Here is a 72089-nt window from a genome sequence, read left to right as displayed (position 1 = left end):
AAAACCAAATGAACTTGTGGCCAACCCAATAACTGATTTGTCTCTTTTCTTCTATATCTAACTTGTTAGAGGGTTGGCTTTTGTTGTTCAGCTTTTCAAAAAATCAGCTTTTGATGTTCTCAATCCCCTATCACTTGCTTCTGCTTCATCAGTTTCTGCTCATCCTATTTTTATTTTACTTTTTCTAGGTTTACTATGCTATCCCTTTTATAGCTTCTTGAATTGAATGTTCAGCTTGCTGACTTGTTGACTGCTTGTTGACCCAACCACCTACTCAACATTTCCATTTGCACATCTAATAGGTACCCCAAGCTTAACATGGCCAAAACAAAATTCCTGATCTGTACCTCCAAAAGTGTGCTTTTCTTACAGGTTTCCCAGCTGTGGTGAAAGATACCCATTTACTTAGTTGCTCAGGCTCAAAACTCAGGAATCATCCTTGCTTCTTCTCTTTCTTTATACCCTACAGACAATCCTTTCTGCTTGATTTTGAACATATAGCTTGAATCTCACAACTTCTCAGAACCTCCACTGCTACCACCCTAGTTAAAGCCACTGTCACCTTTCCTAGACTGTTGTCAAAACCTTCTGACTGGGCTCTTGCTCCCAGTTTTGTTTCAGCATGGATAGTTCTCCACATTGCACCTACAACATAGATCTGATGATGTCAGCTCCCAGTTCAAAATTCTCCAAGGCTTCTCATCTCAGAATAAGCTCCCAGTTCCCATGGTGGCTCTAGCTGCCTCTCCAACTGTACACCCCACTCCTCTCTAGCCACATAAGTTTACTTGTTAGCCCCCAACATGCCAGGCATAGTCTTTCCTAAGGGCCTTTGAACTTGCCTGAAATGTTCTCTCTGCAAATATCCACATGGGGGAATAAAATTAGGGCAAATGCCTGTGGATATCTAAATAGCACCGCCTTCACCCTTATTTTATCTATCTCAAAGCCCTTATTATGTGACATTATATTAACACTTATCTATATGTTTAGTATAAATATACCACATAAGAATGTTAGTTTGCTGTTTTGTTCAGTACTGTGCATCCAGAGCCTGGAACAGTGCCTGGCACATAGCAGCTGTTTAATAAATGAATGCATGGGAGCCATAAGAATCAGAAGATTCCTTATTAATCATAGAACTAGCACAAGGAGCACTGGATGAATTGGATAATGGCTGGAATCATAGTAAGGTCACCTTGACAAAATCTTGTTCTGAACACCTCATTGGCTAAAACTTTCTCATACTCTTAAATATTTTTCCAAAACAGAAGAGCTGGATCTTAGATCTCAAATCACCTCTTCTATGAAGTCTTCCCTCTCCCCTCCAGACAGAGCTTAGTGCTGTTCCTGTGCTCCCACTGCCCCTTCTTCACACGTCTACTAAACCATCTGATCCAACAATTGACAGGTCTCATGTAGCTTTGGTATGTACCCTTTTCCCCCACCAGAGTTTCAGGAAAGCCAGGGCTGTGATTTGTTGTCAGTTTTTTTCCCTGCCTCTGTGAGAGTGTGACTCATGGCGGGCTCAGATGAAAGAATGTTATGGGTAGGCCTATTAAATTAAGGTCCTTCCGCTGGAACAATGTCAGGCTCCAGGGCAAGCAACTTTATGCTTCTACTAAAGGTGGTTGCATTGAGAAAATGCGGATGCAGTGAAACACTTATTGCAGCGTACTTGGTGCATTTGTGGACAGCACATCAATGGCTCCGGAGAGTCTTGGAAACTGGAGTTCGGAGCCTAGGCCTTCTCTTGCCCCAGCATCCGCAAGGGCCCATTAATACTTAATATTCAAATTCCACCCACTAAACCAACCCCTTCGGGCCCAAGCCGCCTCTTTTCCCCAAACGACTGCCAACGGCAGCCAATCGGCATCTGGAGAGGGTGCCCACCCCCTTTTCCTTGGGCAGAATGGACACAAACTCCGACCAATTGGTAACACCGCCGCCGAGGCCCCGCCCTTCTCTAGCCGTCTCACCCAATTGCAGGCGGGATCGCTGCGGTCCCAGGGGCGGGACACGGGCGCGCAGGTGCAGCTGCGCGCATGCCAGCCTGGAGGGCGGGACGCGACGTCTGCCGTGCGGGATCCCGGCATCGGAGGCGCGCGCGCTCCCTCCTCTCGGAGAGGGCTGTGGTAAAAGCCGTCCGAACATGGCTGCCGCCGCCGCTGCCGCGCCAAGCGGAGGAGGAGGAGGAGGCGAGGAGGAGAGACTGTGAGTGGGACCACCGCGGCTGCGGGCGGGGACCCTTGCCGAGGGGCGGGGTGGGGGGGTAGGGGCGGGACGTGGCGCGGGAGGGGCCCGCAGGGTCGACGACATGGCTAGCGGATGGCGTCCCTCCTCTCTACCCTCCCCCTCCCGCCGCCGCTGGTGACTGCTCCCCCCTCCTGCCCGTCACCCACACTCGCGGGTGATCGTCCTCGCCGGGGCCTCCCAGGGCTGCCTTCGCCTGACGCTCCACTCTCTCCTGCCTTCCGTGCACATCCTGGCCCCCAGCCCCGCGGGTGCCCCTTTGCCAGGGCTTCACTTGTCGGGGCTGCGCGCGTGTTGTGCCCTTCTAGGGGCTTCGGGCCCACGGCGCCGTCGCGCGCCCGCGGCCCGGCCTCTCCCTAGATCGCGCTCTCCCCTCTCCCTTCCCCGCGCGCCCCCTCTCCCGTTACTCACCCCCCCACTAGCGCGTGCGCAGTTTGCCTCCTGTCGGGAGAGTGCGCCACAAGGGCTCTTGCGATCTCACCCCCATCGACAGGCTTTGCCTCCCCCTCCTTCTTCCCCATTCCATGACTTTCTGCCCCCACGGCAAGCGAGTCGTCCACCATCTCCTTTCCCACCTAGCAGGAACAAGTAGGTGGGAATTATTGTCTTGTCCACCCACAAAAGGGATTAGATATTGTGCTCCTGGTCCACAACTCATCCTAAAGAGGCTGTTCTAGTTCCCACCAGGAGCCGTGGGTAGGGGATTTTGTGTCCGGCAGCACCTGAGGCTCTTAAGTGGAAGCGCACCCCCGGGGTCTTTGGGGGTGCTGTGGCCTCAGAATATGAGCACCCTCCCATCCTCCCCCCTTCACCAGCGATCTTCCAGTTACATAAGTGGAGTGGGACATAGTATATAACGGGCTTCCATAGTCTTGGAGCGCGAGAAGATCACCAGTACCAGATGGGACAAGTTCATCGCATTGCTGTGGTTCCTGTCAGCTGTCCCTGAAAGTTTATTTTCTTTTTAGTTTGGCTATGACTGAATCACCCAAACTGAAACTCAGGTGACTTTGACGTGACGTGGCAATGTGTCTGTGGTTTTGTACTGAAGACTTAAGGTCATTATGAAGAGTCTAAAAAGAGTGCTCTCATGGAGGAGACCGTTTATGACATTGCTAAGTGTGGACCGAGAGGGGGAAGCCGGCTCTGGAATACCTCTGTGGCAGTCGCTTCTGTTGTGTGTTTGGTGTGAATTGGTCACAGCAGAAATGGGATCCACCACAAAATTGATATTCCTGACTCATGGTCAGGCAGATATGTCCTTCTGGTTATTTTTCCAGGAACAGGAATGGGCTTTGCAGAGCCATTCACACATTGTGTCTGCTGTGTGGGATCAGTACCCCAAATTGTGAGATGGTAGGACCAAATTTAGTGGGTGGTTGGTGATCGTGGAACCAAACCTACTGGTGTGAGGTGTTAAGTGGCTTAGACTTTGTAGGACTCTCACAAGTTGCGGGCATTTGTTATATTAGAAAAATGAAGCATATTCAGACCTTGGTCTTAAAATTCCCTGTTAATAGGCAGTTATTACTCTAGAGGAGAAATTTGGGTTTCATGGCTGGAATTTTCATCTGAATCTGAGTGATTGCAGTTAACAACAAGATTGACCTGACCTCTTGGGTCTTTTGAAATATGCTGGATCCTTATTTAAATAAAATACAGGGTCTGGATTTTTAGGTCTTTTGGGAATTTCCCTCAGGGATTCAGGGAAATAGGCTTGTTTATGGGCTTTTTTAGAACCTCTTCAAGTCCCAGTCAGGAAGCCTAGGAAACACTTGCTTTTATTTTCTTACTTAGACATGTCAGAACCTTAAAGGGCACAGTCAATCTAGTAGAAGTACAGTTGATTAAGTAAGTCATCACAGAGCACCCGTGGCATGTCAGCTAGGTGTCTGATCACTGAGATACATCCTGTTCACGTACACAGACACAGAAACCTCACTTGACAAAGATTCCGAGGTTTGTACATCTGAAGCTGAGATATGACAGAATAAGGGGTCTGCTTTGTTTTGCCATTGTTCGCAATGTGTTTGCCTCCTTAGATGCACTCCAGCTAGCTGTTTGTCATACCCCTTAGCCCTTTAAACAGCCCAGGCAGCTTCCAGAATATAATTTCTCTGCAAAGTTCCCGGTGGCATCTAAAGTTAGCAAGTCCTAACAGCTTGAAGAAACCTATGGCTTTCTTGCTCAAACTGGCTTATCACACTGTCCAATTTCTCAATGTTACAAATTTGCCTGGAATGCTTTAAACCTAGAGTACCAGGTCTTTGTTTCACCTGACAGTGCATGATGCAGTCAAATCCTACTCTGACTTTTCCACTGTTTGTGTATTGGTGGGGTTAGAATACAATTTTGCATTCTATTTGCAATTTCCAGCCAGAATCATTGTTTCTCTGCCTGCCCTGCCTCTGAGTGGCTGAATCTAGTGGGGTGGGGAGGCAAGTTGTGGAATTTGACAAAAACTGGCTCGATTACTGCAGTGTAATGTTGCCCCCACCCAAATACTTCTTCCCCCACATGGAGATGAAATGAGAAGCTCACTTCTTTTAACTTAGAATAAAGAAGAGCAGAGGTAAAATTGTTAGTTCTTGTCTCAAGGCCAGTTTCCACCACTAATGAACCTGCCTGGGACTATTTGCATGATAAATGGCGTGTCCTGGAAGCAGTAATCTTTTATAAAGGTGAATATCAGTGGAAATATTTTAGTTGGATAAGAGCATTTTGCTGGCAGGCTGCCTAAGTATCTGTGAGGAGGGGAGAATCACAGAAAATACTTGACATTTGTAGTAACTAGTGTTTTAAACACACAGGGGTAAAGAACAGTCCTAGACTGGCAGCAAGTTCCAGAGTTTGGCAGGACACTTGCTTGTATTCACTGCCCTCTGTTATGATGACACGAGCGAGACCAGCCCTCTGTGGCCGAAGGACACAAAATTTTTTTCTTGAGTAGAGCATTATTGCCACTTCAATGGAAGGACCTTGTCCTCAATGCTTCTGTACCAGCCCTGTTCAGGCAAACTGCCATTTTTACCATTGTGTTTCTACCTTGTTTTGGTTTGGACAGATGTAAATGGGTTCCTCTTATTTGAACTCAACTTACACAAAGGTTGTATTCTCTGCATTTCACCTGCTCTCTTCTGCCTTTCTCTTGCAAGGAACCTTTTCCTATTGAAAACTTAATTTGCATGCCATTGCTTAAATACTTGGTTCCACCGCTTTGATGGTAGGTATGGTGTGTAGGGGACCTGGGTGGAAACGGGAGTTTGCGGGCGGGCAGGGCGTCCCCACTCAAAAGAGTGTGGTGACCATTTCATTAGAGAATAAAGCTTTGGCCTTTATAGCTTTTTCAAGGCACACTTGTGTCAGGTCTGCTGGCATGTGGATGTGTTCTCAGTATAGCTGTTTTGCTGTTACTGCAGAAGTCTGGACTCTGGGGAGCAAGCCTGAGGAAGTGGTCACTTGTCTTCCTTGCCTAGGAGCTGGGGATGTTATATATGGGCCTGCAAGTCACTGCTTTATTGGGTTTTCACCTCACTGCTCTCATTTGCTGGCTCTTTTATTTCCCCATTGAAATCTTGAGTTAATCGAAGATCTTCAGCTTTCAGAACTGGAAGAAACCTTAGTCCAGCGCCCTCAGTTTATAAGTGAAAAAACAATTGTGGCTGTGAGAAGTTGTGGCTTTTCCAGGGCCTTCCAGCCAGGATACCAGTTTGATTTTTATTATATAGCTGAGTAGTAGTGTTACCTTGACTTTGAGGGTTTCGGAGCATTCTATGACTCGACTGTTAGGGGAATTGTAAGCCCTCACTGTACCTCAGTCGGTACAGTAATTCTAGGTACCATTGTGGTAGTTGCAGACCAGCTGTAAGCCTTGGTGTTGCCCTTACTCTGGGTTTGATTATACAAGTAATTGTGTGAATAGTCTCTAAGTTGTACGTGCTAGGCTTTTTTTAGTCTAAAGGTAAAAGTGCTACTCTTGGGCCAGCGAGGTATCAGAGATGAGCTAATATGGCCCAGTTTAGGTTTTAACAAGGAAATTATGGTTATCTTAATGATGAAAAATATAATAACAGAAGTCCTTTTTTGAACATGTGTTCAAAAGCGAAAGATAGACTGTCAAACTAATAACTCAGTTTGTTAAACATTGTGATTTACTGATCTGAGAGGCTTTTTAAAAGTGATTGCTCTGAGTCAGACTTGTGTATTTTGTAGGATGGCTTTGGATCTCCCAGGGCACTTGGTTTCTGTTGGTACTACTTTTTTCTCTTAGGGTTAAAGCCACTTTGCATGATGTTACAGCAGCTTGTTGCAGCTTCGGCTGTTTGAGAATGAGGGGAGACTGCCTCTGGATTTCGTGTGTTCTTTTTGGGATGAGATATTAGTGTTGCATGTTTTCTTGAACATGTATTCTGTCTCTCAGTATTTCTGTATGACATGGTACAGAAATACTTAGCAGAGATCACCACTGACAGTATGCTTTATAGTGTCAGTGTCCTTTAGAGGTGACAAGACCTGTGATGGTGTTGATTCTAACGTGCATGAATCTTTCCTTTATTTTAGCACAGTGTGTTATGTGCCAGTAATTTGCAGTTTATCCTTGGTTTCTAGCTAGGTAAGCAGGGAAATAGCATAGTACTTTGTCTATATGTTTATCTTCAAAATGTCCCAAATAGCCCTGGGAAAAAGGTCCTGCAGCACAATGGGGGCTTTCAACTTACGATTTTCTTTGTTTTAGGCTCCATAAAAATACAGACTCACCAGTTCCTGCTTTGATGTGACATGTGACTCCCCAGAATACATCTTGCTTCTGTAGACCAGCTCCAACAGGATTCCATGGTAGCTGGAATGTTAGGGCTCAGGTAAGTAACCTTCCTTTTTTTTTTTTTAGTATATGTCCTGGTTTGGCCATCTGTTTTTAAAGAAAAAAGGAAAAAAAAAGATGTACTACTCTTGGACAGTATAAAAGTACCCCAAAGACTAAAGATATAACTGTGCCAAACTGTGCCATATAATAAAAAAAAGTCACTTCCCTGAGCCCTGAAAAGTCAGTTTGGGTAGGGTTATTTGGTAGCTACAGTGTGATCTGGGGGCGGGAGTCAGATTAGAGCCGGAACTGGTGATCTGCAACTTCAGTTCACCTTGAAGCAGGTCAGCTGAGCTCAGAACACTTTGATTGAGCTCTTCACCTGCCGCTGCTGTTATTGCCCAGTGGTCTTCAGCATGGTGCTTTGTTTGCTTTGGTTTTGGATAAATGACTTCCTGGTCAACATTAGTGAGCAGTGGTAATGCATTTTCCGATATGGGAACTGGTGTGTGGTCCCCTACAAGGATAGCCTCCTGAAAGCTGTCACAGAACAGTGGAGCCCATGGTTAATGGCATGTACTTTCCGCACGCCTTCCAGACACACGTCTGGCTCTTGAGATTCTAGAGCAGGATGAATGCCTTTTGAAATGCTGGGGATCCAAGCCATTGGAGATCTGACACTCAGGTGCTCTGTCAGTCGCACTTTTGGCGCCATTGTGTGGACTTTAATATTGTAAAAATGAGTGGTTCCTTAATTTCTCAACTGTTAGGTTCAATATTTCAAGCTTTTAAAAAATCAGTGGTCACTCCACATTTGTTGTTTTAACATCTGGATTTCAAACATTCCATGTAATAAGGCAAAACATTCTAACTGTAGTTTTCCATTTTTTTTCCTAAGAAAAAATATGAGTTTCCACATACACTGACATTGTGATTCCAGCTAAGACCCTCAAGTAGCACTTTGTTGTGTGTCTAATGGGTTCTGACACCTCAGTATAAAGCTGTGTGGACATCCATAACACATAGCCCATTTAGAGACTATGTGAGGGCCAGAGGTTTGGGCAGAGGAGAATAGAAGGGAAGGGAAGAACCTTACACTGCCTCCAAGTCCCAAACTTCGTTTCACTCCTTATCCCATGACTCAAATTGTCATTACCCTTTGCTATGGGTGTGCCATAGGTCCTGCTGACAGGACATTCTTTGTACTCCACATAGTATTTATGCTGGTGGGAGTTATGTAGCTGGCGCTTTGTGCATTGTCTCAGAAATCGTGTTGAATAAATGTAATATGGGCAGTAAACAGGTTTCTTCTGTAGGCCTTGGAGGTGGTTTATGTTTTTAATAGTCTTTTTTCTAAGATTATGAATGGGTTTTATAAAACAGGTAGTGTTTGTTGACTCTATACAATTTCTTCTAAGAAATATAGAAAGGAAGAGATGTTTTAAAAATATTTCTTATTACTTATGAATGGGAACAACATGTCCATTTGAGCTTCAGGGAAATTTGAAGGGAGTAATCAAAGGACAGGACCTGTCTTTAGTAGATAAGTTCTTTCTCTTATTCATTTTCTCATTTTATTTTTAAAGAAATTATAAAAATAATACATAGTTTTATGGAAAATTCAAGCCATTTTAAAGTATATCAAGTAAAAAAGTTAAAACTCCTTGTTACTATCTGGGCCCGCTACCCAGAGTAACCACTGTTAATAGCTTACCGTAGATCCTTTGACTCTTCTTCTCAAGCTATACAAATATGCACCTTTTGAGTTTTTAACAAAACAAGGTTAGTATTATATGTATTCAGCATCTATCTATGTGATACATTTCTCTCTGCCTCATTTTTATTAAATAACAGCGTGGTTTGGTGCTAGCTTACTGTCATGCATTGTCCCCAATTGGTTTTCCTAATGGTTTCCTATTAAAGATACTACTGGATTGAACTTCATGTGTCATTCTTTTTGAAGAACAGCTGCCTAGACTTGGAGTTGCTGGTGGATACCACCACATTGGTTTCCTAAATGACTATCCCTGTTCCCACAGTGGTCTGAGAAAGTACCATTTCCCCATATCCTCCCAGAATTGTTTATCCATCTTTTAACTTTGTGCTCCTTGGGTTATTACTGAGGTTGAACCTCAGTAATCATTGGCCATTTGTATATGGTCTTTGTGAATTGTCTGTCTGTGTTGTGCATTTATTCCATCAGGGTATTTTTAAGTCAATTTATAGGAACTCTTAATGTATTAAGGATATTAATTCTCTGTCATTATGCAGATATTTTCCTACTTTGTCATATATCTTTTGATGATGCTTGTCTTTTTGATATATAAGATTTCTGTTATGATTTCTTTTGCTTTTATACTTAGAAAATCCTTTCCTACTCTAAGAACATATCAATATTCATCTATATATTCTTCCTAAAAAACTTGATAATACTGTATTCATGCATACATATTTGATAAGTATAAAAGGATCTTATGGGTAAGTTGTCATATGTTTTTGTATGGTTTTTTAAAATACCTGTTTTCGTATTTAACTTTAGGATGGGTTGATGTCTAGAGCCCACTTAGCCAGTTGCAACATAACTATTTGGTGAACCAATGATATGGTTTTCACCTTTATCAAGTGCTTACTTCAAGTGAACAAAGCATCTCTTACTTTTTTCTCTTTGAATTTTTCTTTGTGACGCTTGGTGGCAAGCCTGTTAGCAGATAATCATTTATTCATTTACCCAGCAAATATTTGAACCCTTGCTTTGAGCCAGGGGGAGTGCTGGACCTTGCAAGTGCTGCCTTCTCCTTGACTGGGGGCAGGGTTACAGAAGTTGCAATGCCAGTGGCATGGCTGCAGTGCTCATTCTGGAAGATTTCAGAAAATAGTGGATCTTCACAAAAGTAGGTTTTAGATAATCTTGGAGGAATTTGGAGGCTGTGTGTGTGTGTGTGTGTGTGTGTGTGTGTATTTAATCCTGACATAAGTTTTAGCTTTAGGATAGACTGCAGAATAAAGCATAGTTTACTTTATAACTCATGTAATTGCAGGCTGGTTTTTGTCTTGAATTATGATGACTTTTTGCAGTTGAAACAATTCTATATTCACCCAGTTAGGTTGATATGATAGAATAAAAGTTGCATACTGATAAAAATGGTAATTTTCTTCTCTGATGATTTTGAAGCTTTTCTGTAAAGACTGATAAATATAGACAGGCTTTTGGTGACTATATTCTTAGAGTAACAAGTATAATTTTTTACACATCATTTAAATCTAATAAATATGCTCAAAACTGAATTGGAATCCTGGTTTGGATTGAAGATATTTCTTACTTAAAACAGGGATATAAATGACTAAGGAAAAGGCTTCTTGTACAACATTGGTTTTTTTTTTTTTAATGATTTTTTTTAATAGTTGGGTATATAGTACAGAACGAAAAACGTGGTATCAAAGGTTATATGGTAAAAGATCTTCTTGCCACCCAGATACCATTTCTTTCCTTGGAGACAGCCATCACTACCAGTTTCTTATTAATCTGTGCGAGTGTGTTTGTAATTTTAAGTTATAGTAAAATACATAATATCAAACTTACTGTTTTATTCATTTTATGTGTACAGTTTAGAGACATTAAATACATTCTCATTGTTGTGCAGCTATCACCACTAAGCATCTCCAGAACTCTTTTCATCTTGCAAAAGTGAAACTGTCCCCATTAAACCATTCCTCCCCATCCCTCCCTCCTCCCTCCTTCCTCAGCCCCTGGCAATCACCCTTACACTTTCTGTCTCTATGAAACTGGATATCTCATATTATTGTATATGTGTTTATGTACATATTTTATGGGAGTGTTTTTACACAAAGAATAAAATACTGTGCACTTTTGTGATTACTCTTTTTAGTTAATGTATCTTGGAGATTGTTCAGTATCAATTCCTATAGACCCATATCATTCTTCTTAAATTTTTATTTCTTTAAAGATTTTCTTTATTTATTTTTAGAGAGAGGGTAAGGGAGGATGAAAAAGAAGGAGAGACACATCAGTTGGTTGCCTCTTGCATGCCCCCAACCAGGGACCTGGCCCCGCAACCCAGGCATGTGCCCTGACCAGGAATTGAACTGGCGACCTTTTAGTTTGCAGGCCAGCACTCAATCCACTGAGCCACACTAGCCAAGGCTCATTCTTTTTAAGGGTTGGGTTAGTAGTCCATTATATAGATGCACTATAATTTACTTAACTAGTTTTTTATTGATGGATATTTATGTTTCCAGTGTCTTTAACGTCATTAATGCTATAGAATAGTGTTTTACATGTATTGTTTTGCTTACAGCCAAGTATATCTGTAGGAGAAATTCCTAGAGATGGGACTTGCTGGATCAAAGGGTATCTGCATTTTAAACTTTGATAGATATTGATAAATCAAGGATGGCCTTTTAATTTCAATTTCAAAGAAAAGACTACATATAATTAGATAAGCATACAAATTTATGACTGCAAGGTTATTTGTAGAGATTAGAGAGCTGTTAATTACACTAGGAAGACAGTTTTTAACAGTTAGCATTAGAAAGCAAAATTTCAGAAGCTTCAATTTTGTCAGATGTGACCTCATGTGGGCAGAGCCTGTGAGGCAGGACCTTTTAGTTGGTAAGAGGAACTTCAGCCAGTTCTCATTAGTGAATCTTGAAGAAAATGGAGCATTTTTATTTTGGTACTGTTCTAAGTTGCAGAGGCTCCTGGGACTCAGGGTTGAAGAGTCTTCATGGCTGCTGGACCTTCTGTCTTGTTTGAATTGTAATATGCATAAGGAGTAGTATTTTGGGAGTATTCAGGACCAGATTGCTGTTGCTTCACTTCTCTTTCATTTTTGTACTATATAAGGTAATACTTGATTCATTTACCATATACTAATTGAGCATCTATTAGGTGTTGGTTACTGTCCAATATGCCAGGGCCTTTTTCTAACACTTAGCAATCATAATGGTCTAAAGGAAGATCCAGACAGGCAAATAGGCCATCGTTTTACAAGGGGCTAAATGCTACAATGGAGAAGTACTGGCCACTGAGGGAGCACATAAACTTTAGAGGGATCCCACACTAGCCCTGTCTGGTGTGGCTCAGTAAATTGAGTACAGTGGGGTGAGGGAAGTGACTTCTTTGAAAAATGACCCCTAAGACATTAGCTAGTTCTGGAGAAAGTGTGAGTGGAGGAAAGACCAGCATGTATGGAGGCTTGGGCAAAAGAGAACTCCTTGGTTGGGTCTGAGGAGTTTGGAGTGTAGAGGTGAGACAGGCAGAGCAAGTCAGGCAGAGGGGCTGGGAGCAGTTCTGTTTGCACTGTGCTGGTAGGGAATCAGACACAGCCTTCCCAGCTGTGCTGAATTATCTCAGCTTTCCTTCAAAGCTGCATCATGCTAGGAGATGTTCCCAAGTGCCAGAAGGTAATGCAAGGCTCTCTGGCCATCCATCTTGCCCCCTTCCCACCCGTCACTGCTCTGGAGGCTGTTGGCCCTGAGCTGACTTTCCACACACCCATCAGGCCCTGAGGGCTCCCACTCCAGTTCTCTTCATGGAACCTTCCTTCTCCTCCACTTCTGCCCCGGGAGACTCTGGAGGGCTTCCCCTTCTCCAACACACTATTTTCTGATACTCAGTACTGAAAGGAGGGTAGGAGCTTGCATTGGCATGTGAGTCAACTATGGTACCAAATTCACTGCTTAGTTCTTCTGATTTAAAAAAAAATTGTTTTCTAAGACTTTCATCATGAGGGAAGCAATGTGTAAGCAAGCTTGCTCCTGGCTTGTTGAGGATCAGGTCCACCCTGACAAGCCACTGTGGATGGCCCAGTGTAATCCCTGCAAGCCTGTGCTAAGGAGGTGGGATCGGAGCCTTCCTCATCACTCCTCCTTGTACCTACCTTTGAGGTCCTGCATTCCTGCAGTTCTCCCTGACCTCTGACTGCTCATGGTGGTAGTTAACGCTGATACTTTCCACGCGGACTTCAGAAATATTAGCAGTTTGTCCAGTTTTATGAAACTCAAATGTGACAGCTCCAGTGAAATCCCATCCCGTGGTTGTACATGCTGCCCTGTCTCCCCAAGGTAACCTGTTCCCCAAAGGTGATGGGGATAGTCTACATGCAAGCTTTATACTGTATTACACATGACCAATATATAACATTGAAAGTGTTTTTGCAAATTTACATGGTGGTATTGTGTATGTAACATTCTGCAACTCTTCACTCAATATTCAATACTTGGCTTTTGAATCTGGTCTGTATTGCTGTATGCACACCTTCATTCCTTTAATATGTCTTCTTATGTTATAAAAACATCTTTACAACAGAAGCCCCAACAGAGCTCTGAGGGAGAATGGAATTGTAGAGAAATGAGGGTTGACATCTGGTTTATGTTTATATCCTTTGGTCCTATTAACCGAGAAGATATTTTTATTTCTGTGTCTGTTAAAGCTTTCCACAAAAAGGGCATCCATTTTCTAGACTTATTAATAGGGCAGTTTGAAGGTTTTATTTTTAGATTTGAAAGAAAGCAAAGCAGGCATTTAAGATATGCACATTTCTCTGTTTCCATCTCCTTTGCAGCATTCCACATTGCTGCTAAAACACGAACTTGAGCACTGTTTAAAAATTAATTAATTTGTTTGTTTGTTTATTTGAGAGAAGGGAAGGGAGGGTAAAAGAGAGGAAGAGCAACATCGATCAGTTGCCTCGCACACACCCCCAATCGGGGACCTGGCCCGTAACCCAGACATGTGCCCTGACTGGGGATCAAACCGGCAACCTTTCGCTTTGCAGGACAACGCCCAACCAACTGAGCCACACTAGTCTGGGTGAACTTGAGCACTTTTAGCATGAGCTGACTTTCTATGTGTAAGTTGTTTTTTAAAATATTAAAGCATTTTGGTTTTTCTGGAGCTTCTAGTGATACTTAAGTTTTGACATTACTTTGATAGGTTGTATTTTAAATTTGTCTACACATACTTACTAGCTTATTTTTTAAATATAAATTTTTGTGTGTTTCTGGTTTTTGTGGGGGTTTTTTTGTAAACAACAGAAGGTTGTTTACAAAACAACCATATTAAGTACTAATTTGTTCTAATATTTTCAGCTGTTTTTGAAATTACACTTGACCAAAAAAAAAAAAAAAGACAAATGTCTGCAGTTGTGACAGTTTGTCTTTTTGTTCCTTTTAATTCCAGAGTAAATAATTCTAGTGAAATTTTTTCTAGACTTGTAAGAACATGGGAATGATTAAAGTCGTCAATGTTTATAAGTGGTTAGGGAGGGTTGAAAGTCTTTTTTAAGTGGTATTACCCTATAAAAATGTTAATGTAGCTTGTAAGCAACTGTATAAAATTTCTTAGTCACTCTTCCAGGTTGTTTAAGACAAAGCACACAAAAACATAACTATTTAAAAAATTATTTCATTTATTTATTTTTCGATAGAGGGGAAGGGAGGGAGAAAGAGAGGGAGAGAAACATCGATGTGGGAAAGATACATCGATCAGTCACCTCTCACACACCCACAACTGGGGACCTGGCCCATCACCCAGGCATGTGCCCTGACTGGGAATTGAACCAGTAACCTTTCTGTTCACAGACCAGCACTCAGTCACTGAGCCACACCAGCCAGGGCAGTATTTCCTTTTTAATTACACAAATAAAACATTTTTATAATTTAGATACATATGGAAATCACTCAAAATTCTGTGCAGTGTGTATCTTTCTAGACCGAGGACTCTGACTCAGGGATAAGAATTCACGTTTCTGTGACTTTGGATGGGAGAAACACTACATCTTTATTTTCACCAGCCTCTCACTAAAAATTCAGATTTCTTTCAGTGACAACTGTAGGCAACAGACCATAATAGGGTTAGGAGTACCTGTGGCTGTCACCAATAGAGGTCGAGAACGCTATCATGTCATATTATAGTTATAGATGTTTTGAAATATCATTTGTGTTCATCACTCCTTCAAATTAATGGTTTACTAAAGAAAACACATACTACTCTAGGTCTCATTTCTCAAAGTATGTTGTTAATAAATTTCTATGCATTTTATTTTATACATTTCAAAACATTCTTCTGAGGGGTGTGATCCAGAGGGCCAAAAGGGTCCATGGCAGAAAAAGACTAAGAGAGCCTATCATGTATATCAATACCATGGAACTACGAATAGAAGAACAGCCAGCACTGAGTAGTCAGTATGTGAGGGAAAGGGACCAGAAAGCCCTAAAGCACAGGTACAATAAATGGAGATAAAATGACTTTTAAAGTTTAGTTCAAATTACTGTATCAAATATATATATTTTTAAATTTTTATCCTCACCAGAGGACAGGCTCATTGTAGGGCGGGGGGGGAGGGGTGGGCATCAATCACTTACCTCTTGTATGCACCCTGACCAGGGACCAAACCCACAGCCTAGGCATGTGCCCTGACCAGGAATCGAACCCACAACCTTTCTGTTTACTGGACAGCGCTCCAACCAGCTGAGCCACATCGGCGGGGCTGTATCAGATATTTTTATGAACACATTTAGTGTTTTATAGATACTGTGCAAAGTGTGATGCAACTAAAACTTTAAGAATTCTCAATATGCATACATATTCTTATGGATAAATGGGGTCATAGAGTATGTATGGTTGTAACTTGCCTTCTTTCCTCAATGATATGTTGTAGCTATCTGTCCATGTCAATAAAAATACATTTAAATCATCACTTTTCCCTAAAATGAAAATAATTGTATTTTCTAATTATGAAAAAAAAGTTCTTAGAAAATAGAGGAAGAGGAAAAGTAAGAATAGCACATAAATCTGCTATCTAGATAGATAACATCTGGATAATGTCTTAACACCATCATTTTTAATGACCACATGACATTTTGTTTATAGCTATGCCTTGATTTAATTAGAGCCATTAACATTGTGTCTGTGTTTTCATTGCTGTGAAGGACAGTTACGGTTGTATGCTGACGATTTCACTCCATACCTGCATCTCTACCCTCCTTCTTAAGCCGCACATTGGATGGCCTCTTCAGTATTTATACTTGAGTTGCTCATAGACATCTCAGACTTAACGAGTCCCAAACAGAACTCTTGCCCCCCCCCCCCATTTAAATCTGCTTCTATTACTGTCTTTTCTATCTCAGTAAACAACATCAACATTCACCCAGTTAACAATCAAAAATGTTAGGAGTTGTCCTTGAGTCTGTTCTTTCCTTCACCTTCCTCTAATTCACCAGCAAGTCCTGTGGGGTTCTAGATTCAAAAGGTACTTCAGAACCATCTCCACTGCTAAGACCTCCATCCAAACCGCAAGTCACCCTTCAGATAGTTGCAGTAGAACTTGGGGTGATATTGTGAACAGCTTCCTCGCCAACACTCATGAAACATTACATGTTTCATAAGACTGTTTGTTAAAATGACACTCAATTCTAAATGATGTGCTTGTTCCACATTTAGTAACTTTTTTTATCTGGCCAATACAGTTCAGTTTACCTGCTGAGTTTTTTCCTGCTTTGTGCCAAAGGATCTGCAGTTTATCAGGCTGTCATCTACCCATTCATTCCATGATGGAATCAGGTGTCTGCAGTACCCCAGGTACTGAGACAGATTGGTGGTACCTTTATTTATGGAGTGTAAGTTTGGTAGGAGAGAACAACTTTAAATAATTCAGAAGTAATTGTGTAATTACAGTGGATTAAGTGCTCCAAAGGACAAATATGGGGGTTTGCTGTGATTGCATGTAATAGGGGAACAGCCCGGCCTTGGAAGGAATAAGGAGGCAATGCCAAAACCAGAAATTGAGGGGTGAACAGAAGTGTTGGCAAGGTACAGAGTGGATTAGGGCTTTTTTCCACAGGACGAAAGCACATGTGAAGGCCCCACTCTCTTTGAGTCTGACAACTTAGCCATCTGAGGCATCTAAGAAGCCCTGTATGGCTGGAGCAGAGCAGGGGTGGGGGTGGGGGTGAAGGAGATTCTAGGGGCAGTGAGGTTGACAGGCTGGGTGCAGGATTTTTGGTGTTAATGTCAGAGCAGTAGGAAACTATTGAGGGTTAGGTTGTTTGCATTTTGAATTTTTATCAAAATATTACAGCCACTCAGTAACAACATAACCTCTCTCAAAAGAGGTTATGGGGAAAACAATCTACCCTCTCCCCTTCATGTTCCATGACCCAGAGATGACAGCTTTTAACTGTTTCTACTTTTAGTTTCTGTGGTGGTTACGTTCAAAACTAAATCATATGCTTATACTTTTTCCTTGATTTGCCAACTTTGGGTAATTATATCAGCTCCTCGAAATGAAACAGGATGACTTAGTTTAAATCACCTCCCATGTTGAGATTCATATTCACATTTTCTCTGTAACTTTAATCAGTGGTTCCTGTTCATCCATTTTAGTCTATATGGCACTTCCCCTCTGTATAAGATGAGAATATTAATGACCCTGCTTTTCCTTCCATACATCCCCAGTTCTACCTCCTAAAAGCTATACCTTGTCATTTCTGTTCTTAAAATTGTTAATGTTTATGCCCTGCCCTGCAACCACATCCAGTGGTCATAGGTTAATTCTAAACTTGAAAGCCAGTCAACATTCTTGACATTACACATACGTAAATACTGTTCACCACAAGGCCTAGTAACAAATATGAGGATTACATTTCCTTCTTTGTGGGTCTAGAATCACAATTGCTCAACCACTCAAAGGATAATGACCATTCAAGATCAAATGTATTCTCTTTTCTTAGCCTCTATCACCTGCTTAAAATTCGCGCCAGAACTTAACCTGCTTTATATTTGGACCTTGGCTTTCTTGTACACTTCTTTACTTTTCCCACTATTTCTGATTGCTTTTTACTTTTGTTTAATACCATTTTCTGATTTTGTTGTCAAATCATCTTAACCATGCTATTTCTTTCCTGTGGTTCTGTGTGTCTCAGTCTTAAAGGCCTTCCTTTGAGTGCTCTGTCATCCTGCAGTGTGGGCACGTACTTGATCGCTAAGGTTATACACACTGCCACCTTCACTGAACTCTTGGGTTGGAGCTACTATTTTGCAAAATCCATATCTTTTACTTGGTTTACTCCTTGTTTTCTAGAATACATCTTGAAATAACTTGCTAAGATAGGGTGTGTGGCTAGTAAGCTGCAGTGGATACTGTTATTGCTTATCTATATCTGTTTTCTACAGAACCCTGGTTTTATTCACCTTCCTACATTATTCCCAATCCAACAAGGATCCTAAAGGCATTTCACACATCACATTCCCTTAGCAAGGGGTTGTTATTGATCAAGGCTGGGCCTATGATCTCAGTCAGTTCATGCAGACTGAAGGGAAGGGCTTCAGTAGCATGTTCAAGGGAGACTTTCTTTCTCTCACTGTATGTAAATAAGAAAGGTGCTGCTAGCAGCTCTCATGTAACTGCAGGCTGAGGGACCAAGCCTGAGGACAGCACTTCCTCACCAAGGATGGTGGAGCAGAGAACGGGAGGAACCTGGGGCCTGGCCCAGCCCTGGGCTTCCAGTTACATGAGAGAATACATTTTCTTATTTTGTAAGCCAGTTTGAATTGCCCGTTCTCTCACTTGCAGCCAAAAACATTATTACAGACATGTCTTCAGAGTCCCTGCAATTCTGAAATGCCTTTTGCTCTTCTACTTGATTGGCTAAAAATAGCATTTCAAGTTATTTTTCCTCCTAACTTTGAAGGCATTGCTCCCATTGTCTTGTAGCATGCACAGTCACTAATGAAACAAACTGATGGCCAATGTAGCTGTGGTTCTTTTATAGATGGTTTTCTTTACTCTTCGTCCCTGGAAACTTTTTAGAATTTTTTCTTTAGTGTCATGAAATTTCATGAGAAAGTTTAGCGTTGTATCTGTATCATTCGCTATGCTGGGGTCATTCTATCAGAATACTTCTGTATATTGTCAGCTCTTTTAAAGAATATGTTAGCTCCCCATTCTTGCATTTTCTTTTTTATGGAGACTCTTGTTAGCTTAATTTTGGACTTCTGATATTGGTCTTCTGTCTTGATCCTCTCTCATCCTTTTATTGTTTTTTGCGCTGAATTTTGTAATATCTCCTACATTTTATTTTCTATCCTTTCTGTTAAATTCTTTATTTCAGCCAAGTCTTTTTTTCTAACTTATTGTGAAGCCTGTGTGTCCAGTGTGTAGATACAATTGTTAGCATTTTGTCATATTTGCTTGGTCTGTATTGATATGTGCATTTTTATAGCCTTTTGCTGGTCATTTGAAAGGAATTTGCAGACAGCATAGCATTTCATCCCTAAGTACTTAGCAAACATCTAAAAATTAGGACATTTTCCAGTATAAGCGCAATGTCCTGAACACATCTTGAAAAATTAACAATAATTCTCTGACGTTATCAGTCATTCCAAATTGTGATTTTCCCCAAATGTTTGGGGAGGGGGGCAGGTAGTAAGCAATTTAGATTTATACCTTGCCTTTGGGTATGCTTCCTTTGTCTCTTTTTAACAAGAACAGCCTCCCCACCTCCAGTCCACCTTAACACTGACTTCTTGAAGCAAGTATCCCAGTTCTCTTATAGAAGGCACACATTTTAGATGTGTCTCTTTTCCTGTTTATCCCTCGTATTAATTGTAAATGAGAGGTTAGATCTGTGGGCTTGTTTAGGTAAACATTCAGTGTAAGAATATTTTGTATTAGCATCAGATTGGCTGATTCTTTTGTAAATCCTGATGCTACATTTTACCAGTTGGTTGAAGAAGGAGGTGACTGCTAAATCACCCCATTGCACATAGATAATATTCCTGTTGTAATTGATAAGTAATCTGTGGTGTGATGCTTTGGCACCATACGAAATCTGTTGCTCAACAGTCATTCACTTAATGATTTTAGCATTTATTGATAATGCTTACCTGCGTCTATTACATTGGAGGTTACAAAATGATGGGTTTTCTAATTTTGTCATCTCATATTTTTAAAAAGATTTTATTTGTTTTTAGAAAAAGGGGAGGGAGGGACAAAGAGAGGGAGAGAAACATGGATATGTGAGAGAAATATCGACTGGGTGCCTCCTGCATGCCCCCAACTGGGGACCTAGCCCAGGCATGTGCCCCTTAACCAGCCACCTCTTGGTTCATCAGCCAACACTTAATCCACTGAGCCATACCAGGCAGGGCTCTTCTGTTTTTAATATTGGCATTCAGTAAAGAAGTTTCCCTCAGCAGGTAAGAGGGACCTGTGTTTCCTTCCAAAAAAAACAGTATAGCCCTGGCTGATGTGGCTTAGTGGCTTGAGCGCTGGTCTACAAACCAAAAGGTTACAGGTTGGATTCCCATTCGGGGCACATGCCTAGGTCAGGCCAGGTCCCTTATCGAGAGGCAACTGTATGTCTCACACAATGATGTTTTTGTCCTTCTCTCCTTCCCTTCCCCTCTCTCTAAAAATAAATAAATAATAAAAGGACACTATAAATGCTGGATCTTTGCCTTTAATTACAAAATTAATTACCAAATTCTACAGTAAGAAATTGGTATAATGAGCACCTCAGATGGTGACAAAATGTTTGCAGTTGTGTTTTCTCTTCTCTTACATGTCAGCATGAACTCATGGAATTTTATTAAATGTTTTACAATTCAGCTACAGGCACTATTCTTTTTCGATCAAATAATCCTGAATTTAGTCAGTGAGAGTTCCTTCATGCTGGCACCTGTTTCCTCTTGGCATACCCTTATGAATTAGCCTTTGAATAATTCTTTGCTTTCTGGCATAAGATATTTCATCTGAGGCTTTTTCTGCCTCAGAAGTGGTTCTAGGAGCTCTGGTTCCTTTTAGTGGGAAATGCTATTTAGAATCCATAGAGTGGGTGCTGGATGTGCCCATTCTTACTGGGGTGACATTGAGTCTAGGCCCTTTCGGTGGAGAAAGCTGGAAAATATATTGAAAAAAACTTTTAAAAATCATGAATACATAATAAGATCTTCAATGGAAACTTGACATTAGAGTGTTTATCTTTAACTTTTATCCTTATATGTATATCTTCTCACACTGAATATGTTGATTCCTAATTAACATAACATGCTTGCTTTATCTTGTAATATACATAAAATAGTTATAAAATTACAATACCAGTATTACTACTAGCAATAAAAATGCTGAATGGCCCTGACTAGCATGGCTCAATGGTTGGGTGTCATCCCACAAAGTGAAATGTCGCAGATTGATACCCTGTCAATGCACATGGTTGGGTTGCGGCCAGGTCCCCGGTTGGGTCATGTGCGAAAGGCAACCAATTGATGTTTTTCTCACAATTGATGTTTCTGTCCCTCTCTTTCTCCCTCCCTTCCCTTCTCTCTAAAAATAAATAAATGTTTTTTTTTAATATTGAATGAAGTTTAAGATTTCTTTTCGTCCTTAGGATGTATCTCACTAAGGATGTAAAATCAAGATTATTGTATTCATAAGTTACCTGAGTAGTAGTGAGGTATCTCATGTTGGCCCACCCCTCTTGCAGATAATGGCTAAAAACTGGGGGGAAAATTAAAAATAACTTAAGGTACTAGAGAGTGACTCAAAGCAGACAGAAACTGGAGGGACATTGATATTTGGAAGAGGGAATCTGCATTAGGTGAATTTCTTGTTTATAATGGCTTTTTGCTTGAGGGCTGAACTAGTTAGTGCTGCTGCAGGGAGGCTGAGACTCACATGGAGACCCTCAGTCTCGGGAGTTGAGGAATCAGGAGAGGGTTCAGAGCAACCACAACAACTGGAAACTGAGGCAGGGGGCCCTGATTCTTTATAAAAACTCTGCCAAGCTCTAGGTAAGGCAAAAGAAGTGAACAGGGATTTCAGCTGCTGCCCAGCATAGGGAAGACAGTTTGGAGTTTGAGTTCTACCAAGTTAATTGCCTTCTAAAATTTTTTTAAAAATCAGTATTCTTCATTGGAATATAACAGAATCTACAGTCTCACAGTGTATCACTCACAGTGTCTAGACATTTGAAGAAGTAGGAAAATGTGACCATTACTCATGAGCAGGGTTAAATAAAGTTTTTTCTTAAATAGTAACTGTTTTAGGCTTTACAGGTTGTATAGTCTCTGTCACAACTTCATAGCTCTGCTGTTGTAGTGAGAAAGCAGCCATAGACAGTACATAAACAAATGGGCATGGCTGTATTCCAATAAAAATTTATTTACAAAAACAGGCAGTGTGGTCAGATTCAGCCTGCAGGTCATATGTTGCCCTCTGCCCCTGCCCCCACACCACCCCATTCAAGAGAAAAGGCGCTATCAGTAGCAATCTACCTCAAGATAACCATATGTTGAAATTAGCAAAGAAGAATTTTAAAGCAGGTGTTGTAACTATGCTCAAGGACACAAAAGAAAATATGCTCATAATGAAAGAACAAATCGGTAGTCCTTAATCTAATAATATCAATAATTACATGTAAATAGACTAAGTATTTCAGTTAAATGGCAGAGATTATACGCTGATTAAAAAGCAGGATCTGGTAAGTAGGGGAAGGGTTTAATAAATGAACTAGTATAAATAACCCATGGACATGTGCAATGAGGTGGGGATTGACTGTGGGAGAAGGGGTGGGCTGGGTTGGGGGGAGCAATGGGGGAAAAGGTGGGACAACTGTAATAGAAAAACAATAAATAAATAAAAAATTTAAGAAAAGGTTTATAAAGGAAAAATATAATAATAAGCATATTAAGGAATTATCTCTACTAACAATGTCACGTTTTCTCTGCTTTTGAATACCCTCTTCCTTAATTGTCTGGTGCAGTCCACTTTAGCTACCATTACCGTTTAGATTACCTGCTGTGGTGAAAACCGAGACAACTATTACACTAGATATTAGGCTAATAACTAGGTAAGTAATTCCTCAAAAAAAAAAAAGGCAAGACCTGACTGTATGTTGTCTATAAGATAAACAGATTCAATATAAAGACACAGAAAGGTTGAAAATAAAAGGATGGAAAAAGATATACCATGCAAACTGTAAGCATAAAAAAGGTGGAGTGGTAATATTAATATCTTAAAAAGCAGACTTCAAAATAAATCATATTGCCAGAGATAGAGACACATTTCATAATAATAAAAGGGTCAATTCATCACAAAGAAATTATCAGGCATAAATGTGTATGTAATTACAAAGTGCAAAATACATGAAGAAAAATTGGCAAAATTAGCAATAAATACATAATATCCTCTCAGTAATTGATAGAACTAGACAAAAAAAGTATGTAGAAGATCTGAACATTACTAGCCACCTTGACCTAATTGACATTTATAGAATAATACATTTAATAACTGAAGAACACACATTCTTTTCAAGTGTACATGATATAGTTTAACAGTGTATCATTTGCTGGACAATAAAACAAGTAAATTTCAGAAGCTTGAAATCCTACAGATTATGTTCTATGATTAGACTGCAATTAAATTAAAAATCATAAGATCAAGGAAAAATAAATATTTGAAAATTAAACAACACATTTCTAAATAACTCAAGGGTCAAAAAAAGAAATCACAAATATTAGAATAGATTTCAAGCAATAATGAATTAGATGAAAATAAAACATGCTAAGATTTATAGCATGCAGCTAAAGGAGTACTTAACAGGGAAATTTGTAGCTTTAAATGCATTTATTAGAAAAGAAGAAAATATAAAATTATTGATCTAAGATTCTACTTTAAGAAATTAGGAAAAGAAGAGCAAAGTAATCCCAAAGTAGGTAAGAAAGGAAGTGACAAAGGTAAGTGCAGAAAACTGTGAGCTAGAAAACAAAGAATAGAGAAAATTAAGAAAGCCAAAAGTTGATTCTTTGACAATATAAACAAAATTGATAATCTCCTGGCCAGACTAATCATGATAAAAAGAGAAGCATGTAAGTTACCAGTATCAGACATAAAAGAGGGTTATTACTAAAGCCTCTTCAGACAATAAAAGGATTACAGTGAGTGTTATGAACAATTGAAGTTGACAATTTGGATGAAATGGACAAAATCCTTGAAAAACAGGACATGTCAAAAGTGACAGAATATAAAATAGAAAATATTATAACCCTTTAGTAGAAATATTCATTATCAAAGTTTTTTTCCACAAAGAAAACTCTAGGCCCAGGTGGTTTCACTGGTTAGTTTTATCAAATGTTTAAGAAATAATACAAATTTTATATAAGCATAAGCTTTTAGAACATGAAGGAGGAGGAAGAAACACTTTCTAGCTTGTTTTATGAGTCCAGCATAACTCTGATACCAAATCTTACAGACGTTACATAAAAAGAAAATTATACACCAATATCCCTCATAAACATAAATTTAAAGTCTTAACAAAATACAGTTGTGCTGCATAACAACATTTTGGACAACAATGGACCACAAATACAAGGGACAGACCCCCCCCACCCCTCAAAAAAATGGAATTATCTTCTGGATGGCGGGCCACTTTTAATACAGGCTTCCCCTGCTAGGTGAGTATTTTAGGAACCCATCTGTATCAGTGTACCAGTTGGCATTGTGAGAGGCTGCATTCGGCTTCAGTGAAAAATTTTGAAGACTCTTTCAACACGTGTGCCCATTTCAAGATGGGTGATTTACGAGTGCACCTACCTACACAACTGAGCAAATTCTGACCAAAAATGACATGACCTCAGTGCCCCACCCTCCCTATTCACCTAATCACACCCTGAGCAACACTTTTTTGTTTCCCTAGATTAAAAAACTCCTTAAAGGGAAACGCTTTGCCATTGTGGAAGAGGTGAAACCAAAAAACAGCATAAGCACTAAAAGGCATGCAAATCACCCTGGCTGGTGTGGCTCAGTGGATTGAGTGCCAGCCTGCGAACCAAAGGGTCGCTGGTTCGATTCCCAGTCAGGGCACATGCCTGGGTTGCACGCCAGTTCCCCAGTTGGGGGTGCATGAGAGGCAACCACACGTTGATGTTTCTCTTCCTCTCTTTCTCCCATCCCCTCTCTCTAAAATAAACCCTTTAAAAAAATAAAAGGCATGAAAATTGATGAGTTAAAAAAACTGTTTTGAACAGCAGAAAGAAAAGTCTCTAGGTGTATTGCATCATTGGAGAGTACTTTGAGGGTAACTGAAGTTTAAATATAAGAATAAATGCACAATTTTTATAAATAACTTCTGAGTTTTGGGGGTTCCCCCCTCATAGAGTATGCCATATAGCCTAGGTGTGTAGTAGGCTCTACCATCTAGGTTTGTCTATGTGTACTTAATGATGTTTGCATAATGATGACATTGCTTAATGATGCATTTCTTGTTAAGCAGCACTGTATTAGCAAATCAAATTCAACAATATACAGAAAAGATGATACGTTACAACCAAGTGAGGCTTTTCACAGTAATACAAAAGTGGTTTAACATTCAAAAACCAGTCTGTAATTCATTGTTTTAAGAGAATAAAAAAGCCATGACCAGTATGGCTCAGTTGGTTGAGCATCACCCAATGGAGCAAAAAGGTTGCTGGTTTGATTCCCAGTCAGGGCACATGCCTGGGTTGCAGGCCAGGTCCCCAGTTGGGGCATGTGCAAGAGGCAGCTGATTGATGTTTCTCTCACATCGATTTTTCTCTCCCTCTCTTTTTTGAAAAAAGATTTTATTTATTTTTAGAGGAGGGGAAGGGAGGGAGACAGAGTGGGAGAGAGAAACCTCAATAGGTTGCCTCTTCCATGCCCCCAACTGGAGACCTGGCCCGCAACCCAGGAATGTGCCCTGACTGGGAATCGGACCACCGGGCGACATTTCAGTTCACAGACGAGCGCTCAATCCACTAAGCCACACCAACCAGGGCACTCTCCCTCTTCTTTCTCCCTCCCTTCCCCCCTCTCTAAAAATAAAAAATTTTAAATCTTTTTAAAAAGAATAAAAGAGAAAAACCATATAATTATTTCAATAACTATAGACAGAGCATTTGATAAAATTCAGTTCTAATTCATAATAGAAACTTGGCATATTAGGGACAGAAGGGAACTTCATCTGAGAAAGTACTTTTATAATAGAGCTACAGATGAATTGTATTTAATAGTAAAATATTGAACATGATATTCCTAAAATCAGGAAAAAGGTAAAGATGTCCGCTCTTAGTATTTCTATTCAATATTGTACTTGGGGTTTTAGCCAGTATGATAAGGGAAGAAAAAGGATACCAGGCATTAGTATTCAAATGAAGTAAAAGTATCACTTCTTAGCCTTTTGGCTAAGATCAAGTGTAAAAGGAAGTAAGACTTTCTTTTTGGAGGTAATGTGGAAAATTTCAAAGAATCTATTAAAAAGAAGGAATGAAAGAGAAAATATCTTACTTGAACTAAAAGGTAAATTCAGCAAGGCCTCAGGGTACAAGGTCAATTATACAAAAATTAATTGGAAAAGAAATTTACAATGCAGTAGCATTAGGAATAATTTAATAAAAATGTACAAGTTCTGTACAGTGAAACTGAAAATATTGCTGAAAGAAATTAAAGACCTAAACAAATAGAAAGCTATACCATGTTCATGGATTGAAAGACTAAATAATCATTACAATGTCAGTTCTCCTTTGATCTGTAGATTAAACATATAATCTCAATCATAACTACAGGCTTTTTTATGGAGGTTGACATGCTGATTCTAAAATGTGTAGAAAAAATAAAAACAACCAAAAAATTGGAGGACTGTCACCAAAAATAAATAAATAAAATGTCTATGGACATGCAAAGTACCTGGAATATCCAAAGAAATCTTGAAAGGAAATTGGAACACTTATACTACCTGACTGACTTACTATAAATCTACAGTAATCTAGACCACCTGGTACTTGTGTAAGGATAAACACATGGTTCAGTGGAATAGACTAGAGAGCCCAGAAATTGATATAACTTCTATGATTGCTTGATTTTTAACAGACATGCCAGAGCAGTTCATTGGAAGAAAGGAAAACCTTTTCAGCAAATGGTTCTGGGTGATAACAAATGAGGTCCATATCAGACAAAAATGAACCTTTACTCTAACATATTAGTTTCCTAGGGTTGCCATAACAGAGTACCACAAACTGGTTGGCTTAAAACTCAAGGTGTCTCCAAGCACTTTGCTCCCTCTAAAATCTGTAGGGGAATCCTTCTTCCCTCTTACTAGCTTCTGGTGGTTTGCTAGTAATCTTTGGTGTTCCCTGACTTGTAGCTGCATCACTCCAGTATTGCCTTTCTTATTGTGTGGCATTCTGTGTGTTCACATGGCTGTCTTAAAGGACAAGGACACCAGTCATATTGCAATATAGGTCCACCTTACTTCAGGATAACCTCATCTTAACTAATTACATTTAATTACAAATAAGGTCACCGGGGGTTAGATCCTGGGGATTAGGACTTAAACATATCTTTTTTGAGGAAGATAATTTCACACATAACACTATCTCACAATGTAAATAAAACTTAATTCAAGGTGAATTATAGACTTAAATGTTTTAAAAGCTAAAATGTAGCTATGGTCGGTGTGGCTTGGGCATTGTCCCACAAACCAAAGGGTTAGGGCACATGCCTGCACATGCCTGGGTTGTGGGTTTGGTCCCCAGTCAGGGCTGTGAATCAACATTTTTCTCTCACATCCATGTTTCTTTTCCTCTCTTTCTCCCTCCCTTCCCCTCTCTCTGGAATCAAAAGAAAGAAATTTTTTAAGCTAAAGTATAAAGCTTCTAGAAGAAAACATAGGAGAATATCTTTACAACCTGAAGATTAAGGATTCTTAGGCTACAGAAAGCATTAAGTGTTAAAGGGAAAATGGGTGGATTGTACTTCATTAAAATTTAAAACTTTTGGTCTTCAAAAGAGATCATCAAGAAAATGAAAAGGCAAGTCATAGAGAAAATAGAAAGTCATATCTGACAAAGGATTCGTATGAGAATATATAAAGAACTCCTGCACCTCAATAGTAAAAAGACAACCTATTTTTAAAAGGTGAAAAGATTTTAACAGATACTTCACAAAAGAAAGCAGCTGAATGATGACCAGTATACTCATGAGAAAGTGCTCAACATTAGTCATCAGATAAATACAAATTAAAACCAGGAAGAAATAGCTCTACACGCCTACCAGAATGGCCAAAACTGAAAACATGAAATGCTGTTGGGGATGTGGGATAGGGCTGACTGGGAAGTGGCACCAAGGAACTTTCTGTGGCCATGGTGCCATCTTCAATCTTGATAGGGTTAGCTTATACAGGTGTATGCAGTTGACAAAACTCATCAAATTACACCCTTAAGATCTGTCCTTTCATTGGATGTAAATTTTACCTAAAAAAATGAAAATGAGTTTTTGACTCGAGTTAATGATATGCATGTCAAAATGTTTGGGGATGAAGTATACTAATGTGTGAACTTTGAAATGCATCAAAAAAATAAGATGAGTTGATGGATGGATGATGATGTCAACAATGGTAAACTCTTAAGTGATGGGTATATGGGTGTTCTTTATACAGTTCAATATTTCTGTATATTTGAATTTTTCTTTATAATATGTTGGGAAAAAGTCACTTGGAATAATTCTTTTCTGTGCAGTTATGATTTGATATACAGTTAGGTTTATTATTTTGTGGTTTGCTTTTTGTTTTTGGGATACATCAAGTATTTAATGATTCAAAAGTCAAGACTAATTTAATACAGGGAATTGCTACCTCACTGATCTTTGTGTAGTTATGACTGTGGAGTAACAAAAAGTTACCCATTGTGGTAGTGATTCTCTATATTAATGGCCTATATCCACATTTTATGTATATGTAAACAACACATATGGTTTTTGTAATTATCTTTTCTTGTACTTGTCCTGATTATATTTAATTGAAATACAATTTGATGTCTAGTATAATAGGCTTGAATTTTTAAAAAAGCCAAGCCTATATAGAAAGGTATACTCAGAAGTCACATTTCTATCTCTATGTCCTTAATCCTGTTTCCCTGACCTCTCATAGGGGACTGTTGTTACCCGTTTCTTGCTCATCCTTCTGGTGTTTCCTCTTGCAAAGATAATCCCATAAATGTATGTATTTTTATTTCTCCTTTCTTATACAAAAAGTTAGCATGCTGGATAATCTACTTTGCATATTGTTTTTAGTTTATTCTCACTTGTCTATCCTGAAGATCGCACCATATCAGCATAGATACACTCCTTATTTATGGCAGTGTAGAGCTTACCCTTCTTCATTCTTTTTGTTCCTGCTGCATAGACTCCATTTTATAGATGAACCATGCTTTAGTCAAGCAGCTCCCTGTGGGTGGACATTTGGGTCCTTTTCAGTCTTTTCATATTGTAAACAGAGCCTCACCGTTGCTTGGTATTTGTAGCTAACCCGTTTTTCTCTGAACTCTTCATCATCTGTCTCTTTTTTTTTGTGGATGTTTTTGTTCTGGTTTTATGGCTGCCTATCTTCTAGAATTTCTCCAAGAATATTAACTGTGTCCTCTAGGGAGGAATTGGTCTCTCTTCCATGTTGCTGGTTCTCTTTCCCTGATCCTGAAGAGCCGTTTGGATTCAGTATCTGGCATCCTACCCCTGCTCTAATGGAATTTCCCGTTTCCTTCAGGGTCCCTCCCCAGGGCAAGAATTTGGAGTAGGAGTTATGTGGGGAGTAGGGCAGAGCAGGTTGGCCAACAGACTTAGCTTTGATGGGAAGCAGACAGGGGACAGCCCTCATGCCATGGACCCTCAGGGGCCAGAAAGAGGTGGGCTTCACCTGGGCTGCTGCCAGCCATACAAGGTGCCTCAGGAGGAAAGGAAGATTCCAGCCATTGATTTAGAAAAGACTCTTTGGTTTCTTGCCTGTGGGAGGAAGTGGCGCTTGACCATTCAGAGTGTGCTCCACTGACTAGCACTAGGACCATCAGCCTCACCTGGGAGCTTGCTGGGAGTACCCCATCCTACACCTACTAGGTCAGAATCTGATGGTCAACAAAGCCCCCCAGATGACTCGTATGTACATGAGAGAGTCTGAGGGGCACTGCTTGCCCCTTGTCTGCTCTGCTCTGATCTGAGAATCTGTTGGGGCTCTCATCTCCTTTGTAGTTCTCTTGTAGTACATTCTGCTCTGTCCCATTAGTCAACATGTTCCTTCTACTTCCAGCATCTAGAAATGTGTGTAATATATCTCATCTGTTCACAAGTCCCCTCCTGCTATCATCTCTGTAGGACGTTTGTTTTACTTTTTTTTTTTTAAGATTTTTATTTATTTTTTAGAGAGGGGAAGGGAAGGAGAAAGGGAGAGAAACATCAATGTGCAAGAGAAACATCAATTGGTTACCTCTCGCACGCCCCCAACTGGGGACCTGGCCTGCAACTCAGGCATGTACCCTGATTGGGATTCGAACCAGCAACCTTTCAGTTTGCAGGTCGGGGCTCAATCCACTGAGCCACACTAGCTATGGCGCTCTCTCTCTCTCTCTCTCTCTCTCTCTCTCTCTCTCTCTCTCTCTCTCTCTCTCTCTCTCTTTTTTCTTTTAAAAAACGATTTTATTTATTGAGAGAAGGGAAACCAAACCCACAACCCAGGCATGTGCCGTGACTGGGAATCAAAGTGGCAACCTTTCGCTTTGTTGGACGATACGCAACGGAGCCACACCGGTCAGGTCCGTTTCTTTCTCTATGTAGCTGTACTTTATTTCTTTGAGGTTTGAAGGGTTAGATTGTAAATGAATGTAGACAGTTGGTCATTCTCTAGTGAAAGATTTTAAGCAGGGAACTTTATCAGATGATGGGTACAGAAGCCAGCTTGGCATGGGTACGTTGGAGATGAGGAAGTGGAGACCAGATATAGACAACTCTTCTTGAAAAGTTTTGCTGTGATGAGGACCAGAGAAATGGCGGTGGGGTTGAGGACTATGTGGGGTTGCAGAGGGTCTTTTTCAGGTGGGTGGCAGCGAGAACATGTTTGTAAAAGGAGGAGAAGGAGGAGACCGGGCCCTATGAAGGAGCATAGTCCTTGCATGGAGAGTGACCACCTAAAGGTGGGTTTGGGGCTGGCACTTCCTTTTGGTATGGGGAAGAGGGTAGAAGGCACATGAATCCTTTGTGAAAGCTCAGGAGTCTAGTGAGAATTAGAGCTGGTAGAAGCTGGTGAGTTTATAGGACAGCTTCAATAAAGTACCCCAAACTGGGTGGCTTACAGCAACAGCAGCATATTCTTGCACAGTGCTGGATTCCAGACGTCCAAAATCAAGGTGTCACAGGGCTCACTCACTCCTGAGACACTCCTGAGGCTCTAGGAGAGGATCCTTCCTTGCCTCTTAGCAGCTGGCAGCTGCCTGGCAGTCCTAGACATTCCTTGGCTTGTGGTTACATCACTCCAATCTCTGCTCCCATCTTCACTTGGCCTTCTGTTGTGTGTGTCTTCTTACCCTAAATTTAGGATGGTCTTATCTTGTGATCCTTTACTTAATTGCATCTGCAAAGACCCCTTTTCAAAATAAGGTTGCATTCATAGGTCTGAGGGTTAAGACATATACATACCTTTTGTGGGCTTCCATTAAATCCACTGTAGAAGCCTGTCTAGCTCCAGGATAGAAGGGCCCAGGAAAGGCCAGGATCTCCACAGAACAATTGTTTTCAGTGGAACCCAGGCTATAAGTAGATGGGCAGTGGCAGTTCAGTCCTGTTTCATGTAGCATGACCGCAGTAGTTCAGCTAAAGGAGTTCACAGTAGACTTAATGAAATTTTCATCTTATCCTAACTAATCTTCACATAGCTCCCACATAACTTCTGTCTGGTTGCCACAGTTTGGCAGCTGTAATAGGACAACCCTCATTATTCATTGGAAAGTTTGTGTAGAAAATTAAGTGTTCCCTTACTCGGCTGTGAAAAAGAAGGAAATCTTACCTTTCGTGATAGCATTGATGGACCTGGAGACTACTATGCTAAGTGAAATAAGCCAGTTAGAGAAAGACAAATACCATATGATCTCACTTATATGTGGAATCTAATGAACAAAATAGATTGACCAACAAAATAGAAACAGAGGCATGGGTACAGGGAACAGACTGCCAGCTGTCAGAGGGGAGGGGGTTTGGAGGGCTGGATGAAAGAAGCTGAATGGATTAAGCCAAAGAAACATACATAGATATAACACATAGACACAGACAGCAGTGTGGTGATAGCCAGAGGGGAAGGGGGGTGGGGGAAGGTGGAGGTAGGCGCAGGGGGCAATAAATGGTGATGGAAAAAGACTTTGCTTTGGGCTATGGGATGCACAATGCAGCGTGCAGATGATGTTTTGTTGAGTTGTACACTTGAAACCTGTGTGATTTTATGAACCAATGTCACCCCAATAAAGTCAGTAAAAAATAAAATAAAAGGGGGAGGAGAAAATTGAATTTCCTTAGTCCATTCTATACTTCTGAACCTTGTTCTATGACTGAAACATTTTTATTTTTTAAAGATTTTATTTATTTTTAGTGAGAGAGTAAGGGAGGAAGAAAGAGGGAGAGAAACATCGATCAGTTGCCTCTCACATGCCCCCAGCCAGGGACCTGGCTCACAACCCAGGCATCTGCCCTGACTGGGAATCGAACCTGCGACCTTTCAGTTTGCAGGAGGAGGCCCAACCCACTGAGCCACACCAGTCAGGGCAAAATGAAGCATTTTAAAAAGTTGAAGTATTTATTACTATGCCCTTCAAGACAACTTTTTAAAGATGCCCATCCTCTGAAGAATAACCACATCTTATTCTTTCTCAAAATCAAACAACTTTTACAGTGGTTGGTGCTGGTGCCAGAAAATTTAGCCCTAGTCATTTTTATCATCTGCAAAAGAGATTCTCCTTATGTTCAGCTAACAGCCTCTATACCCAACTCAATCCTTTGCCCTCAGTGGCAGTCAGGATGGTTCCATCTTTTCTCTGGCCCTTGCTGCCCTCATACCCTTGCTCATTTCCTTCCCAGGCAATCGTAAGTATTCCCTGGCATACCATCTCTGCAGCCTCGCCACTTTCTTGCTTTGTCATACTCCATCAGTGAAGCCCCAACCCTGGTGAAATTGTCATCCGCCTACCCCATATCTGCTCTGCCATACAGCTGAGTGTCACCTCCTGACTGCTCCCATTTCAAGTGCATATCTACTTACTTTAGGAGAACTTTGCCCAGCCAGCATACTGCAGTCCCCCAGTCTCTCCTTGCTTCTCCCACCCTCCTCATCAGCTGTCATACAATCTTGCAGATGATACCTCATTTCCTAGTTCCCAGAGAGGAGGGAAGCAATCTAAAGAGAACATCTGCAGGCCCTGCATCTCCTTACCAGCATCTGTACCCGCTCCATACTTTCCACTCCTGTCCTGCGCCATCTCTTCAGCCCTCTCCTGCATTAGAGATTCCCTTCAAAGTTGGGTCCTTCCCATCCCCCCAGAAAGCCTGCTGTTACTTCTCCTACCTTGACAAAATTTTCTCTTGGTGTCCCCACCCTTCCAGCTTCTGTGCTTCCCTTTTCCAGCAAGACTCCAGTCTGTCTCTCTATATGTTCTCTTGAGCCCTCTCCAGTCAGTCGTTTGCTGACACTAATGATGACCTTTGTGGTTTTAAACCTGGAAGCCAGTGTCACTTTCCCTCTTCCCTAACCTATCAGTGTCAAGTGATTCCAATGTCCATGTGAGTCAATCCCTTCTCTCCCATGAGGCTTTGCACCAGTGTGCATCATCTCAGGGGCCTACTCAGACCACTGTTCTTTTTTAAACCACAGCTTTGGTCCCTTTCTAACAGAATAGGTAACTGATCATGTTGTCTTAACTGTGTCGTCCTTGCTGGGGCAGAACTCTAGGGTTAGGGTTGTTCACTGTTCACAGAAATAGCTCAGACACCTAGAATGGTGCCTGGATCTTCTTCCTCAGTGCTTCATGTGGTATTGGAGGGCCTCCAGCTCAGACTTTCACTCTCACTTCCAAGGTGCTCTTATCCAGTCAGCCTCATGGCTCTCTATTCCATCTGCAAGCCACTGGCTACCAAATTTGTTTCCTGTCTGACCAGGTCTCCTAAATGCCACGCCTGTGCTCTCAGTGCTTACTTAACATCTCTGCTCAGCTTCTAACAAGCTTCTTCAGCTGTACCTGTTCAAACTTGAGCTCCTGACACCACCACCCCCATAATTTCTCTTTCCTGGTCTTCCCCTTCCCAGTGAACAGCAGCTCCATCTTCCTACTCCTCAGGCCAGAGACTGCTGCTGGTTTCCAGAATACTTTGTCACACATCCCATTCATCCACAAACACTTCGTTCTCCCTAATGAGTTCTCCCCATCTCCATTGGTCCCATCCTGGTCCAAGCACCCAGCCTCCCTGCGTGCTTTTGCCTTTGCCCCCTGCATCTCTGTTCAGTCCTGCGACATTTGGGCTGGAACATGGTGCTCTTCTGTTTAGGACCCTCCAGTGGGCTCCCCTCTCACTCAGAATTAAAGCCAAAGTTCTTACAGTGGTATACAAGGCTCATTGTGATCACCTCTCCTGCTGCTCTCCTGTCATTCACTGAGGCCTCCCTGACCTCCTTGCTCCTCCTGGACCCTCCTGGTACACCCACCTCTGCCTCAGGGCCTTGGCCCTGTTCTTCCCTCTGTTAGGGACATTCTTTCCCCAGGCAGGGCCCTTTTTGATCTCCTCCAAGTCTGTTCAAGTGTGGCCCTTCCAGAAGACTGATGCCTGCCTCTACCCCCACCACTTCCCCTTGCCTAGCCTAGCCTAGCAGATGGCACGTATCATCTGCTATATGCCATTTTATTTATTGGCTTTATTTCTGTTCCCTCCCTCCCTTTTTCCCTTTCCCTTCCCCTAGACTCTAAGCACCATGAGGGAGGAGATGGGGTTTTTTGTTTGTTAGAGAGAGGGGAAAGGAGGGAGAAAGGGAGAAAAACATCAATGTGGGAGAGATACATCAATCGGTTGTCTCTCGCACGCCCCCAGTTGGGGACCTGGCCCGCAACCCAAGCATGTGCCGTGACTGGGATTCAAACCCATGCAGGGTTTACAGGCCTGCACTAAATCTACTGAGCCACACCAGCAAGGGTGGGAAGAGATTTTTTTTTCACCTCTTGTCTGCTGTATCTCCAGTGCCTAGAATTGTGATGGATGGATGGATTCATTCTGGAGTGGACTTTGCCCTAAGATTTTTGTCTTGTGCTAAGAGAGGCAGAATACAATGCAGCCTGGTCTGCTGTTGACCCATTAGCTTCTTTGTGGCCAAGAAGATCAATATTGTTTATGGGGTAATCAAATCTGCAGTCTGGAATCAGAAGGTAAACATAAGGGGCAGATATGTGGAGTTAAGAGTTTGAGTTACTTTGGGGGGAATTTCCAGTTATTTGAAAACTTTTTGGGGATTTGCAGTTATCCAAAAACATGGAATAAATTGATGAGAGTCTAAATAGTACCTACACAGTTGCCCCACTTTTTAAACACACATCCTTTATGAGTGTATAATTTAACAGCACAGTTTCCCAATGCAGCTTTGCAAAACAGGAGAAATGAATTTTAAAGGCTGTCAGGTGCCTTTGCAATCTGTGGCTTTGTATTTGTGTAACAACATTTGTGTTTTGCCAACAGATAGATGTGCTGTTTAAAGTACCCATGAGAATGGCCTTTGTGGTTTTCCACCTGACTGGATGAAACCTCAGGAATTAGTTCCTGAGAAGAGGCTGACACTGCCCACCCCAGCTCCCAGGCCTGCGGGGCCTGACCACTCTCTGTTCTTGAGCCTGTAGTGAGTCCTATAGACATCTGGTGCAGTCTTATAGCCAGAAAAGACAGTGGTTTTCTCACATGTTGCACTTACCCTAGTAGGTTATGAACTTCTGGAACAGAGACCCCATGTAACTCCTCAAGGCCTTCCCCTGCATAGTATATATAGCACCTGCTGTGAGTGGCTCCTGAGAGCAGTTAAGGGGCAGGGTTTCTGGCTCACCACATGGCTTCTGCGCACCAACACCACCACCCCTGCCACTACCTGGACCTGGTGTTCCAGGTTCACTGAGCAGGTTTGGGCCACTGGTCTATCTGCTTGGTAACTAACTGTAGTTTGGGAGAGCAAAATTCTCTGGCTAATTGAACTTTCTGAGTCTTAGCAATTCAAACAATGTTTTATTCTGATCAGGTTATGACACCCATACTATGAAGGAAAGGAAAGCAATCTGGTGTTGTAGGAGATGGTATGTGGTGTCATTAATTGTTTTATTTTTTTTAAGTTTTTTACATTTTTGCAGTGAGGCGAATTTTCTTTGAATAAATAATGCTAGGAGCTTATCACATAGAAGGCATGTGTGTTGTCCTCAGTACATTCTGAATTATATGGGTTTATTTTTGTCTCTTGAATTCACTTATAAACAACTCAAAGGCTGCATTGTTAGCCAACAGAAATAGGAAGAAAAAAATCTCAGAATTTATTTTGTCATTTTTCAGTAGCTTGAGTTATAGTGATTGTGATAATTTAGTGAAAAAGCTGTGTAGCAAGTAAATCTTACATATGGTTTATTGTGAACATTTTGTTGCGTTGTGCCTTTTCTTTTTCTTTTAAGCACCCTGATATCTTTTTTGTGTTAAAAGAACCCTGCATTGTGTGGATCTTGGGTAGGAGACAGGTGGACCCTGGCTTCTACTTAAGAAAGCCTAAATACAGTGTTGGAGACTCGTGGTATCCTCTTATCTCATGTGTCCTGAAGTCTCTCCATGGCCACTGCAGTGGCTCTGTAAGTATCTGGGATCCAGTTTTTTTCCTCCATCACCCTGAGCAGGAGATTTCCATTCTCAAGATTGCTTGTGGTCAAAAGATGGCAGTTGCAGCTCTAGCCATTGCATCCTCCTCTCCAGGTAGAAGGGAGAGCATGGGGAAAGGCAAAAGGGTACTTTCCAGCTTATCCTGCAGTCCCATTCAATAATTTCCATTTCCATCTCCATGTCTGTCTCTTTTTAACTGAGGAACAAATAGTGGCTATAACACCAATCATTTAGTTCTCACTAATGGGTTTGGGTCAGCTGCAAGATGGGTTCAGATCTGTTTTCAAGTCTATGGTTCCAGGACCCAGAAAGGAAAAGCAACTGCCACGGACAGTCTCTTCTTAGGTGGATGTCAGGAACCCAAGAGGAGTGAGCAGAGACACAAAAATCCCTTAAAGTCTTACCCTCCTTAGTCCAATCGGTGGAAGCCAAAGCAAATGTGAACAAGCACAGAGCCAGTAGATTTGGGAGGTGTGCTCTGTCCACAGTCCGTGGAGCAAGAGCAGGCCTGAGGAAGAGTGCAGGAGGCAGCACTGTACCTCAGTCTCATTGGCTAGATTGTTGTTCCAGTTCTGCTGTAAAGCTGAGAAATATCTTTCCCTAGCTGAGCACAGCATCCTATTAGGAAGGCATATGGAGAACCTGGGTGTTGGGGGCAGCTGGCAGTGCCTGCCATAGGGGATTTGTCTTACCTTTGCTCCCTGCAAGCTAGGGGATGGTGATGAGACTGAGGCTTGGTCAAACCCGTTTTGCCTTCAGAGACTTTGACTCTTGAGGGATAGTGAGAGCTAAGTCATGGTAGTGGCACATGTGTCAGAAAGCAAGCAGTGGTGGCTTATGTCCAGTGAGGAGGCGATGGTGATGCCCAGGGTGGGTGTGCAGCTACTTTTATGAGCTTACTTTTCAGTTATACAACCACTTTCCTGGGCTTAGTTATCTAGTCTCTCCATTTTCAAATTTGCCATACACCAAAAAAAAAAAAAAGAAAGAAAGAAAGAAAGAAAAAGAAAAACAACCTCCTTTGTAATTGAAGTTAGCTAGAGTTGGTTTCTTTTGCTTTTAACCCAGGACTTTGATGTATAGGCAAGGAAAAAACATGCTTTCACAGTTTTATCTCAAGATAATAGAGGAGCATAGGCTTTTTGAGCCATGTTTGCCTTAGGGTTAAATCTCAGCTTTTATACTTACTTGTTGTCAAGTCACTTTTCTATCCTTGAGCTGTGTTGCCTTTGGTTAAACGCTACTTTGGTGTGTCACTGAACACTCAGTAAGACTGTATGTAAAGCAGTGATTGTGAAAATATTGGGAAAATGTCCTGGTCTGAGCTTTTGGATTGACTCTATATCATTTGAATGATGGACTAGTAACTTAGGAGTACTAATAGTAGCTAACAGGGCCCTCTGGAAAAAGGGTAAAGAAGCGTGGGGAACGCCACTGGTGCCCACTAAGCGAGGCTCTGTAGCAGACCCTTGCCTCCATTAAATCACAGTGCTTGACAAACAGGCTATTCAGTGAGTGAATGAATGGATGGATAGATGAAAGGATGGATGGATGGATGAATGCTTGGTTGTAATTCCATGGGATTTGGGTGAGCCTGATGTATTTGGATTTGGAAAAATAGTTTAGCTACACATCACCAACGAATCATCTTAGGCTTAATGCCTCTGACTCAGCAGTGGGAACAGTTATCTGATATTCAACAGTCACTTGTGAGTGTACTTGGGCAGATATTTAAAGTTCTTTTTTAGTCTAGACTTGAATGCAACAATCCTTATTGTTGACTTACCACTGGTCACCACTAATGAATAAAGAATATGAACAGGAAATTAATAAAAGAAAAAATGCAGGTAGCTAATGAAAATAGGAAAAGAGTTTTGTCACAGTGATAATCAAAGAGACACAAATGAAAACAAAGAAGATGCCGTTATTACCTATCAAATTTGTAAAGATTAAAAAGACAAAAAGAAAGAAAAGACCTCGTGCCAGCTAGTAATTGGGATTTGTTCCTGCTATGCAGCTTGCTCTCCATCTACTGGGCCAGCCTGCACATGCAGCCATATGAGACCTTTCCTTATCTATGAACGCATTTGGGTCCACCATTGAGCAGGTGACCCCACCCACATGGTTCACAACTCAGGAAGTGCAAACTAGATTTGATGTTTGGTCTGTGAGTGTCCCTGCTACCACCCCAGCCCCTCTGTAGGGAATGGTTGCTTCCAGGATCCTGTATAGGTTCTTTGACATGTCCTGTGCATGTACACACACTTGAAAACCTATTTTTATTTTCCCTGCATCTGCTTGGGTCAAGTATGTTTTTGTCCATTTTTGTCTACGTTACTAAATCCACTAGCATGAAGTTGTGCATATCTTTTTATAAACCTCTGCAATATCTGTATTTATTTCTCCTTTTTTATTCTAGAATTGTTTGCTTCTACCTTCTCCCTTTTGTCCTTGTCTTGGTAGAATTTTGTTGACTTTATTAGTCTTTCAAATAGCAAACTTAGGGGCATTATTGTCCTTTATTATTGTATGTCTGCTTTCTAGTTCATTAAGTTCTGCTTTTATCTGTATTATATCTTCTACTTTTTTTTTTTTATTGTTTTTCTGTTACAGTTGTCCCACTTTTTTCCTCAAGCTCTTCTACTTTCTTGAGTATGTTCTCTGGTTTTCTTTTTTTCACTTCTGAAATTCTAAACTTAGTTCATTAATTTCCAACTTTCTCTTCAAATATAAGTATGTAATGCTGACCCTTAAACTATTTCAGCTGTGTTCATAAAGGTTTTTGATGTGTAGTACTACCACTTTCTCCGCTTGAGGGTTTTTTTTTTTCTTAGCTTGAAGGGTTTTTTAATTTTTCTTCATGATTCTTTCTTTGAACCACAAATTATTTAGAACTGTATCTTTTTACATTTCTAAGCACATGGCTTTGTGTTTTTTCCCTAGTTACTGTTTTTAAAAAATCAAGTTCTAGCTAAATTTTACTGTGGCCTGAGAACTTTGTATGTGTGACACCAGCCCTAGGAGCTTGTTGAGAAATGTGTGACTGCTTGAATAGAGTATGCAGCTGCCGTGCGGGTATGCAGAAGCCTGCAGAAGCTCATCACCTCAGACTTGTCCACTGGGTTATGAAAGCATCCTCTCTTTTACTGTTATTTTGTCTACTTGATTTACCCACTGCTAGGGAACATTTATCACAGTCTCCTGCCATGCTGGTGGACACATCAGTTCTCCATGGGCTTTGTTCATTTTGGCTTTATTATTTCTTTTGAGGCCTTTTAGAAGCTATTTTATTCTCCTGGTAAATTGAACTTTTGGCATTATGAAGTGACACTTTTTATATTTAACAGTGCATTAACTTTGAATTTTATTTTGTTTGATAGTAATGGCACTGCACCACTTGTGTTTTTGGTCAGCACTGCCGCTTTTCATCTTCCTCACTTTTGCGTCTATGGGTTAGATATAACACTTGAAAAGTGACAAGTAGCTAGATTTTTAAAAATTCCATTCTGTCTGTTTTGTCCATTAACACCTATTTTATTACTGATGCATTTAGATTTGTTTATACTGTATTATTTTGTGCATTCCAGTTTTTCCACATTTTCTGTTCCTTATTTTTTTCTCCTTTCTTGCCTTCTCTTAGATTGATTTTTTAAATTGTGGTAAGATACACATAACATAAAATTTACTGTCTCGCCCTGGCTGTTGTGCCTCAGTGGACTGATCACCGGCTGTGAACCGAAGGGTTACTGGTTCAATTCCCAGTCAGGGCACATGCCTGGGTTGCGGGCCAGGTCCCCAGTTAGGGGTGTGCAAGAGACAACCACACATTGATGTTTCTCTCCCTCTCTTTCTCTCTCTCTTCCCCTCTCTCTGAAAATAAATAAATAAAATCTTTTTAAAAATTTTATCATCTTAACCATTTTTAAGTGTATAGTTCAATGGCATTAAATAAATTCAGATTGTTGTACTGCCATCTTTTGGACTGAGTTTTAATTGGTATCACGCAGTATATGTAGTGCCATACCGTGCATTTTCATTTTTCATTTAACAATAGAACATTGTTATGGATTGAAGTGTTTGTGTTCCCCCCAAATTCACATGTTGATGCCCTAACCCCCAATCTGATGGTATTTGGAGACAAGTCCTTTGGGAGGTAATTAGAGTTAGATGAGGTCATGAGGGTGGGACCCTCATTATGGTGTTAGCATCCTTTTAAGAAGAGACACCATAGAGCTCACTCTCTGTCATGTGCCAGAAGTACACAGTGAGAAGGCAGCTGTCTGTAGGCCAGGAGGAGGACCATCACCAAACATCCAATCTGCCGACACCTTGATCTTAGACTTCCTGCCTCTAGAACTATGAGAAATAAATTTCTAATGTTTAATCCACCCAGTCTGTGATACTTAGTTATGGCAGCCCAAGCAGGCTAAGACATCCATGTTATAAAAAACAGAAAACATCCTTTTTTAATATCTTACATTCCATTGCAAATTTAGCATATCTTCTATCTTGGCCTTCTATTGGCTCACGACACCTTGCCTTTGAATGACCCACATCTCTGTACCAAGCTTTTCAAAAGAGTAGTTTACATTCACAATTTCCACCCCGTTGGTACACCCCTAGGATCACTTCTCTACTCTGTCCTTCCACGTGCAGTGGTTCTGGATGAGCTGCTGTCTGCCTGCCTGATCAGGATCCACTCATGGAATCCACACCAGCTCAAGAGGCAGACTCATCCTTACCCATACTCTACAGGTGAGAACTTACCAGACTCAAGAATTTATCTTAGTGGCCTTTCCATGGCATGTGAAAATGTTGATTTCCTTCTTGCAGCTCTTCACTGGCAAAAAGGGGAGTTAAACCAGGTCATGCTCTTTGGCCCTCATCTCTTTGTCCCCTCCCCTGCACTGGGCTCTGTGTCCTGCATTGAGGCTCCTGTGGACTTCTCTCCAAGCAGTCCCAGATGACGGTGAAGTCACCTATTGCTGCGTGTGCCCCCTGCTCTGCTGAAGCCACTGAGAGCAGTGACTGCCTCTGCTCGCCCACCACAGCCTCCCCTTATCACCTCTGGTATGGCACTTGTTACACTCCTTGTTCAGTGAATAACATTTGTAGGTATGCCAGAACTGTGGGAGGAAGACAGTTGGCAGCAAGGAGTAAGTCCACCTAGACCTAGAGGTGGCACGTTAAATACTAGAACCAAAAACTGAGCTCAGCTAGGCTCAAGTGTCCTACCAAATAACAGTTTTGTGTATGTTTACACAGTGGTTTCCTGAGCATGACTCAGTTTGATGGTTGATCCTGGGAGTACAGAGAAGTAAAGTTTGAAGCATGGTTTTGGAAAATGATCTTAAGTTGAATGAGGTATTATTAGTGAACAAATGTTTCTGTTAGCTCCAGGAACCTCTGATCTTCCAGATGGTGGTCTCATGGACCCTAGAAATGTTGTCAGAAAGCTGAAGTTAGCTGGACAGGTCCTTCTCCACCCAGGTACTGTCCTGAGCCTCTCATTGCCCACCGGACAGTCCATGGGTAAATATTTGGGTTTCAGCTAACATCCCATTAGGTGGCGACAGAGAGCACTAAAATGAAATATGGAAGAAATAAAACTTGTTATGCTTCATGTTAGAAAAAGGCTCATGGGGTGTATATACAGTTTAGTCAGATTTTACCATGCAAGGCATTCGAAGGTTTTTGCCCTTTTTTCTTCCTCCCGTTCTTCTCAACTCACTGCTTGCTCTACCACACCCCTGTTCAGTCTTCTGATCTAACCATCTTATATGGGGGTTAGATCAGAAGACTGAATAGCCAAACTCCATGTCCTCTGGTCTCTATCACACCTGATAACAGCACCAGTCATATAAGCTGGGAACCTGAGAGTCTCCTTTCCTGCCTTTCACTGTCCACATCCTGTCCACATCCCAGGAGCCAGCCAGCCCTGCCATAGTTCTTTACTTCTCGAACCTCTCTCTTCATCCCTTTCTCACTGACCTGGTTCAAGCCCTCATCTCCCTAGAACTCTTACAATAACTTGCTCATGCTCCTACACATTTCTCTCTTCCATGCGGTTCCTAGAGTCAGATATCACTCCCCTGCTTTAAACCTGAAAGTGGCACCCCTGTTTTCAAGTGGTATTGAGGCCCCTAATGTGACCCCTGCCTCTTTTGGGCCTCCTGTTACTGCCCCTTTTCTCACAGGTGTACCACTCCGTCATATAGAACTGCTTTCTATCCATTATTTCATTTCCTCTTCCTATTTATTTATTTTTAATTATATTTTACTGATTTTGCTATTACAGTTGTCCCAACTTTTCCTCCTGTGGCCCCCACAACCCAGCACCCCCACTCCCTCAGGCAGTCCCCACACCACTGTTCATGCCCATAGGTCATCCATATGTAAGTTCTTTGGCTACTCCACTTCCTGTACTATACTTTACATCCCCATGGCTATTCTGTAACTACCTTTTTGTACTTTTTTTTTCTTTTTTAAGTATATTTTATTGATTATATTGTTACAATAGTTCCAATTTTTTCCTCTTTGCTCCCCTCTGCCCAGCACCGCCCCCCCCCCGAGTCCATGCCCATGAGTCATACATACATGTTCTCTGGCTTCACCCTTTACTATATTATTCTTTTTTTAAAAATTAATTTAATTTTTTTTACAATAAAAAATAATAGTCCCAGCCTCTCAGAGTTAAGACCCTTTATAATCTTATAAAGACAACGGGTGAAGGTCTCCAGCTCCTCTAGCTGCTTCAAGCTGGGCGTGGTCGTCGTCCTACCTACCCTTGGGTCCAGAAATCCCTAATAAGAGTGGGGGTGTCGGGGGGAGGGTGGCCTTCCCACATGGGGAAGGGTCTTGCAGACTCCAGGTCAGTTGGCTGTCCCCGGACAACAGCATGCTTGGTTTAATAGGCTGGCATCCTTGTTGTATTCCAGCCACTTAGTTCAGCCAAACTGTTGAGTCTCAGGAGGCAGCGATGCAAACAGGATTAAGTGAGGCCTATACTTCCAGACAATCACTCAGGTAATGAGATCATAGGCTTATGCCCGGTCACGCTGTGATATAGCCCTGTTTGTACTTTTAATCCCCTCACCTCTTCACCCTTTCCCCCACACCCTCTCCCATTTGGCCACCATGAAAATGCTCTCTGTATCCATGATTCTGTCTCTGTTCTTCTTGTTTGCTTAGGTTCTTTTTTAGATTCAATTGTTGATAGATATGTATTTATTGCCCTTTTATTGTTAATGGTTTTGATCTTCTGTTTCTTAAATAAATCCCTTTATGAACTCCTTTAGTTTTTTCTTGTCTGGGAAGCTCTTTATCTGCCCTTCGATTCTAAACAGTAGCTTTGCTGGGTAGAGCAATCATGGCTGTAGGTCCCTGCTTTTTGTGACTTTGAATATTTCTTGTCAATCCCTTCTAGCCTGCAAAGTTCCTTTTGAGAAATCAGCTGACAGTCTTATGGGAACTCCTCTGCAGGTAACTAACTGCATTTCTCTTGCTGCTTTTAAGATTTTTCTCTTTATCTTTGACCTTCAGCATTTTAACTATGATGTGTCTTGGAGTGGGCCTCTTTACATCCATCTTGTTTGGGACTCTATGTTTCATGGACTTGCGTGTCTATTACCTTCACCAAATTAGGGAAGTTTTCTCTCATTTTTTCAAATAGATTTCCAAGTTCTTGCTCTTTTTCTTTTTCTTCTGGCACCCCTATGATGCAAATGTTGGAATGCTTTAAGTTGTCTCAGAGGCTGCTTACTCTGTCCTCGGGGGTTTTTCTTTTTAATTCTTTTTTCTTTTTGTTGTTCTGATTGCCTTTATTTCAGTTAGTGAATTTTTTGTTTCTGACTAGATCTTTTTTATGCTCTTGAGGTCCTCACTAAGTTCCTTGAGCATCCTAATAACCAAGTGTTTTGAACTCTGCATCTGATAGATTGCTTATCTCCCTTTTGTTTAGTTCTTTCTCTGGAGCTTTTATCTATTCTTTCATTTGGGCCATGTTTCTTTGTCTCCTCATTTTGGCAGCCTCCTTGTGTTTTTTTCTATGTATTAGGTAGAGCTGCTATAACTCCCTGTCTTGGTAGCATGGCCTAATGTAGTAGGTGTCCTGTGGGTTCCAGTGGTACAGCCTCCCCTGTCCCCTAAGCTGGGTACTCGAGGTGTACCCTTTGTATGGGCAGAGTACACCCTCCTGTTGTAGTTGCTGTTAGCAGGTCAATGGGAGGGATTTACCCAGTCTAGTCAGGTACAAGGACTGTCTGTGACCACTGTGTACCAACCTCCACCCTCTGTGGAGGATCAGCTGTGCAGGGGCAGGGTGGTGGTGCTCCAGTGTGGTCTGTAGCTGTCCACTGGGTGCACAGGTTCTGGGGTTTCAAGTGGTCTAGGCCAAAGTCAGCCCCCACCTGTGTTTTGCCCAGGGCCACCCTGCCTGAGCTATAAAGCAATCTGAGATGGCTGCTACTTGTGCTTGGCTTAGAGATTCCCAGGTGAAGCCAAGCTATGAATCTAGGCTGGCTGCTGCTAGTGTGGGCCTGGGGCCACTTAGCAAGAGATACAGAGGCTGGAGACTAGCTGAGGACAGCAGTTGCTTGTTTGAGAGAATTTAGGAAGTTGTGAAGCATGAGTGAAGACCAACCATTCATATGGAAACACCACATTTAACAGCTTGGGTGGGCCCATAAGTTTGGTGCAGCAGAGTCTCAGGGCATTTCCAGGGTGGGGCAAACAGTGTTAGCCAGGTTAATGGAGACTCAGACATGGCACCTGCTTGCTGGCTCTGGCTTTTGTAGGGGGGGGGGGCGTTCAGAAAAGGGATAATGGCCTCTGCCTGCCTTTCTGTCTGGGAGAAAGCTGTCCCCCAGCTCTTCCCTTGATGCCAGACACTTCCATTCTTCCCTGTATGCCACTGGTGCCTTTCAAGCTGCTACCGTGGTGCTGAAGCTCAGAGGGAGTGAGTCTGAGTAAGTCCGTGTGCAGGAACTGCTTGGGACTCCAGAAGTTTTCTTCCCCCAGCCCAGTCCTCACTGGTTTTTGCAGCGAAAAGTTGTGGGGACTTATCTTTCTGGCACTGGAACCCTGGTTTGGGTGGGGCTGGGACTTCTTGCTCCCAAGATAATCCCTCCTGAATTTTTATCTACCACATATGGGTGTGGGACTAGCCCCTTCCGTGTCTCCACCGCTCCTGCCCGTCTGGATGGCTGTGGTTTCTTTAATTCTATATTTGTCAGACTTTCATTCAACTCGATTTCTGAAGGTTCTGAGCAATGGTTGTTCTATGATTTAGTTGTAATTTTGATGTGGTTGTGTCAGGAGATGAACAATGATTGCCTGCGCCTCCATCTTGACCAGAAATCCCTATTTATTTTTGAAGACTCAGCTCAAGTATCTCTTCCTGCAAAGAGCCCTTCTTAAGCTCCTAGGCCCCATCCAGGTTACATCCTTCCTCTCTCTCATTTCATACCAAGGGAGCAGCCTGTTAACTGTCACAGTCCATATACCCTAGGCAGGAGGAGGAGCTGTGTCTTCCCCTTCAGGATGCGTGCTCTCAAAAAAGCATGTTGTGATGCTCATTCCACTCAGCACTCAGCTCTCCAAGCTCACACACTCCCTGTCGCAGGCTTGCTTACTGCCCCAAACTTCCCTCCTCCATTGAGAATTCAGTGCTAGGCCCACAGTCTTTGTCTCTGACTCAGTCCTTTCCATCCCACAAGTGACTTAAGTCCCACTCAAATGGATCTCCTAGCAGCTAGCTCCCCATCTCCTTGACCATCTTTGCTCCAGTGACCTCAGCCACCCACTGCCATCATCACAGCCTGGACTTTGTCATCAGTGGAAACTGCTCCACCCATGGAGGTGGAGCAGCTCTGCTGGTGACATAGACTTTTTGTGCTCCCAGCTTGCAGGTTCCATGTTCCCTGGGACTCTGTCACTTTTCCTTCCTCATGAATTATGCCCATCATCCTACAAACATGTTTTAAAATCTTCACTGAGAACTCCCTCCTCCGCTCCTGCCCCATTCTCTGTTCCCCCTTTGGCCAAGCTCTTCAAGAGTTGGCTACTCACCATTCCCTTTCCTCACCTCCTACTCTTTGCTCAGCCTACTCCACAGAGGCTTTCTTCCCCACATTCCACACAGAACAGTTTTATCAGCTCCCAGTGGATGTCCACATTGTCACGGCCATTAACAAGTCCTCCTTTTGACATGACTATTCCCTCCTGGAAACCATGTGTCTATCCTGAGACATCACCTTCTCCTTGTGCAGAATCACTGGATAGTCTGGTTTTTTTTCCTTGACTGCCTTATCTCACATCTGAGCCTCACCCCACTTTATGAGTTTGATGGGAGGCCAAGTAACCTCTGACTATAGTTGTTGAAAATGCCAGTTGCTTTGTTTAGTAGGTTCCCTTTCAGCTGGGGCAGCTTTAAGCAAACTACATCCCAAGGCCAAATCTGGCCCACTGCCTGGTTTTATAAATAAAATTTTATTACAGTCCAGCCCCACCCCTTCCTTTATGCTCTGTCTGTGGCTGCTCTCCCACTACACCGGCAAGCTGAGTGGTTGTAACAGAGACCATGTGACCTGCAAAGCAGAAAATATTTGCTATCTGGTCCTTTACCACCACCCCCCAAATTGAGCCCTGCAGGAGGGTATTGCCATGTGCCCAGGCTCCAACAGTCAGGCCCACCTGCCTGGGGGCAGGGCAATAGGCAACAAGAGAAGCTCTTGCTCAGCGTCCGGGCTGCAGGAAGGACCCCAGTGGCTTGTGGCCAGTGCTGGTTGTTCATGGCCAACTAAACTCAAAAACCTATTCATCCAACCCTCTAGGGATTCTCTGGCCACCCAGTAAGCCTTTTTTCCCATTTTTGTTATGGTAAAATGCACATAATATGAAATTTACCCTTTTAAGTGTACAGTTCCTTAGTACATTCATATCGTGCAAACATAACCACCTTTCGTATTCCAGTAGCCTTTTAATCAAGCCCTTGTCTGTAAATAAGCTAGAGTTGGTCTCCATTGCTTGCCACCAATAATCTAAACAGATAGACCTGATCATCCTGCTACCACTTCACTCCTCTTCCTTTGTCTCCGTTTCTGACTCTTCTCCTCATCACACATCCAGTTAGCGGAGGGAGTGTTGTTCATACTCATATCTGAGGTGCTCTCACTCACCTGGCTCTTCAGACTTCTGTACTGAGTGTCTCCTGATTATCTCCCCCTAGCCCAGACCTCTCGCCTGAACTGTAGGCTCATATATCCAGCTGCCCTTTAGACCTCTAGAAGGAAAACATCTCAACATGGAAAGCATAAAATATGGAAATCAGAACCCTGAACTGTGCCCTTCCTACCCCTAGTACACACATGCTCTCTGTAGACAGCACCTAGATCAGCCACTGCGTCACTCACCTAGACCCTGCAATAGCTCATACAGCATTGAAATTACCCACAGATCCCCAGCTAGGGGTAGTCAGCTGGCAGCCTCCAGCAGCCTATTCCTTTGAGTGAGAGCCATCTCACCCAGGTCACATGATGTCCAGGGCAGCGTCCAGGTGCCTGAGAGAGGGGGAGTATAAAACTCCTGTCTTGCCTTCTCTGCCCAAAGTGGGCCAGATCTTTGTTGGGCCTACGTCACACTTTGGCTTCTTCCTCTGCCCAGGTCCTCTTCCTCCCCAGATGTCAATCTCTAAGAAACGTTTAACACCCCAAACTGTGAGCCCACTCTGCAGCACCTTGTGTCTCCCTGTCCCCTCACCCATACACACGCTCTACATTTTTCACGTAGTGAGTTTTTCCAAACTGTTTATCTGATCATGTCACTTCTTTGAGAAAAAAACCCTCTGGGGGCCTCTCACCCCTCTCAGAATAAAATCCAAAGTTCATTACCTGAAAGCAGGACTGGCTTTTTCGGCATGTAACCTATGTAATGCCCAGGGCTTAGAAGAACGGCACTTGGTTTAATGCTCTACTGTGGCAATCTAGAAATTCTCCATTTTTGTACAAAAAACCCTGCATTTTCATGTTGCGCTGCTGGGCCCTGCAGATTATGTAGCCAGGCCTGCCTCGTTTTGAGCTCATTTTCTCTGCCTTGCTCACCTGACTCCAGCCCATTGTTCTTGCTTTTCCTGGAACACGCCAGGTTGTTCCTAGGGTCAGGGCTGTGGCTCCTCTTTGTATGACCTCCTCCCTCACCCCTCATTTCCTTCAGATCTGGGTTCAGACTCACCTCAGAGTTGCCTCCCTCAGGCATCAGGCCCCTGCCCATCTCTCTGGCCTTACCTCTGACCTCGTGTGTATATGTACACAGAGACCCATAATGGCTATGCCCAAATTTGAGCTCACAACTTCTTGGCTTTTAGAGTCTATGCTCCTTCCCTCCCACTGCACTGATCCATCTTGGAATCAGTAGATGATTTTTATTATTTTTATTTTTATCGCCATCTGTGGACATTTTTCATTGCTTTTGGGGAGGAAGGGAGAGAGAGAAATACCAATGTGAGAGAGAAGCCTCAATTGGTTGTCTCCCATAAGCACCCAGACCCAGGTATCAAACCTTCAACCTTTCAGTTATGGGACGATGCCCAGCCAACTGGGAGGGAACTTAGTAGATGTTACATCCACCTGGTCTTCTGATGTTCCCCCACCCCAGGAAGTTGTTTGCTTTTTCCTTCAGGGTGCCTGAAGAATACTCTCTTTATCCTTGAAGTTGAGGAGGTTGACCAGACAGAGTCTCACTGTTGAGTGTACTTTTTTTTTTAACTCTTTTTTAAACTTTCTTGATTTGAGGGAGAGAGAGAGAAATGGAGAAACATTCTTTATCACATTTTCCTGGAAATACGATGTTCTTTCAAGCTGCATAGGCAGCTTGTCTTTGTTTCAGGTCAGTTCTCTTATATCTTGCTTTTTAAAGATTTTATTTATTTATTTTTAGAGAGAGGTAGAAAGAGAGAGAGAGAGAGACCTTGATGTGAGAGAGAAACATCGATTGGCTACCCCCCTCGCATGCACCCTGACCAGGAATCAGGCCCACAACCCAGGCATGTGCCCTGACCAGGAATTGAACGGTCAACCTTTCACTTTGTGGATGATACTCAAGCAACTGAGCCACACTGGTCAGGGCTCTTGTAATATATCTTTGATGTCATCTTTTTCATTTGGGGGGTTCCCTACTATGGGGACATGAGTTACCCTTCTTTTAGTTTGGTTTTGTCTCTTTTCCAATGCTATTAGCTTTCCTCTAATTGCTTTAGCTTTTGTCTTTTTCATCTGCATTCACTGTTTGTTTACTTTGATTTTTCAGCTAGGAATATTCTGTTTTGGGCTCTTTTTAAATTTATAAGTTCCATAGTGATGTGGTTTGGTCTGCAGTTTGCTTCTCTAGGTTGGGAATTTACCCTTTCACCTTACTGTTTTATCATCTCATCTTTGAACTCCTATTGAGAACATGTTCTTTAAGTTGTAGCAAGGGTGGGGGTGAGCTTCCTTCTCTTCCTTGGGGTTTTCTCTCTTCTTGGTAGAGGACTTTGCCTTTCCTGAGCCATCTCCTTCCATCTCTCTCTCTTTTTTTCCTTCTGGCCATAATATATTTGCAGTTACCATGTCATTTCTCGTCATCTTGGCTCAGGCTTGGATGGCTCCATGCAGTCATTCTGTTTGCTTTGGTACAGCAGGGGAATTCTTGGCCTTCTCTTCCCATTCTCTTGGCATCTACTCTCACTGCTTTCTCCTCTGGGCTATGTTGAGCTCTTTATCTTGTGGTCAGAGAGAAGCTGCACACTGGATGAACTGTAGTGAGGGGACAGTCTTTGGCAGTATCTAGATTCTTCTCTCTGTCCTTAGAAGTGTGTTAAACATTTTATACCAACTGCTTGAAGGACATGTATGCCATTCCTGTAAGGATATGGAAAGGGGATACCTCAGGCTCCAGGTGGATCCCTGAGTCCATGTGTACCAAATAGCAGTCGCTTCCCACAGAGCCAGCCTGGCTCACTGGCACGTTATCTCTTTGTCCTGCACCTCTCAGCGGGAGCTTCTGTAGTTCCTGAACCTAAAAGGGAAAAGTTACTGACTCCCATGTAATTGCTTCTCTCCAGCTTATTGGCTGAGAGGTCTAGGGGTGTTATTGGCTCCCCATCATGGCTTCTGGAGATGAGGCAAGGGCAGGAGCTCAGTCTTGCTGCTGCTATGTCCTCTGGAATCCTTTCCTAGGCTGCTGGGTTTTGAAATGTACTGCGTTCAATTTTATGTCTCTCCATTATGTAATGAATTCTTCCCTTCACATTCTGTGGGCAGTTGTAACCTGTCATTTGATCCTAATTCTCTAATCCGTGTGTAATGAAGTTGTGTGGTATGTGATGCAGTGGCCACAAGAAGCAGGTCATGGCCCCACACCCCCACATGTTCTTTGGTTGTTCTAGGTAAATGTCAGATTCTGAAGGGAATTCCATTGGGATCTTGACTGGAAGGACAATATTCAATCTTCCTATTATGTTTTCTACCCAATTAGTTTTTGTACACAGGGAGTGACCAGTCTGTTATTTGTTTTGTCACCAGGTGCATTACTCACTTTTTAGCCACTCCCCAGAGTTGCTTATGGATAGACAGCTAGTCCCTGCTGCTTGCTTGCTGCTTCCTAGTGACTTTAAACCCCTGTTGTCAGAAGCCAGGATGGGTGTAAGGTGGATTCCCAGGGTGCTGCCAGGAAAGTTGCTGATACAAGTGAGCTCTCCATCCATATCTGTATCTCTTTCTGGGTGTTCCAGCATGCAGAGTCCCTGAAGCACCACAGCCTTTCTCTGCCCCTCCCGTGCTCTCAGCAGTACCCAGGGAAACCCCTCAGCCTGTCACTGTTCTTTCCATGTATGGCACGATTGGGCTTCCAGGCCCTTCATTTGACAGCAGCAAATTGAACTTAAGCCACCCTGGCTCCGAGGTCTTGCTCTGACCTTGAAGACTTCCTAGGGCTCTGTTATGAATCCTGTCCCTAACTAGACCTCCCTGACGGGTCCACCCCTAGCCCTCATGTTCAAGTTTGGTAGAATCGTGGGAGCAGAACTTCTCTCACACTGACTCCAGCCACACCACATCTTAAGCAGTCTCTCAGAATTGTCTCAGCCATTGGTGGCACCCTTCTTGTTTGCCAACACTGGTAGACAGATTACCTCTTTTATGTATTTTGCTGGTTATTTCAGTGGGCTCAGATATTGTCATCGGGAAACAAAAGTTTGTCAGGCATGCAGGTGTGGAGTAACCTATACTAGTAAGAGGCACAATAATGAAAACAAGGCCATTCACTTCAAGTTAGGTATGAGATATTGACAAAGTGAACTGACTCTTAAGCAGTTTCCTCTTCTGTTCCTGGAGATCTCCTAACTGTCCCCCCACCCCCCAAAAAAATAACGTTGCCTCTGTGTTGAAATTTTATTTTGGCAAATACTGTGTTCTTCAATTAGAGCAGCTGGCACTTGACAGAAGTCTGTAAAACTTGTTTACACAAAAGTATACAAAGGTAACAAGAAAACAGTATCAACAGAAAACGGGCTAGGGAAAGAAAGAGCTGTGGGAATGTATTGCTGGGGACAAAAAAGGCAAGCACAATGTAAGTGCCTATGAAGACCAGCTCTTGGGACCTTGAAGACTAGATATATGTCATGGGGGCACTGGAGGCTGACTTTGCCCAGGCAAGTGTCCCACCACTCGTGGAGAGGATCACCATGAGCACCCCGAAGGATGTAGGAGCAAAGGCAGCGGGGAACATGATGGAAGAGAAGTTGCTAGTTGAGGAGGCTAGAGAATGAGAGAGCAAATTCTAGCAATACAGGCTTTCCACAGGAAGAGATGAAATAACAAAGACATCAGTAATAAGGATTGGGTTCTTGATTTTCTTCCATTCTTACCTCATTTGGCCAGTTCCCTCTACAGTCACTTTCATGGGCACAGCTGGTGGTGAAGCCACTCTGCTTGGGTATCAGTTGTAGTTCACAACCTTATCAGCTTTACTACTTTGGACCCAAACCTTCCCCAATCCCCAGTGGCCCCACATCCTCAGGTCACAATGTCACCGTCGCACCCATATTTCTGAAGCTCTTCCCCAGCTCCTTAATGAGTCTCCCCTAGCTCTTACTACCTCCCCTTTAACAACATCCATCACAATTGTTACGATTCCTCTCATTATTGACTGTCTGCCTTAAAAGAGTGAACACACCAGAAAAAGAGAAGAAATGGATGCAGGTAGAAAGCATGTCTTGTTGCTGTAGCATCCCTGGCCCTAGCACAGCTTATGCAGAGTACCTAGAAGGTACTCAGGGAATGTTAGCTACTGAATAAGTAGGTGAAGTGAAACACCCTCCATGGTTCCTAGCATTCTTGCTGTGATGATTTCTGTTTAAAGCTTGCCCTTATATGCAGAGCAAAAGCAGTTTCTGCCACCCCACTTGACTCCTATCTAGTTCCAGAACATTTTCATCACCCCCCCCTCAAAGGAAGCCCCATGGGAAACAATCTGGCAGTTCCTCAGAAGGTTAAACATGGAGTTTCCATATGACCCAGCAATTCCACTCAAGTATAGTCCTAAGACAATTAAAAACATCCATCTATGCAAAATCTTGTACACAAATGTTAAGAAACAACCCAGATGTTCATCAACAGAACACTAGATAAACAAAGTGTGGTATTTCCATATAGTGGAATGTTATTCAGCCATGAAAAGAGATGATGTTCTGAACCTTGAAAATATGCTGAATGCAAGGACCCTGTCACAAAAGGCCATCCATATATGTATGATTCCATTTATATGAAATCTCCAAAAGTGGCAAATCCATAGAGACAGAAAGATTAGTGGTTGCTGTGGACTGGGAGTAAGGTCGCCTTGGAGAACGACTGCTTAATGGTTATGGGGTTTCCTGCACAGGTGATGAAATGTTACGGACCTAAATAATGGTGACAGTTGTATAACATTGTGAATGTATTAAGTGCTGTTAATGGTAAATTTTATATTATGTGTGTTTTACCACAATAAAAATAAATGATCAAATGCCCTCAGAATATTTAGCCAACAACCTTCAACTTGGCTAAATGCCTAGTCATTAAACTTCTTGAACTAAATTACTTTCTGACTGCTGTTGTTACCATGTCGTGGGCTTCAGAGATGGCATTCAGGTCAGATTGGTCCAGTCTAGTATGTGTCATCCTAGGTCCCCAAGTTGGGTTGTTTTCTCTGGGGTGGGTGACAGAGCTGCTTGCCTGGGCTCTGTGCCTGCAAACAGATAGCCTTGCTTAGTGACAGCTGTGGGTTCTGAGCACTGCATCGGAATCATAAAACCTACCTTTATGATTTAGTGTAATTGGCGAAGTCAGTTGTCATTTTAGTGGGGTATTAGAAAAACCACAGTTGTCTGGCCTGCTGCACCTGCCAGCTGTTGGTTGCCTTGCTCCCTTGTAATGGACAGTAGCCTTGGGTCAAATGAGTACACATGGCTGCCTTCTACAGGATTGCTGTAGGTTATTTTCATCATTAAAATACAGGCAGTTCTCACCATCAGACCCCTCAAGATAAAATGATTTGGCCCAAAAATGAGGTTCCTGCAACTCTAATTTTCGTCTGCTAGATCAAAAGAAGGATTTGGTCTAATGTTTGTGGTCAGTCTAGCAGAAGAATCACTGAATGATGTTTTATTACCAAGAGCTTTCTCTCACACTTCATAGATATTTAAGATTTGTGAAGACCTTTCTGCTTAAATGTGGTATGAGCATTCCTAGGGGAAAAAATCTTGTGTTCTACAAACCAAACAATAAAATAATGTTAAGGGAAAAACAGGTGGGGTAGACCATGCTAAATCTTATGTGACTTCATAACCAGAGCTCACTAACAGTGGAAGTTCTGGTTAAGAAACAGAACACTGGGCCATTGAAATCTCCATGGCATTTGCACCCAGCATCTCCATCAGCCACAACCATTTTTCACCATAACCCCAATTTATGTTTCCTCTCACATGATTCACATGGGTTGTTCCATCAGCATTGAAAGTCGTGTCCTAGGCAAGGCTTCCTTCAACAGTGATTTTCTTTTAAACATGGGGAAATATCTTGACAGCTTCACCATAGAGAGCATAACACCGTGGAAAACATTACGGTTCTTTCAGCCACTAAAAGAAGGCACTTCTGCAAGGTTTCCAGCCTTTTCTCTTAAGGTATTTGTGTAAAGTGAAGGCATTCTCTTTAATTGTTAGAAAGCTTTCCTGAAATTGCTTCAAAATACTACTAGCACCCACAACAGCTTCCAGTTATATTGATATCATCGCCCCTCTTTTAAACATATGTTTCCTCTGAACCCTTTACCACTGGAGGTTTAGTTGCAGTCATCATTACAATTCACTCTTAAGTACTTTAAGCATGGCTTTCCTAAGAGCACAGAATGCAGTTATGGCACTCAGGAAATTTAACATCAGGGTAACATGGAACCATATTCACATTCCCCAAATGCCCATTACTGCCTCTTCAGCACCTTTGAACCTAGAAGCCAGTCCAGGATTGCATGTTGTTCTGTCTCTTCAGTCTTCTTTAACCAGAAGCAGTCCACAGCCCTTTTCTTTATGCCAGAGACCATTTTGAAGACCAAGCCCATTGTCATGTGGAATGGACCCCCTCTTTTGACTCTTCCTGTTGTTTCCTCATGGCCTCAGTTACCCCCTCCTGCAGGATGGGGTGGTGCTGATGCTCCTACTCCTCCATAGCACTTCTACAGCCTGGTCACAGTCAGTAGTGCTCTGTTTGATCTCTTGTTAAGGGAGCGCCTGCCAGATTTCATCAAACAGAACCCTTTCCCTTCCTTCCCTTACTCTTTAGCCTATGGATTCCTTAATTTCATGCCAGCTTTTCTGTGTAGGTAAGAGTTTCTAAACATTGTCTTAGATAACATCTTCTAGAAGATGTTCAGTCCAGTCTTTTTAGTAGTTTTATCAGGAGGACTGTCTGTGAACCTGACCGCCTCATTGCTGGAATCTAATATGTGGAAGCCTGAAACCCATCCTCCCAGTGTAACCATCTCCCATACTGCTGCCCTTGTGACCCCCCCTCTCCCCATCACTGTAGATGTCACTATCTATACTCCTGGGTAAGTGTGACACCAAGGCCCTCAGTGACTGCCTCAGCCTCATATCCTGCCAATCCCAACCCACCAGTGACCACCAGGCTACTGGTAGCGCCCAAATCCATCATGTAGTCACTCAGAGCCTGCTTGCTTTGAGTGCTAAGCTAGCAGCCCTTCTCCTCGTAGCTAATGGCCACAGCGTTACAGCCATCAAAAGAAGCAAAGGTGGCCCTTGCCAGTGTGGCTCAGCTGGTTGGAGCTTCGTCCCATAAACCAAAGGGTCATGGATTCAATTCTGTCAGGACACATGCCTAGATGGCGGGTTCAGTCCCCAGTTGAAGTGTGTACAAGAGGCAACCAGTCTGTTTTTCTGTCACATTGATGTTTCTTTCCCTCCCTTCTCCTCCCTCTCTAGAATCAATGAGCATGTCCTTGGGTGAGGATGAAGAAAAAAAAAAAAAAGAAACAGCATAGTATTTGAGTTGTGATTGCCACTTGGCACATGATTATTAAGCGCTGTTCCTGCACCTAGCAGTGTGTGTTTACTGGAGAGATGGCAGTAAAGAAGGCACACACTGTCTGGGGGGCTTACCCATTGTGGGATATTTGAAGTAACACTGAGGGGGGCATAGGGTACTCCTGCTCATGGGAGTGGGGAGGAAGGAGGAGCGAGGCTTCTCAGAAGTATCATCTTAACTTAAATGAAGGTAGGAGAGAGGACCAGCCCAGAGCCTCTGATCTTCTTCCTAAGAGGGGCATCATAGTGGGAACAGGATGGGTCTGTTGATATTGCTACCTCTGCCCATCTGGTCTGGCTTGCCCTGTGTCCTCGTAATCAGCCTGTGAAACTCGTCATGAGACTTAAAAACCCATTTCAGGACTTCCTCCTCCAGGGAATCCCCATCTCTGGGCTTTCCTCTGCCTGGAACAGGGGAGGTGTCACTATTTTTTGTTACCTCGTTGTCTGTCCCCCCCCCCCCCACACACACACACACTCTAAACGGAGCTCTAGAAGACCAAAGAATGATGCTAATTCCGCTCTGGCATCCCAGCTCTTAACAGAGTCTGGCTCAGGGCAAGGGCATCAATAAAAACATGTTGATTCAACTGTGACCTCAGACAAGTTCCCTTGTCTGATTGTACTTCCTTTTCTTTTTATCTGTGACACTGAAGAATTGAATAGGTGGTTTTTCTGAGGCTAATCCCAACTCTAAAATATACGAACGTGTGAACTAGGTGCTCAGTTCTCATACTCAGGAGGGTGCATGTGCATGTGTTTATGTGCACACATACATACATGCCGTGGATTAGAGGGAGGATGAAATGGGTTGTTTGACTTGTTTGGTTTTTTTTAAGTGTGTGCTTTGGTGGCAGAGTGGGGGGGTGGAAGAGGGTAGGGGGTGATAAGTGGTGATGAGTAAATAAGAAAGAACAAAATGTGTGCTTCAGCAAGCCCCATAATCTCCTGGTGTGTGTGTGGAAGGGGTGCTTAAGGAGTTGCCAGGCATCCCATCCTGTCCTCCCGCCTTCAGATCACCCTGGGACCGAGCAGGCACTGGGGCTAGGGGTGAACTCATTTGGATTACTTGTTTTGCATCATTTGGGGGCTTTTGTTATTGTTTGTTTTTTTAAAGATCTTATTTATTTATTTTGAGAGAGAGAGGAAGGGAGGGAGAAAGAGAGGGAGAGAGCATCAATGTGTGGTTGCCTCTTGTGCTTCCCCAACCGGGAACCTGGCCGACAACCCAGGCTTGTGCCCTGACTGGAAATTGAACTGGTGAACCTTTGGTTCACAGGCCGGTGCTCAATCCACTGAGTCACACCAGCCAGGGCTTGTTATTTGTTTTTAAGTGACAAACACCTGTGTATCCCTTGATACACAGAATTGAAAACCACCACCATATTGTCATAGTGGTTTCAAGTAATTTCACTTTGAAGAATCTAGAATATTACAGATAAAGTTAAAGGTCCTTTTATTCCCCATCTTCAGTGCTATTAAAAATTCCTGTATACTTAGGAACAATTAAAAAGGTAAAATTTATGTTACCTATATTTTTATCACAATAAAAAAAACTTTTAAAAAACCAAACAGTTTATTTAGGCCCAAGTCAGAGTTTGGGCACTGTTAGATAATCCCACCTTTGTAGCTAGTAGCCAAAGATCTGTGTTCTCCTTCCTTGAACTCCATCCTCCCAGGCTTTAGGAGAGGTCCTTAACTCGTCCTTGACCCTCACCTCCACCCCAGTCCATCAGCTAGCTCTGTTACTTCACCTCTTGGTCATGTCCCCAATCCTCCACTATCCCCATCCTGGGCCATGCGAAGACCACTGCAAGAGGTTTCTCAGGGATCCTCCCTGCTTTCCTCTTAGGTCTCCTGCAGTCTGTTTAGAATGATCCTTTGAAGATAAGAGCCCTGGTCCCTATTCCCTGTTCAGAGCTTCCCATCACACTTGGAATAAAACCCAACAAAGCCCTCCATGTCCCCCATTGAGGCCTATCTGCTGTCTGGAACCTTTTTCCCCCACACAGCCACATGGCTTCCCCTTCACTTCCTTTAGGTCTTTCTCTCCTTTCTCCTTTAATATTACCATGTGGATTTTTTCTTCATTGTGTTCTAATCAGTTCATTCTTTTGAACACTCACCTGGTTGCAGCTTTGCCCAATATGAGGAACCCTTTCAGCCGGTACCTGTGTCCTTTTGACTCTCCCTATTAACCTCTTATGTGTTCCCGCTTTCTGCCTCCATAGGCCACCCCAGAACCAGAACCACCTACTTCTCCCAGGAGCCAGCCTGGTTCTCTTCTAGGGACACTAAGCATGTTCCGTGCTCCTGGGGTGCTTTCATTGGCCTTAGAATATGTCCCACCACGGGTGTATAGAGCACTGTGGTCAAAAGTATTTGAAATAATTTTTTTCTCTGTGATATTTTATCAATTTGATATAATTATTCATTTGTTTGTTTGCAGTCTATGTAATGAGGTTTTATTACCTTTTGTTTTCATTTTGTACAGGTAACCCCCATATAACACAGCTGTTAGGTTCATAACAGATGCCATGTTATGCGAATGCATGTTATACGAAACAAAGAACTAGTATGAAAAGGGGGGTTGGTTTCAATTTTTTTTAAGTACTATTATGTTTTTATAATTAAGAGAAATATCTTTATTAAAGCAGTTTTCATCAGAAGTATTACATATTAATATGAATTAAGTAATGTTTTCTTTGTCATCACTACTAAGCTCCATTAACCAAATGCGTTTTCTTTTTGACAAGATATCCTCATCCTCTAAACTTTCTTCAGCATTATCTTGATGTCTATGCTCTTTTTGCAAAAAAAAAAAAAAAATGTTATTTTAGATTGCTTGCTTTTAGCTGAGAGATCTTTATAAATTTTGTTATACAGTGCTAAGCACTTTTGAAGTTCTCTCTTAAACTTTGTGCTCCTTTCAGTGCAAGGATCTTCATTTAAAAAATATGACTAACTGTTCAACTAAGTCTAGGCTTTTTTTTTTTTTAATGATTTAATGTGTTTTATTGATTAAATTATTACATTTGTGCCAATTTCCCTTCCCTCTGCTCCCCTCCACCCGGTGGCCCCCCTCCCTCCAGTTGTCCCCCCCTTTTAGATTATGTCCATTAGTTGTGCATACAGTTCCTCCCAACCTCTCTCCGTCTATTCCATTCCCTCCTACCTTGATCCCCAATTCCTATATCATCTCCCTCCCTTTCCCCATTCCCCCTCCCTGTTGACCTCCCCCCAATATGCTTCCCGTACCCACAGTTCCTCTTTCCCTCTCGTTGCCTATTTAGTTTGCCTTTGTTTCATCTCCCTAGCTTCTGTTTTTTTTTTTTAAACCAGTCCCTTTAACATCTCATATAACAGTGGTTTGGATCTAATGAACTCTTTCAGTTTTATTTTGTCCTGGAAACACTTTCTCTGTCCTTCTATTCTGAATGACAATTTCGCTGGATAGAGTATTCGTGGTTGTAGGTTTTGGATTTTCATTACTTTGAATATTTCTTGCCAGTCTCTTCTTGCCTGTAGGGTTTCCCTTGAGAAGTCAGCTGATAGTCTAATTGGGACCCCTTTGTACATAATTCTTTTCTTCTCTCTTGCTGCTTTTAAGATTCTCTCTTTATCTTTAATTTTTGACATTTTGATTATAATGTGTCTTGGAGTGGTTCTCCCTGGGTCCAGTCTCTTGGGAACTCTCCTTGCTTCCTGGACCTGCAGGTCTATTCCCTTTCCCAAGTCTGGGAAGTTCTCCTTTATTATATTTTCACTCAATTTTTCAAGTTCTAGTTCATCTTCCTCATTCTCTGGCAAACCAATGATTCTTATGTTGGGCCTTTTATAGCTGTCCCAGAGGTTTCTGATCCTTTCGTTGTTGCTTCCCATTTCCTCTCTCTGCATTGGTTGACTGCTTGTTCCTTCTCCATATTCCAGTTTGTTGAAATGAACTCTGGATTTTATTTCCTTTCCTTCTATCTCGTATGCGGTTTTGTTCCTTTCGTTATGAAAGTTTTTCGCTTCTTTCATATCTTTTTCCTGCTCTTTTGTGAATTCTGTAAGCCACCTGATAACAATGGCCCAGAACTGAGCCTCTGACAGGTTTCTTATCTGTTCATCTGTCAGGTTCTCTATCTGCTGCCTGGTGAATTGTGTTACCGGTATTTCTAAAGTTGCCTGCCTCATTTTGACAGATGCTTTTTGTTTTCTTGGGCTGGCTGTCGGGGGCAGTGCCTGTGTACGCGTCACAAATTAGCGACCGGCGCCTGCTTGTCCACGACCTATTTCGTAGCCCTGTGGCGCTTTCTTTGGGGGCGGGGGTCCAAGATGGATTCACACAGTTATTCAGCTAGGAGACCGGGATCCGTCCTCCCGCCCCCCTGGGCCTCACTGTTCAAGGCGATGCGGCGGCCGCTCTCCCCAGCTCCGGAGTCGCGCACCGCCAGGGACTTGGCCACCGGGACTCCTCGCCGGGGTCGCGCACCGCCAGGGACTTGGCCACCGGGACTCCTCGCCGGGGTCGCGCACCGCCAGGGGCTTGCGTAGCCGCTCTCCCCAGCTCCGGAGTCGCGCACCGCCAGGGGCTTGGCCACCGGGACTCCTCGCCGGGGTCGCGCACCGCCAGGGACTTGGCCACCGGGACTCCTCGCCGGGGTCGCGCACCGCCAGGGGCTTGCGTAGCCGCTCTCCCCAGCTCCGGAGTCGCGCACCGCCAGGGGCTTGGCCACCGGGACTCCTCGCCGGGGTCGCGCACCGCCAGGGACTTGGCCACCGGGACTCCTCGCCGGGGTCGCGCACCGCCAGGGGCTTGCGTAGCCGCTCTCCCCAGCTCCGGAGTCGCGCACCGCCAGGGGCTTGGCCACCGGGACTCCTCGCCGCCCGCCGCTCCGGGTGCGACCGCAAACAGCACTGCCCACTTTAACTCTTACCTGCCCAAATGGCACCGTTGGTTTATAACTTCATATGTTGGACTTCCGTGTAGTTTTATTTTCTGGAATTTCTAGTTATCCTTTGTTTTGAAGTAGTTGTATTCCTCTATAGTTGTAGAGGGAGACCTAGCGTGTCCGTCTAAGCCTCCATCTTGGCCGGAAGTCTCAAGTCTAGGCTTTTCTTTACACTTTTTAGAGTAAACTGTTCAACTTCTTCATTTTCATCAGTGCTGTCATCCCCTAAGTTATCTTGGCACATTCCAGATCTCATTTCCACCAAAATTGCTTCATCAGTTTCTTCTTCTACCAGCAGTTCTTGAATATCTTCTACAGTCATATCATGTTAGAGTGAAACTGTGTTATAGAACTACCATGTTATACAGGGGCTTTCCCCAGTTCTCTAGCCGTGTCATAGAAGTACCATGTTATATAGGAGATACCTATATTTGGTTATGTAAACTTTTACCTGATTTAGAAGTTGAAATTATACGCTGGCATACCCAGAGAGGCCTCGGTAGTTCCAGTAGTTCCTGATGTGTGCTTCCTAAAGTCCCCTTTCTCACACAAAAGGCAGCCTACAATATACATTTTTTACTTCACAGTAGATCCTGAGAATCACTCCTCAGTGGTTCAGGGTGTTCTCCATGGTGCAGGCATGTGTTTATCTAGTCAGTGGGTCCCTGGTGGCAGCTCTTGGTTGTCCTGGGCTAGTAAAAACAATGTTGTTGTAAATAACATCATCCTCTGTTGTTTGCCTTTCTGGAGGTATCTCTTTAGGGTAGATTTCTAGAAAGGATTGCCCTAGATTGCATCAGCACCCTTGATTGTATCTAAGAGGCATTCCTGGGTCATATGGCTTGTACTTGACCTCACGGTGGTAAAATTATTTAGAGAATACAAATGGGAGTTCTGAAGAAGCCAGGCCTTTTCCATTGGTGCAGTGTTTTTCTCTGACTCTGGGACTGCCAATGTTCTAGGGTACAGCCCTGGACTTCAGCAGTGCCCCTGTGGACTGTATGGAAGTGGTGATTCCAGTCTGTCCACCACTTTGCAGAGCTTCCCTTCTCCCTCTATGATGGTAGTCCTCGAGCCACACCCAGCTTCCCAGAGTTTTTCCTCATTTCCTATTGAGAAGCTAGAACTGGGAGAATTGAAAAGTAAGCTCTGTTGGAACAGGTTAGGGTCCCCTGCTTTTGGAGCAGAAAAGGTCTCTGTGAGCCAAGGGCTGAATCTGGGTGACCTTGGCAGCCATGCTTGGGGCCCTAAACTTCTGGATGAAGATTTGGGGAACTCAGGAGTAAGCCTGAGAAGAGCTAGGACACAACCTCACCATGATCTGTCTCCCCACACCTGACCTAAGCTGTTGAGGAAAGCCGTGTCCTCATGGTTACCAAGTGAGTCCTGGAGCTGACCTGCCTTTGGTGACTTACCCATGTCATTTGAGTCTGGTTTTGAGTGCACACCACAGTGTCTTTATTGAAGTCTCCACAGTGTGTACTTGGGATAGACCAGCCACGGAACAGTGATCAGTGTGAACATGAGCTGTATGGGACAGGGCAGCTCTAGAGCTGAGATAGAGGACAGGAATAGTCTTGCACTTTTCCAGAATGAGTTGCTAGCTGAGGGACTAGCAGAAGGCTAATTCTGAATCCACAGTTCTTTCTAAGCCTCCTCTGGCCCCAGTTGTGCTCTTGCCCTCTTAGCCAAGCCATGAGAGCATCATGGTCAGACTCTGATCCCAGGGTCGTCCAGGGCCTCACAGTGAGTATTTCCGAAGTACACATGGAACCTACCAGATGGAACAAAAGTGTAGGGAAGGAGCTGCTCTGTCAATGTGAAAGCATGGGGAAATGCCCTCCCTGGAAGGGGAAGGGTGCTCCTCTGTGTCTTTCTTCTTGCTCTTTCCTCCTACCACTAAGGCCATGCGCATTGTAAGGGAGCATCTTATGATAAAGGCTCACCTGATCTGGGATCACTTTTTTTCTTATGTCAGAATCCTGGGCAGTGGTTTCTGGTTGCCAAAGTTAGCCAGTGTTTATATAATGACTTTTCTTCCTCTGGGGTGTTAGTTCCTGTTGTTGAGATGAAGAAACAAACATAGCGTGTTGAAGTCACTTGCTCAGATTTGTGTTTGGAAATGGCAGAATCAGGATTTGAGCTCAAGTTGGTTGGCTCCAGACCCATCTACTCTTTCTACAGTGCTGCATTGTGTGCCACTTCCCAAGGGGATAGTGCAGGGCTATGTTCCTGTTAGCAAGTTGTCTGTGCCCCACAGCAGTTCTTTGAGTACACATATAAAAAACCCATAATACAAGCTGTAGTAACACCCAGGCCAGACCTTTGTGAAGAGGCGCTCCACCTCCATTTTGGGTGGACAGCACCCTCTCCAGCAGTTGAGGGCCTCCTGTCAACCCTGAGACGCAGCTCATAAAGTGGCCTCTGCCAAGGCAGCCTGCTGAGAAGCCACACAGCATTCTATTCAGGAAAAAATGCCACCTGTGCAGGTAGAGTATAGTTAGGCACCACCAGTAGCAGTCCAAAATCCCCTAAAGAAATCTGTGGCCCTGGCTGGTGTGACTCAGTGGATTCAGTGCCGGCCTGTGAACCAAAAGCTCGCCAGTTCGATTCCTAGTCAGGGCAAAAGCCTAGGTTGCAGACCAGGTCCCTGGTTGTGGGCGTGTGAGAGGCAACTGTTTCTGTTTTGCACAGTGATGTTTCTCTCCCTCTCTGTCTCCTTCCTTTTCCCTCTCTAAAAATAAATAAATAAAATGGAAAAAAAATAAATCTGTGAAGGGATGAATATCAAGACCTAGGTGAGCACTAGCAGGGCAGCCCAGCTCCTAGAGCCCTGCCTGTGCTGGGCTGCCTCGAGCCTGCAGATGCTCACTTTTTCTGCAAACCAGTGTGTCCTCTGTGATACTTACATACTTATTTAATACTTCAGGGAAGAAAAGTCAGAAGACCAGGATCTCCAGGGCCTCAAGGACAAACCCCTGAAGTTTAAAAAGGTGAAGAAGGATAAGAAAGAAGACAAAGAGGGCAAGCATGAGCCCCTGCAGCCATCAGCCCACCACTCTGCTGAGCCAGCAGAAGCAGGCAAAGCAGAGACCTCGGAAGGGTCAGGCTCAGCCCCAGCCGTCCCTGAAGCTTCTGCTTCCCCCAAACAGCGCCGGTCCATCATTCGTGACCGGGGACCAATGTATGATGACCCCACTCTACCTGAAGGTTGGACACGGAAGCTTAAGCAAAGGAAATCTGGCCGCTCCGCTGGGAAGTATGATGTGTACTTGATCAAGTAAGTAAGGGCAACTCCTCTATCTACAGAGCTAGGAGGCCCAGATAGGTGGGAAGTTGGGGACAGGCACTGAAAACTAATGGGGGTCCCTTGAAGTAGGAGCTCTTTCCTGATAGCTGATCAGGAAAATGGGTGTATATAACCTTAATCTGGGGTGAAGGTGGCTTCAATAATGAGCACTGCTTGCAGGCATGACTAGGTATGCTTGGGACAACTGTGTATGGAAGTCATTACCCTGAATGAGATATGCACAGGGTAGCAGAGTGTGACTTTACCCTGCCAGCCCTTGAGGCCTCATTTGCAGATGGACTAGCAGTAGGGCCTACCCAGGATCACAATGAAAATGACAGGAGAGGTCACCTGGGAAGCACTGAGGCCAGAAGGTCTGCCACGCACAGTGACCTGTGCTCAGGAGGCAAGCGGAACTTCCTGGGGTTCCTGCCATTTCCCAGCTGGAGAACATCCAGCTGAGGGGCTCCTCTCAGAACCTGTTAACCTCATCTTCTTTCTGGAAGACTTGTTCTGTGACACTGCTTGATGAGCCAGAAAAATTAGGAGTTCACAGGGCTTGGTCCACTCTGTGAATTGTGCTGGGAAAAGCGGGCTCTTGGATGAGGCCTCTGGGGAAAGACTTTAATGGTCCCCATGTACCTTTCCAACTGTCTCTTTTGCATTTGTCCAGCTTTCAGGGGTGGGGAGTGTCACTGGGTGTTTTCTGTTGAAACAGTAACTGCCAAGCCTGAGCTTTAGAGAAGGAGTGAATAAGTAATTTCAGTTCTGCCCCTTAGACAATCTCAAAAAGGTTAGCAGTTTTCAAAGAACATTTGCAGCCTTGTTTGGGCTCAGTAAGTCTGAGAAAGGTGAGAAAAGCATTATCCTGTTGACATATGAGGAAACTGATTCCCAGAGATGCTAAACGGCATGCCCAGATTTCGACAGAGGGTCCTCTCCTGGCAGATCAGGCCCAGGCACCAGCCAGCAGAATGGGCTCTGGTCTGATGGCTAGACAGGGTTCCCAGGTCGGACCACTTTGCGAGGCTAGAGGGGGCCTCAGTGGCAGGCAGGTCCTCATGGTAACAGCTGTGACACAGCTAGCAGCAAGATATTCTGGTAGAGAAGCGGGCCATGTAGGCACCTACCACTGCTCGACAGTCTGATTATTTCATGTATGACTGTGGCCATGCCCCTCAGGTTTTAACTTATCTTGGCTTTTCTTAAATGTGACTCTGGTTCAATAGTATCACCAGGCATATCAGCTGCAGAACATCTTCTGTCAAAGTTCATCACCGCCTTCTGCTCTGCCTCATCTCTGACATTGCTGTGGAAGCTTCTAATCATTTTTGTGTCTCTCCATTTGTTCCTACAGTCCCCAGGGAAAAGCCTTTCGATCTAAAGTGGAGTTGATTGCATACTTCGAAAAGGTAGGCGACACCTCCCTGGACCCTAATGATTTTGACTTCACGGTAACTGGGAGAGGGAGCCCCTCCCGGCGAGAGCAGAAACCACCTAAGAAGCCCAAATCTCCCAAAGCTCCAGGAACTGGCAGAGGTCGGGGACGCCCCAAAGGGAGCGGCACCACGAGACCCAAGGCAGCAGCATCAGAGGGCGTGCAGGTGAAAAGGGTCCTGGAGAAAAGTCCCGGAAAGCTGCTCGTCAAGATGCCTTTTCAAGCTTCACCAGGGAGCAAGGCTGAAGGGGCTGGGGCCACCACATCAGCCCAAGTCATGGTTATCAAACGTCCCGGCAGGAAGCGAAAAGCCGAGGCCGACCCCCAGGCCATTCCCAAGAAACGAGGCCGAAAGCCAGGCAGTGTGGTGGCAGCTGCTGCCGCTGAGGCCAAGAAGAAAGCCGTGAAGGAATCATCCATCCGATCTGTGCAAGAGACCGTGCTCCCCATCAAAAAGCGTAAGACCCGGGAGACAGTCAGCATCGAGGTGAAGGAGGTGGTGAAGCCTCTGCTCGTGTCCACCCTTGGTGAAAAGAGTGGGAAGGGACTGAAGACCTGCAAGAGCCCTGGGCGGAAAAGTAAGGAGAGCAGCCCTAAGGGGCGCAGCAGCAGTGCCTCCTCGCCCCCCAAGAAGGAGCACCACCACCACCACCACCACTCAGAGCCCCTGAAGACACCCGCACCGCTGCTTCCACCCCCACCCCCACCCCCGCCTGAGCCCCAGAGCTCCGAGGACCCTGCCAGCCCCCCTGAGCCCCAGGACTTGAGCAGCAGCATCTGCAAAGAAGAGAAGATGCCAAGAGGAGGCTCACTGGAGAGCGACGGCTGCCCCAAGGAGCCAGCTAAGACTCAGCCTACGGTTGCGACCACCACCACGGCCGCAGAAAAGTACAAACACCGAGGGGAGGGAGAGCGCAAAGACATTGTTTCATCCTCCATGCCAAGGCCAAACAGAGAGGAGCCTGTGGACAGCCGGACGCCCGTGACCGAGAGAGTTAGCTGACTTTACACAGAGCGGATTGCAAAGCAAACCAACAAGAATAAAGGCAGCTGTTGTCTCTTCTCCTTATGGGTAGGGCTCTGACAAAGCTTCCCGATTAACTGAAATAAAAAATATTTTTTTTTCTTTCAGTAAACTTAGAGTTTCGTGGCTTCAGGGTGGGAGTAGTTGGAGCATTGGGGATGTTTTTCTTACCGACAAGCACAGTCAGGTTGAAGACCTAACCAGGGCCAGAAGTAGCTTTGCACTTTTCTAAACTAGGCTCCTTCAACAAGGCTTGCTGCAGATACTACTGACCAGACAAGCTGTTGACCAGGCTTCTTAGGGTATGCCTGCACCTCCCCTCCCACCTAGATCTCCCCTCATGTGGTCGTTAAGGACAAGGGCACTTGAGAGGACACTCCCATTTTCGGTGCCATTGGTGCCCCAGTTTCAGCTCTCCTCTCCCCACACCCTGCCCCCAGCTTCCCTACCTCCCCCACTCCCACCCATGTTGGGACAAGGAAGTGTGAGGCAGGAGAGACAGTTGGATTCTTTAGAGAATAAGACAGATACGGCCAGTGGCTACAGCCTGTGTGATCCCACTGTGGTGGCACAAATCTGGCCCCACTCCAGCCCCAATCCAAAACCGACAAGGACATTTCACAGGACAGGGAAGTAGCACCTGTTCACTCCAGTTCTGGCATGGCTCACAGGGAGTCGTCCTTTGAACTGCTAGGTGTAGACTGGCCTGAGCCAGAGGAGAAGATGGCCCAGGGCTGGCCTCCAGTGGATGGCACTAGAAAGAGACCATGAGGCAGCAGGATGAGGTGCAGGCAGGCCGGCCCAGCTCCAGACGGGCAGAGCGCAGCGGGGCAGGAGGGACTCCTAGTCACTCAGAGCAGTCTGTGACTGGCAGTTAGAGGCTCACTGGGGCAGAGGCCAAGGGGAAGGAGGGGAGAATGTTCTTCCAAAACTTTCCAATTCTACTCCTTAGGGACAGTTTAGAACTATTTGCACTATTGAGTCTTCATGTTCCCACTTCAAAACAAACGTGCTCTGAGAGCAAACTGGCTTGAATTGGTGACACTTTGTCCCTCAAGCCACCAGATGTGATGGTGTTTAGAAATGCCTGGATCTGTAGATACCTGCGCTTGTTTTAAAGTGGGCTCAGCACATAGGGTTCCCACGAAGCTCCGAAACTCTAAGTGTTTGCTGCAATTTTATAAGGACTTCCTGATTGCTTTCTCTTCTTCCATTTCTACCTTCTGTCATTTCATTCTTTAATTTCTTCCCCTCCTTCTTCCTCCCCATTCATCCCTTCTGTTCCAAGCAGCCACAGTGCCCAACTGTACCCTGAACAGATTCTGGTTAGCTCATGTCCCCAGAACTCACCCTGAACTTGGCCTTCCCGCCACCAACCCCAGCCCAGCTTCACCCCGTTTTGAACCCTGAGGAAGCCCCGGGGCTCTGCCAAGTCCACCTGACCCTAGCACCTCAGCCTCTCTGAAGGGCAAGAGAATAGCAAGGTCTCACTGTCCTACGTCAGAGCCCAGGCACTGAGCCTCCTCAAACTTCCACTTGAGAGAATTGGGTGGGAAAAATCAGGCCAGATTTGGATTTAGGAGCTGTGGGCAGAACAGAGCCCCCCGCCTCCTGCTGTGGTCTTTCACAGTCATCAAGGAGGCCCAGCCCTGACTTTGGCCTCTGTCAGGCCTGACTAGCACAGTGCAATCTCCCAGGCTAGCAGGTAGAACAAATGCAGATGCCCCCAGACCTGAGCTGGGATCAGTGCCTAGGGCCCCCCCTTCTCTGCCCACCCAGGCTCCTGCATTAACCACGAGTTCTTTTCTAATGGAAAGTATTTGGCTTTTGCTTGCTGGAGACTGAGTAGGACCAGTGTAACTCACATTTTCACGTCTGTACCACATTATGGTATAGGGGCTTAGAAGCTTGGGTTTGCTGTGGGATCCCATCCTTTCAACCTCTCTGTTCAGGAAGTCCTTATCTAGCTGCATATCTTCATCATATTGGTATATCCTTTTCTGTGTTTACAGAGATGTCTCATATCTAAATCTGTCCAACTGAGAAGTACCTTATCAAAGTAGCAAATGAGACAGCAGTCTTATGCTTCCAGAAACACCCACAAGCACGTCCCATGTGAGCTGCTGCCATGAACTGTCAAGTGCGTGTTGTCTCGTGTATTTCAGATATTGTTCCCTGGCTTCCTTACTGCTGTGTAACCATGAAGGAGTGAAACATCCTAGAAACCATCTAGCACTTCCTTGCCAGTCCTTAGTGATCAGGAACCATAGTTGACAGTTCCGATCAGTAGCTTAAGAAAAAAAACAGTGTCTGTCTCTTCCAGAATGGTTAGAAGCAAGGGAGTTTGCCCCATTCTGTTCATAGAGTCATAGTTGGCGTTTCTAGCATTTTTGTATCCATTTCCTTACGCTGCAAAAGCAAGTCCCACAACCAGTCCCACTCTGCTGTCAACCCTTTGGGCTTCACTTCTGACTTCTACCCAGGAAGGGAAGGGGGGTTGGAGGAGAGGGCAAATCCTTTGGGACCCTTCTTCCTCCAAGGACAAAAGGCTCCTGCCCCCACAGTGGCCTTGCACTCCTGGCACCCCCAAAAGACACCTGTCCATGCGAACGTGGCATTCAGCCAGTTTGTCGTGGAGACATTGTCTGTTTTAGTTGGTCGTGTTTTTGTGTGTTATACCTAGTCCAGTGAAACGTGGGTCCTAGGACCAATGTGAGGAGCTGGCTGACCTCCCCATCAGCTCAGTACCATCTGTTCTTGGGTAGAGGAGTGTGGGGCTCATTAGGCCCACCTTTCACCCATGACAGTTTATTCAGGGGCTGACTGGGCATTGGTGGTCAAGAACACAGCATTTGAAGGATTGTTTTCTTTCTGTCCGGCCCAACCTGCAGCCCCTAACTCCCTAGCTTCTTCCCCTAGAGTTCCAAAGCTTCAGGCAGTGCCTGAGGCTCCTTAGGGTTTTCTCTCTCCCCTTTCTTCCACATTGTCTTCTCATCCCCAGATAAAGTCATCATGAGTGAGTCACCTTTAAGTAGGCTGCCTTGGTGGTTTGTCACCCTGGTGGGCAGGGGCTCTATAGCTCCCATGCTGTCCCTGTTCCTGGAGTCAGGTTGACAGGAGGCTGGAGTCAAAGTATAAGCCCTGGAATTCTCACCAGCTGTGCCCAGCCCAGTTTGGGGTGTGACCTTGATTGTGTGTGTACTTGAACACCATGAAGATTGGGGGGCATCTTTTAGGGACTGTGAAGAATACAGGAATTGACTGACGGCTTTCAGATCCCCATGGGTCTAAGGTAACAGAGAGTCACGTTTGTCTTCCCAACCTTCATTCTAGTTGTTAGTTACTACCTCCTTTCTTGACAGAATTCTGTATGTCCTCAAGCTCCTCCCACAATGCTTGGCCCAGCCCTACCTGTTTGCCCATTGGTGGGCTTGTCCTTACCAATGGAATTGCAGGCTTTGATACTTCAGTGAACTGGGGAACTAGGCCACAACCAGGCAGCTCCCTTCTGCTTGCATAGGAAACACCTAGAAATACCACGTCCCCAGTCCACCAGTGCCAAGGTGGCCAAGGACTCCAGCCCCTCAGCTCCTTGGAAAGTGAAAGTCATGATGGCCTGGGGATGCTGGCCATAGCCAGCAACTGGCTTTTACTGAGACCCTGTACAGGTGTGGGCAACAGTCTGTTCAGTGGCATCATTCCAGGCTAGAGGCCAAGAACAGTGGTAGTGAGACCCGCAACAGTCCCAAGTAGTTGCCTGCTCTTCTGCCCAGCTTGTCATTACTGTGACAGTCATCATGAAAGGGTACTAGCCAGAAACAAACTTCCATATTTGGTGGGAAAGGAGTTTCCTTAGCTGACAGGCCCTCTGGATTTTAAGTAACTCTTAATAAGCAGCTCAAGCCCAGGAGAGAGCAAAGGTTATGAACTCACCAGGGGCCAATTGGATCTTGTGGAGCATCCCCACCCAGCTCTCTGGACTGAGAGGGTCAGGAGAAGTCACAGGCACTGATTCTTGGAGACCTTTGTGTATCCATTCCTAACTGGTTGCGTTGCCCAGAATTGCTTCCTGATGCGAGTTTCACGCACAGAGTGTAGGACCAATGGCCCAGATTTTGGGAAACAAGCTGTGTCTAGAGCCTTACGAGTGTTTGCCTAGCCAGTCCCCCAAGTGCCAGCCACTGGCACATGGGCAAGCACAGCAACATCAGGCCTGTGGTTGAGCCCCTGCTCCCATGCCCCTGCTATGTTGGATTCCCAGTCTTCCCCTGCTTTCTGCAAGGGTCCATCTTTGTTCTGTGTCAGTTAGCCCGTCCATACTGGAGGGGTTTGTTGAGTCTCTGTTTTTGTGTCTTTCTCCTTTAGGTCAATCTTTAGAAAAGGCCTAATTGTTATAAATCACTAGGATACTGCCTCCCCCAGGGTCTGAAGTTACATGTTAAAGAGGAAAAAAGTGAACACTGAAACCTGCTCTCAACAATTCAGAAGGAAAACCTAGAAAATATTTGGCAAAAAAATTACATTTTAATGTGGCTGAACTAATAAGAGCAAGCTTTTGTAAAAATTCTGATCTAAAAATACTTGCAGTTTGGCCTGATATGTGGTGAGTGCTACAGGCGAAGGGGATTCCAGTCTGAAGCTGCTGGATCTGAGACTCGGGGCCATCCTGTCATTGGAGAGCCCATATCTCCTTGGGTAGCAGTCCCTGAGGACTTAGCTGCCACCCCTGTCCTCTGGGGCGACCTAGAGGTTAGTGGCCCACCTGGTCTCAAAGCTACAGGAGCCTCCAGCTTTTGGTGCGGAAGCTAAGTTGTCACCAGGGACTTGCAAAGGCCTGCATCATTCTCACTGCCCAGCACCACCTGTTTCTTGCTCCATTCTCATCTCTGCAGAGCCTACCCAAAGCTCTTACTTGTCAAGAAAAAGTGAGTTCTAACTAGAAAGGAGAGGGTGCTGTCTCCCCCTTGGCCTCTGCCTGTGGCACAGCCTGTTCCCTGAGAACATTGCCCAGCTCT

At 43.7% G+C, this 72089-nt stretch overlaps 1 protein-coding gene across 1 annotated transcript; it reads left to right on the top strand.

The window, feature by feature from the left end:
- The first annotated feature begins 41469 nt into the window (after positions 1-41469).
- Positions 41470-67117, top strand: MECP2 (methyl-CpG binding protein 2). Its single transcript, XM_090264362.1, has 4 exons — positions 41470-41535; positions 41614-41850; positions 64253-64603; positions 65970-67117. Exons 2-4 carry the CDS (start codon positions 41744-41746, stop codon positions 67051-67053), a joined length of 1542 nt encoding a protein of 513 aa, XP_090120488.1. The 5' UTR covers positions 41470-41535; positions 41614-41743; the 3' UTR covers positions 67054-67117.
- The last annotated feature ends 4972 nt before the right edge of the window (positions 67118-72089 follow it).

Source organism: Furipterus horrens, unplaced genomic scaffold, assembly GCF_987537825.1.
Source record: "Furipterus horrens unplaced genomic scaffold, mFurHor1.1.pri manual_scaffold_17, whole genome shotgun sequence".
Lineage (NCBI taxonomy): Eukaryota > Metazoa > Chordata > Mammalia > Chiroptera > Furipteridae > Furipterus > Furipterus horrens.
This window is presented reverse-complemented; position numbering and strand designations above follow the sequence as displayed.

Coding starts and splice junctions, on each gene's coding strand:
- MECP2 (XM_090264362.1), top strand. CDS start 41,744: ATGACGGTGAAGTCACCTATTGCTGCGTGTGCCCCCTGCTCTGCTGAA. Junction 41,851..64,252: donor GCCTCCCCTTATCACCTCTG/GTATGGCACTTG, acceptor TTAATACTTCAG/GGAAGAAAAGTCAGAAGACC. Junction 64,604..65,969: donor TATGATGTGTACTTGATCAA/GTAAGTAAGGGC, acceptor TTGTTCCTACAG/TCCCCAGGGAAAAGCCTTTC.